Below are 72,089 nucleotides of genomic sequence, written 5' to 3' on the forward strand. Positions count from 1 at the left end.
ATGGCAGCTCCTTATTACCTACTTATCACGGAGATAAAATGCTGTAAATCTGTATTTATCGATTGAATATTGCCGACTTGGAAGCTAGAAGTAGCAGGTAAAGTCCCGAAGAAATGAGCACTGCCTTGTCCTTTAAACTGTTCCTTTTGAACCATTGTTGTGCTCATTCTACTAGAATGATGCATTATTATTTCGTCAACCGTTTGGGGCTCCTAATCATACCTCCGTGGATCTAAACAGCGACATCTGTGACCCTGCGGCTCCTTGTGCGACAAAAATTTGATCTCGTCTTTCTAATGTCTCATATGTCCTAGTTAGTATGAACAGAATTCAAAAATATAATGTAGCTGGAAACACCGCACAAGGCCTCAAGGCCACTCTGGGAGTTTATATTTGACAAAAAAAAAAGCACGGTGCCTCGTGCACAGTTCCTCTTCCGGGCTTTTCAAAACTTAGCATGCGCCTGTCCCCATTTCACAGAGTTGGTTTGAATGAATAATAATAATAATAATAATTGATTTTTGGGGAAAGGAAATGGCGCAGTATCTGTCTCATATATCGTGGACACCTGAACCGCACCGTAAGGGAAGAGATAAAGGAGGGAGTGAAAGAAGAAAGAGGTGCCGTAGTGTAGGGCTTCGGAATAATTTCGACCGCCTGGGGATCTCTAACGTGCACTGACATCGCACAAAGACGTGTCGTAGTGGACGGCTTCGGAATAATTTCGACCGCCTGGGGATCTCTAACGTGCACTGACATCGCACAGCATACGGGCGCCTTAACGTTTTTCCTCCATAAAAACGCAGCCGCCGCTGTCGGGCTTAGAATGCATATTTCCATTCTGCGTCATGAATAAGGCTCTGAATCGTTTTTCTTTCTTTCATTTAAAAATATGGCGCAATTATTTGTTGCGGTCTGTACAGCACACAATTAGTGCTGTGAAATCATACCAGCTCCAACTGGTGGTGGTATTGGTTAAAAGCATTTATTCTATATAGATATAGCTCCAATTGAAGTCGCCAGAAACATATGGTCAAATTTTTCTGTTCTGCACAGGAAGCTAAGAGTCTGCATTAATGCCAAAACGTCGGCACAGCAGCTCCGTGTTCGAGTTCCTCGAAGACCAGCTCGGAGGATACAATTCTTCGCAGGGAGAAAGTCAAGAGAACGAGGTGGAGATTTACCTCCACGAACCGATCTGCGAAGAAGAAGACGCTCTGAATTACTGGAGAGCAAACCAACAAAAATGTCCAATTCTAAGTCGTCTGGCAAAGAAGTTCTTGGCAATACCAGCATCTTCCGACGATACCAAAAGACTCTTTTCCACAGCAGGCGCTATTCAAAGGGCGCGGAGGTCGAGACTGAAAACTGACAGGTTGGCTCAGATGCTTTTGTACAGAGAGTACCGCCTCAAGAACAACCCCAAAGAGTGAACGATGCGGCTCAGTGCCACTCATTGTGCGTAAGACCAATAAAGATTTTCAGATATATCAGAAGAAGCCGTTGTATGTCTTTACACTACATAAATCTAAGAGGTGGTTGTTACATTCCACAAGTGTTCTGCCAAGACATTTTTAGTACTTGTTGTACAGTTCATTCAAGCCAATCTCACTCAGCTTACTGTTTAGCCAAACTCGTCTGTGGTACCGCTGTGATCCACTTACTATAAAAATACGCTTTCCATTACTGGTTATGAAGGGAATCTTTCCAATCTTGCATCAGAGCTGTAAATTACTTACAGCGCACTTCCTTAAACTGGCGGCTAAGTCCTTGGAGCTGCAAAATGCTGCCATGCACTGCCACCAAGGCGTCGCACTCGAAGCGCACACTTTCGTAGGTCAGAATGAAATCCTAAAAAAAAAGATAGCAACTTCCATGAGCTCTATGTGGCGTGTTCTTGCTCATCCGCAATGAATTGCGCGCAATCGTACGCAGTCAAGGCGGCCGAATCACATAAAATTTGAAACCTTTTGGAGGTGAATGTGGCGCGTTCGAGTGCGGCGAAAAGGTATAGTAGATTTATTCCTGCACGTACAAGCCGAGGTTCTCGGCGCATCCGCACTAGCAGGTGCTGGGCTGGGCGGGGCGTGCACCTGCTTCTGTGAGTGCACAGTCGGTAATCCACCATACGTCCGCGCTAGTCAGTCTGCAATAGGCTAAATCTTTCTATTTTCGCCGGAACTGCGTTATAACAAGCCGGTGCCGCAAAGTGTGGTGGGTAGCCGCTGCGGTGTCTCAGGGGTTATGGCGCCTGTCTGGTGACCCTAAAGAATCGGGTTCGATGCCGGCAACGGCAGTCGCATTTCAATGGAGGCGAAATTCTAGAGGTCCGCGTACTGTGCGATGTCAGTGCACGTTAAAGAGCACTAGGTGGTCGTAATTTCCGGAGTCCTTCACTGTTTTTAGTGGTCTTGATTAGCCGTTGTGCATGCCATTTTTAAGTGTCTGCTTCTTTCGAACCAAGCTCAAGTTGCAGGTATGCTTCTGAAAGCACTGCTATGTTAAAATTTGTAGCTGTATGCTGCCACCTGCATGCTCTTCCGAGACTGCAGTAAATACCAAATAAAATAAAAAATAGAATAAACTAAACGAATGTATGGTGGGCAAAGCCAACCATTGTATTCTTACCATGGAAATAAAGCAGCAGCCTAAATACCTTGGTCTGAATCATCGCTCGCTCCGCCTTGCATTGTACGAGGAGAAAACAGTAAACAGCTATAGTGATCTCCAAATAACAGGAACGTCCCTGGCTTTATTTATGTTCCTGGTGAGACGTATGACCACTTAATTGCGTGCGTGATTTTATGATCAAATTGCTTGCAGGCATGATCGGGAATTGATACTCAGCGTTTGGGTGATGCGTAGACTTGCAAGAAAAAAAAATCACGGGCGGTTTATCTTGGGGTTGACCCCGATGTATCGTGCGCTACCACCATTCGCCCTCTTTTTTTTGTTTATCCTGACTTTATATGCTTTTGTTTGACATGAACGGGTTTACCATAGTTGATATATTATGTGAAGTAAGTTTGCGTGATATTGATCATTTTAGATTTTTGCTGCGCTAGAATTAGGCATTCTCTACATTCACAAGTCCCTAGGAGTCCTGATTTCTCTCCTGGCGCAGTGGTGCAGCGGTTAAGATACACGCCACTGCCCTGCGATGGTAGCTGTTTTTATCGGTGGGGCTTCCGAGACGCAGCTTGTTGTTGTTCCTGAGGAATCTCTCGCGACTAATTATTAATTGAACTTCCACGATGAGCAGTTTAATAACAGTCCGATGGGCAGGTAGAATGACGTCGCAACGTCATGTGACCTATGTGGCCCACGTGCCAGAAGCAGGCTTGAGGAAGACAGACAACTGCTTTCAGCGAAGTGGAAGCCCTTGCGCTAGGGCACTAATATGGCAACCACAGGAATCTTTCACTCGACACTCGGGAAGTTAGTGATTACCGTAATTCATCCCAAATGATGCATTTTAGACGACCCGTTATATTTTCAAGAGATCTGAATAACGGTTTATTTTAAGCTACCGCATAAGAGCCCCACTGCAGCAAAAAGCAGGTATCGCACCTGGGGAAGACATCCTGCCTGTACGAATTGCCAAGCTCTCGAGCTGTGCATGCAATGTCGTCGTCTCGTCACGTACCCGCATTTAAACTGCCAGTCTCTCTGGCTGTGTTTTGAAAACGTGGTCTTGAGCATCTTCCATTCGTACGCGTGGAAGCGTCATCAGTCGTCATGGAACAAACCGCAAAAAATGGCGGGAGATTTGAAGCAATGAAATTCAGAAGACCGAATGCTATCGCAGCGTCATCGGGTAGTGCTAATTAGGCGACGTACAAACTTTCCCTACTCTGAGTCTGTTTTGTTATTAGCTCTTAGTGTAATTGTCGCAGTAAATGCTACTGCACTGTTTCCTCAATATTCCTGGTGCACTTTAATTTTTGCACATATACAAAGCCGCATGTTGATTTGATTTTTGCAGTGAATATAGATAATAATGAAATTCTATAAGTGCAGGACACATCTATGCATGCAGTTCGTGCCAGGAATAAAGTCGGAGTGATAATTTGGGGCTGAACTCGTTACGCTTTTGTATCACCTATCAGCTCGAACAACACACACACACGTACACACATAGCAACATACGCATCTAGCATGTCGTCTAATAGTACCTTGCGGGATTGTCTTATATGTTTATTACTCAGTAATATCGCCAGAAGTACCAGACTACAAAAAATAACCCGAGTGTTATAACAACTGTTATGAGGGTGAGGGTGAGGGAGGACCGACAATGTGAAGATGAGGGCGAGAGAGGGCCAGCAAGTTTTTAAAGTGAGGGTGAGGGTGAGGGAGGGCCAGATAATTTTTCAGAGTGAGGGTGAGGTTGCGTGAGGACCATGTATTCAAAAGTGAGGGTGAGGGAGGAAAAGCAAAAATGAGGGCATTTGCCCAACTCTGCCAAGGACACACTCCTCATCCGGGTAAAACGGGTATGCACATAAAGCTATACGCAGGTTTGCGATTCCAAATACAGAAAGCATCGGTGTCCTGGCAACTCAGAAGATTTTTAATTGATTTCTTTAAAGAGTCATTGCATGAACGTGTAGCAAGGTTCACGTTCGCCGATGATACTGCGCACTCGTAGGTTCACAGAGCGGAGGTTCGTCGCTCCATCGACCGTTGACGCCGCAGGTTCGTGTGGCATTGCCGACCAGCCTGAAACCCCGGTTGCACGAGAAGTCGGCCTTCGAGCCAAACGCGGTTCCCGAAAGGTTCACAAATCCGTTCGGGATGTCGTCCAGGGTACCGCACTCCACGACTGCGGCAGAGAACAGAGCTTCGCTGAGAATTAATGCGGCAGTAATGAAGCACCGATATTTCACTCGACAATAAAAAAAAAGACACGTCAAAACAGTTCTCATGCTCATACTGACGCACACAAGATGGAACGGCCCAGCAGGATGATGAGCATTAAATCTTCTAAGGATATGTGCTTTTCTATTTGGGAGACATTAGGTTTGCGGTCATTTACCTAACAAAAAAATAGCAGACGCTCAGACTGTCTGACACGCTGAACTGCGTCGGCGGAATGCGCCATCAGGACGATTCTTTTGCTTTTTATGCTTTTATATTTGATGTATTTTTTCTCGTTTTGCCACATCCCGTTGGCTGAAAGATTCATCGGTTAATTCCGCTTTACTTTGGATGGCTTTTGTACGGCCGGCTAAAGATTTTATGCTTTACATTTGCAGCAGTTGCACTTATTGGGCAGTAGTTCATATGGGCATATGGGCAGTTGTTCTCCCGACATGTTTCCGATTACTTTCATTGCAACAGTAGGGCCATTCCGCAGAGTCGCGGCGTCGGCTTGCGACAGCAAAACAATGATGCGAGGCGCGTGACAGCAAAGAAGTGAAGCATCCAGACGCGTGTGAGATCCTCCAGAAGTGCCACAGTTCCCTACCTATAAGCTCTAGCAAGCCTTGAGAGGAGCCCACCACACACCCACCTCCACTCACCTCCGCCCTCCAGACGTTCATGCAAGCAATCCGCCACCCATCTGCGTTCTCCATCTGCCCGCACCCTCGAGAAAGCCATCTACCCCCACCCTCGAGTACGTATGTGTGGGTGTGCGTGCGTCTGCGTGCTTGAGCGCGCGTGTGTGTTAAGCGGTGTGTCTGCTGCTTGTTAAGAAAATGACTCCCATATTTGATAAATGAGTGTTTCAAGCTAATAGTGTAACATTTATCATTTGCTGTGCGCGGGCCAGTTTCCTCCAGGAATGCGCCGGCGCGCTGAATAGGACGATGGTGCCCCAGCGCTACTTTTGTCTACATAGCTCAGTATACAAACAGGTATGTGTAATTCTAGTTTTTATTTATTTATTTACACCTAAAATGCTCAGCAAAAGGGGAATTACATGTAGGTAATAGACTGAGCGTTCAAACGAAATTATATTCGATGGTATAGCTTTGAACTGATGAAGGTCGGAGTGGCGCACAGCATCGACGGACAGGTCCCGAGCTGTTTTCATCAAGAATGTGCGGAGATGGGCGGTAGTCCGTGCAGGAGCAGGGCAGACGGCTTGAGGGTTGCTGGTGCGGTTTGATAGGCGACCAGCAAGTAGAATTTCATTTCAGTTATTCTTTCAATTTCAAGCACGTTCGTCTGGATGACAACACAAGCGTAGACTGTGCATCCCAGCTATAGTCAAAAATCATGGCTTAGGGAAGCTGCAGACTCAAATCAAAGGAAGTAGCCAAGCAACTGTACCACTACGTAAATATTCGTCGTCAAGCATCCATTCTCGGGCTCCAAATGGCTAAAGAGCAGCCATCAAATTGACACCGCTGTTCAACTCATAATTACATTAGGAACAATATCGTCTTACTCCGGCTCTTAGTAGACTCCTTAATTTATACGCCTTAATTTATCAGAATGTTTTGTTGCTCGCAGAGTGGCCCGTAACAAAACGCATTCTTTTCTACTATCAGAAGTCTCCGGCCCCGACCTATGTATATCTTTCCACCTGTCCTCGCTTTAACAGTCCGATACAGCAGTAATCGCACAAAACTGGTCAGCAGCTGATATATTCACTTTACGTTTACAGTGTCTTCTCACATCGGACTCATTGCTAATACTACAGCTGCTTCTCTTGCGAAAAAACACAACCCAGCCTTGCGGCACTGACCATTACGAAATCCGTGAACCCTACAAGGTAGCATGTGATGCACAGCTTATGCCACTTTCACATCTCTTGTGTTGCGCGAGGCCTCCCGCACGAAAAAGCTGCTCTGCTGTTTGAGTTGAGCGCGCAACTGCGCATCCAGGTCAAACTGCACCAGAAAATTTGTTTTGCGCCGTCAAGTCTGAGCCCGAGTTGTAGTGTGACAAGGATGTACAGCGTTCCGTGCTAATTTGTCACTATAGTCATGACAAGAGCAAAGATTTCATGGGAAAACTGAGAAATTGAGTTACACGATTATGTAGTGCCGTCCAGGTTGTGCTAGAAGAGTGGTAGCTCAACTACTTCACAAGCTTTCAAAACAAACTTGCTTTCTGAAACAGTGGTAGCTGATTTAATCTTCCTTATCGCTGCAAGTTATATTTAGACAGAATGCCAAACATAACAATTAATATGCTAACTCCTTTGAGATCCTAATTAACGCCTCCACAGGAGCCATGGCCGCCCGAAACCGGTGCTGAAACACTGTTTCTCTAGCAAGGATTACGACAGTCCCGAATGTAGAAGTTCTTAAAACATCAGCTACTTTTCTAACAACAAGAACAACCTCTTTAACCACCAGACCACTCAACCACTATTCATAGACGGAGTGGACCTTGAGAACACAACGCGTCTATTGCGACTGCAGTGGCCATCGCGGTATGCTGAAGCGAGATATCCCAAAGAGCGCCAGGTGGGCACTCACTGTGGCACTCAGGCTTCGGAGCACTCCACTGGGCGTCGAACTGGCAGTACAGATTGGCCTCTCCGTCCAGCCAGTAGCCCCTGTTGCACTCGTAGCGTACGCGCATTGGGTACACGAACAATGAGTCCAACAGGCGGCCATTGTCGACGTCGCCCGGATGGCCACACGAAACCGCTGCGGGTGTTAAAGGCGCCATAACTGAACATGGTCGTGTTCTATCCTAGCGCTTTTATCTATCCTAACACAGCCTTTATCTATCCTATCACATTTATTTCGAGCCTTGCTAAATAAACTCGCACCTACCCTCTTCCCCGGCTTGGAGCCGAACTCCAATTGTTTACAGCATTGTTCAAGATTTCTGGTTTTCACTGGGCCATTCGCTTTCCGAATAAGAGTTCTGACAACATAGAGAACAACGTAGCACACTGACGCAGAATTTCTCTTCTAGCACGCCCATTTCACTTTCAACTGCTGCGCAATAGCAAGTTGCATTAAAGGGACAGTGAGGACATTTCCGTGGAATTATTTTTCTTAATAAATATTGTTCCTCTGGCTCTTTCTGGGTAGTTAACGTCTGCCCGTCAGCAAAACACGCGTATATGACTGTGGGAATTGAATTTCAACACTTCCGCTATTCGATTTAGACTCGTGGCGCCGAGGGCTGTTTTTGTGGACATCGGCGTGACACAGCCTCCGGGATTCGCGCCCGCACTTTACTTGTGAAACAGGCCTTTCCCAGCTTATAAAAGCTCCGTTTTTATTTAAAGTGGCCTCTGTCGTTAGGACGCCGCAATCTGTCGATACAGGCAAATTTCCGTTTGTGTTTCCGTTTACGTACATAGGGCAGCTTAATATAGGGAAATAAATCCCTTTTTGGGTTCTCATTATGATCGCGTGTCGATGCCTTCCTGAAACTAGAACGGTCTGTGCAAGCGGACATGGCCAGCGCCGTCTGTCAGCAGCCAGTGGCAACTTGGGCTACGAACGAACTTAGTATACTACCATGAATATAACAAACCTAAGTGCACCAGTTCGGATATACAAACGTTTCGCTGCTAACGCATTCAGACGATCCACCGAAGATCGCCGAAGAGTTTTTTTGAGCAGTTTTTTAGCTTTTCAGAATGATACACGTTTGCGCAGTACGTCTATTTCTTGAACTGTTTTGTTGTGGAGCTGTACTCTGGAGCTTTCGATACACATGAGATAACTCTCCAACAGGCAGTTCAAAAAATTCATTGGCGATACTCGATGGATCGTTTGAATGCGTTAGCAGCGAAACGTTCGTTATATCCGAGTGCTGAGTTCGCATAGGTAGTTTACTAAATTCGTTCGTAGCCCAGTGGGCACCTGTCTACCGCGGCAGTTGGGACCAATCGCACTGGCTGCTGACATACGGCGCTTGGTATTTCCGCTTGCACTGACCGTTCTAATGATAACGCATTAAAAAAATGCACTCACGTGCGCAGTCGTGTTGGCCGATATCCCAGTACAGTGACCCGTCTTCTTCCTTGAGGCAGGTTGCATTCCAGGTATCGGTCTCCTTCGGAGTGAATCCCTGCCCACAACGGTACCTGAAAATCATAACAGGCCCTCGTGACAGATGGGGATGATGCAGCTGACTGCGTCCTTAAGAATGCATTCTCGCGGGATTGCGGGGTATAATAGTTAAAAGTCGGCTTCTCTGATTTATCCACGCCTTTGAGTGGGCTGGGAAGGTGGGTAGGTGAGTAGTTGGGTAGATGAGTAGGTGGTTAGACGGGAAAGCGGATGGGACTGCAGGAAGACGCCGGAGGTCTCCCGTAAACAGCTCGAAGAACTTGGCAGCAACAGAAAGAAAACGAATAGCCGAGACCCGACGACGGCATCCCGAAACGCCGAACTTAATGGAGGCAACCTAAGGGGGCCTTTCGGCAGCGCGGACCCTCAGTCCATCAGCTTCCACCTCCACGCTGGCAAGGACAGCAGGAGGCTTGCGTCGGTGAACCAAGGGAGGCCCACGGACGCACAGATCCAACGTCCGACGGCTCCCATCCCCACACTTGAATGACACGATCTCCGCTGCACTGTCTCCCTTCACACCTCAGTTTTCTGACACGTCAGCTCTCTGCTCCTCGTGCTCGTCACGCTCTTCGTCGCCGTCACCTCGGACACACCATTCGCACGCGCACACGCGCAACGCTGGGCTGGCACGCGCAGCGCTCCGCTTTGCGACGCACCACTGTTTACGCACCGCGGTCAAGAATCCCCTGAGGGTTTGTTGTACACCTCATACAGGTCTTAAACCTTGCCCACGATAGCCCGTTGGCGGGGAATCAAGGTATTAAGAGAACTACAGATCGAGCTATGGAAGAAATCTACTAGCCAGGAGTGCAGGAGGAGATTAAGAGGTATGTCAGGTCGTGCGACACATGCCAAAGGACGTGCCCGAAAGGCAAAGTAGGGAAAGCTCCGCTGGGACGCATGCTTCTTATCGACACTCCATTTGATCGGGTTGCTGTCAACATTATCTGTCCGCTGTCGCCCACATCGGTGAAAGGGAATAGACATATTCTTTCTCTCGTCGATTTTGATACGCGGTATCACGACGCCGTAGCTCTGCCAAAGATAGATCCAGCGACCGTGCCAGAAGGTTTTGTAGAGATGCTTTCACGAACAGGCTTTCCGAGAGAGATCCTTTGTGACCAGGGCTCCAGTTTCAATTCCGAAATGATGAGAGAGCCCAATGATCTCTTGGCAGTGAAACATCTCAGTACGACCCCTTACAATCCAATGTTCATTGGGACGGTGAAGAAATTTAACGACACAGTCAAGCAGATGCTCCGGAAGCTCTGCAAAGAGCAGCCCAAAACTTGGGATCATATATCGTTCCGCTCTTGTTCGCATACAGAGAGGTGCCGCAGGCGAGCCTGGAGTTTTTTTCTGTTTGAATTGATATTTGGACGACATGTGCGAGGACCGCTCGCAGTCCACAGAGAGCTCTGGACCAGGGAAGAGCTGGAAGAAGACACGAAGGCGACAAATGATTACGTTCTCGATCTAAGAGAACATGTCGAGCAACCTATGAGAGCGGCACATCAAAATTTGTTGCGTGCCAAACATTCTCAGGTGAGACACTATACAGGAACAGAAAGAAGCTGCACATAAGGATTGGAGATCGTGCCCTCGTTGCATTGCCGAGCAGCCATAATAAACTCCGGATGCAGTACTGTAAAGGTCCATTCGTGGTTCGTGGCCAAAAATACGACGTGGATTATTGGATCGGAATGGGCCACACTAAGAAGCTATTCCACATCAATATGCTCAAACGGTACGAAGAGGGTACGTCCCAAGAGACCGTGCAGGCATCATCTTCCGTTGGAATCGAAGAAGTGGACGTGATCGGAAAACGTAAGCGCTGATTGCATGAATGGTTTATAAATTTCCGGAGGTTGATACCCGATGTACAGTGCTACTGTCCGGTGTTTGCAATGGTGACCTGTGCAAATGCAGTGTGGTAATGTTTGTGGATTATTTTTCTTTCCTCTTCCTTCGCTCTCTGATTGAGGGTTGTTCAGTGTGTACATATTCACCTTCATGGGGCAAACATGTTTAAAGTTAGTGTCTGATATTTTGTGCTGTTTTTATTTTCCCTTTTTCCAGATGTATAATGTTGCACCACATGTTCTCTCTGTGCATGTTTCCACGTGCAACCATGTCTAACTGTGTAAAGTGCCTTCGGTGGCTTCGGCGGCGTCTGAATTGTTCATTTAACACATGAATATAAGTGTTGTGTGCACCGACGGCAGATTTTTCTGCGAAAAAATATGGCGGCTGTATAGCGCTGGTTAAACCTGGAGTGACACGATAGCTACAGCTGGCCGAATGGAACTTCGTCACGTGACCAACTACGTGATCAGCCACGGCGCGCCGCCACGGTGTGGCGCGCCACCACGGGGTGGCAGCGCTGCCACGCTGAAGGCTCCAAGTGCTACCGTAATGTATCTATCACTACAAAACTTTTCCTAAAGGGGGGGAGGAGCACGTATGTGAGGTGCACAACAAATCATCACGAGATTCTTTAACGCGGTGCGTCGACAGTGGTGCGTCGGACAGCGCAGCGCTGCGTGTGTCAGACCCACGTAGCGCGTGTGCGCGTGCGAATGGTGTGTGCGAGGCAACGGCGACGAAGAGCGCGGCGATCACGAGGAGCGGATATCTGACGTGTCAGAAAACTGAGGTGTGAAGAGAGACAGTGCAGTGGATATCGTGTCATTCAAGCGTGGATGTGGCAGCCGACGGACGTTGGGTTCATGCTGCCGTGGACGTCCCTTGGATCACCGACGCAAGCCTCCTGCGTTTCTTTCCAGCGTGGAGGTGGCAGCCGATGGACTGAGGGTCAGTGCTGCAGAAAGGCATCCTTGCATAGCCTGAATTAAGCCTCCGCCGTTTTTGGACGCCGTCGACGGGTCTCGGCTCCGTCTTTTCTTTCTGCTGCCGCCAAGTTCTTCGGGCTGTTGACGGGAGACCTCCGGCGTCTTTCTTCATACTCCTCCGCTCCTACTACCGCCTGGCTTCCCTCCGCCGCTTCCCTCGACGCAACGCCAGCGACGCGTCACACCACATCCACCCGCATTTGCCCTGTCTGCAAGGCATCCCCGTTTCACCTGGGACGCTCAGTACCTGGTGAACTCTCCTTTATTCTGTAGTGTTGTACGCGTGTTGAGTGTGTGATTTACTCGTTTTCGTTTCCGTATCTTAGTGTACCCTTCCCTTTAAATTATAAACACGGCTTTCTTTTGTTTTTTCTCATTTTTTGTTGTTTGTTCGAACTTTCGCGCGGTTGTTTTTCCCTTCGCCAGTCGGGGACGCGTTGCCGGTTCGCACACTATTGAGGGATGGCGGGGAGATTTTGCTAGAAAATCTATGCACCCTGCGTACGCATTGCAATTTAAAGGCGCCAAAACCACACACACACACACACACACACACGCACACGCACACGCACACGCACACGCACACGCACACGCACACACACACACACACACACACACGCACACGCACACGCACACGCACACGCACACGAGCGCCCGAGAGAGAGAAGAGAACGGGTCAGGGCGCTCTGTTCCGTTCTCTTCTCTCGAGTGTGTGTTTGTGCGCTTTTGGCGCCTTTACATTACAATGATCAATTACGAACTAGCCCCACAATAAGTTCCCTAAAGCTGTACACGCAACCGTTTATCATCTCGCGCCTACTGGAATCTTGGAAGAACGCTAACATCATCTTAACCCATAAGAAAGGAGATATAAATGACTTGAAAAACAACAGAAGGATCAACTTACTGTCCGTTGCCTGTGAGGAGTTTACTAAGGTAATTACTAATAGAGTCAGAACAACGTTAGATAGTAACCGACCAAATGATGAACGAAGCTTTCGTAAAGGATACACGAATGTAAACCATATTGAAACTATATATATATATATATATATATATATATATATATATATATATATATATATATATATATATATATATATATATATATATATATATATATATAGGCTAAATCAGGTGAGATAGATAAATAAGCAAACTATAACCAACCCGTATGCCTTCATAGATTACGAGCGTCCTTCAAAGCCTGAGTCGCTTTTGGACGTTAAACCTCAATAACCCATAGATTGCGAGAAAGGATTTGACTCAGGAGAAACCTCAGCGTCATGCAGGCATTGCGGAATCTGAGTGTAGAAAAGCCTTATGTAAAATTCTTGGAAGATATCCATAACGACTGAACACCGACAGCAGTACTACATAAAGTCATCAATATAATTCCAATTATTAAAGGTGTAACGGAGGCAGACGTGATCTCACGAATGCTCTTCACCTACTGTTTAAAATAGGTACTCCAAGGCCCAAATTGGGAACAGTTGAGGATAAGAGTAAATGAAGAAATCCTAAATAATCATCGATGCGGTGATGACATTGCCTTGCTGAGTCACTCAAGAGATGAACTGCAAATCATGATCAATGGTTTAGAAAGAGCAGAACGGGAGGCTCTAAAAATTAACATGCAGAAAACCAAAGTAAAGCTCAACAGTCCAGCAAGGGAACAGCAGTTAAAATTGGCAGCGAGGTGCTAAAAGTGGTAAAAGAATACTTAGAGCAGGTAGTGACAGCTGATCAGGATCTTGAGAGCAAAATAACTAGAAGGATAGCAATGGGGTGGAGCGTACTTAGCAGGTTCTCTCAGATCGTGAATGGCAGTTTCCCAATTTCCTTCAAGACAAAAGCATAACTGCTGTATCTTACCAGTACCCACCTACTGGGCAGAAACGTGGGGGCTAACGAAAAGGGTTCCATTTCAGTTAAGGACCACGCTGTGAGCTAGGGAAAGGAAAATGATTGTGTTACGTTAAGAGACAAAGAATAGAAAGGGAAGTAAAAAAAAAAGAACTAGAAGGGAAATTGTCCGGCCCAACTTTAAGAGACAGGAAGAGGGCCGAGTGTGCGAGGGAACAAAACACGAGTTAATGACCCTAGTCGAAATGAAGAGGAAGAAATCACTTTGAGCGCCGTATATAGTGTGAATGCAAGATAACCCGATGGTGTTTAAGGGTGACGGACTGGATTCAAAGAGAACACAAGCGTAGCAGAGGCGGGCGGTAGTAAGTTAGGTAGGCGGTAAGGTCAAGAAGTTTGCGGAGATATGGTGACCGCAGCTGGCACAGCACAGGGTTAATTGGAAAGGTACTAGGCAGGCCTTCGTCCTGCTGTAGGCGTAGTCAGTCTGATGATGATGATGGCTTGTTGCACGCCTCATAGCCCACTTGCCGCTTGGGGACGTTGAAATCCACATATCGTATGCTACACCCGATTTTTCGGGAGAGAGGGGGAAGGCGGGGGGGGGGGGGGGGCTTCTACCTTTTTGTGACAATATTTGGGAAGCTATATTAGGCGCGTTAACGCCACTTGGCGATAGTTCGCTCTAACTTGTGCTTCCCTTCTGCGACATCTATTTCAATATTGTGTGTAGTCCTTGTGGCCGTAAGAACCCAGGCTTTTTTTTTTTCAGTGGACGTTCAGTGTTGGAACGCCACTGTCGAATGCTTCAACGAAATGAAAATTTGCAGATGAAAAGCGGCGTTTTCAATATTGATGGCAACAGTCGTGATTCTTCACTGAGCCGCCGGACAAAGTTATGGGCTTAACTTGCCGTCAAACTATGTCTGTGCCAAAGTAGTGCAGCGTGCGACGCCACTTCATGTCCTGTCATCATGAAAAGTACGGTGCATTGAAAGATGCGTGACGACAAATTGGATTAACTGAAGGCGTCGCTCGCTATTTTGGCAGGCTTCTTACAAAATAGCGGAAGAAATGGTGAGAGCAAGCTTCATTACTTCTCATCTAACTGTAAAATATGAAAAACTTTTCATTATTTGTCATAAAGTGCTTGCTTGAAGCCGCAAGCGCTATCTGTCCCAGCATGAAAAAGGTGTCGTGTTACGCCTGCGGGGGTAGCTGAGCGCGCGCCTGAGCGCTGTCCTAAGAAGCATTCCAGACTCCGTGCTCGCAGGTGACGAAAGAAGTCCCACTTTATTGTCGTACTCTGGTTTTTACACACGCGTCACATGGCCGCAGGTCCACTACCGCAGTCGCAGCTGCTTATGGCAGCGGACGTCCCGCTTCAAGCAGGAACCGACGATTCGAGCACCAAAATGAATCCAGAAGATGAGTCTTTCACTCAATAGGGCCGCGGAGAGAATTACTGAGATAGGCCATGGCACTGAAACGCCCTAATGAGCCGATGTCAGGACTTGGAAGCTTTTTTCTCTCGCCATTGGCGAAAGCTCACATTACACATAACGCCCAGTCTGCGATTTTCATTAGGAGCGTAGACGAAAATCTCAACGGGAAAGTAGAACTACTGGACATTGACCGGATGATAGGCCCCACTACAAGAGTGGACATCATTTCATCATTTCGGTGCTTGCAGGAGTTGAACGCACCGGCTTGCAGTTGGTTAGAGTTTGGATTTAGGGGGGGGGGGGGGGGGTAACATCCGAAAGCGCCTCAGGTTATGAGGGAAGCCGTAGTGAAGGGCTCCGGAAATTTCAGCGTCTTTCGGCGTCTTCCGAGCGCCGTAACCACTGCGCCACCGCTGCGGCGTGGCTTTCAGTCGGAGCGGGTGGTGTGTGTGGCAAGCGACGGTGCTCCACCAATGGTGGAGAACAGGAGCGATGTTGTAGGACGGTTGCGAACGAAGCTTGAAGACCTCGGAGCAGCTGAACAGTTTGTGGCGGTGCATTGCATCTTACACCAAGATGCACTATGCAGCAAGACAATGAGTATGAAATCTGTCGTGGACATTGTGTTCGGCGCAGCGAAGTTCATGCTTTCAAGAGCGCTCAACCACCGTCAGTTCACCTCTGTGTTACAAGAAGCAAAGTGCAATCATAAGACGATCCACACAGACGTGCGCTGGTTAAAGCCGCGGAAGAATGCTGAGGAGATTTTTGGACCTCAGAGAAGAAATCAATTGCTTCATGAAGAGGAAAAAAACTGGCTGTGGTTTTAGCTTTGGTTAAACCTGGAGTGACGCGATAGCTCCAGTTGGCCGGGTGGAACTTTGTCACGTGACCAACCACGTGACGAACCACGTGATCTGCCACGGCGAGGCGCCGCCGGCAGCTGCTCCGCACCACGTGACCAACCACATGACAGTGTGGCGGCGCAGCCACAGGGTGGTGGCGCCGCCACCGCAACGGCGCCACCACGCTGAAGGCTCGAAAAGCTACCGTAATGTAGCTATCTCTACAAAAAGCCAATTGCTAAGCTGCCAAATGAGAAGTGCCTTCGTTAGCTTGCAAATCTCACAGACAATTGTGACCACCTGAGCATCTTGAACGTAAAGCTTCAAGAAAAACAAAAAAATCATGATGGAAACGAGTTACGACTTTTGTGCATTTAAAGCCCAATTACAACTCTGGCAGCGCCAGATAACAGCGAATAAGCTGTCAGTAGGACGACTGCTCAAATATCTTGCGATATTTTTACAGCTTTGCTCCGCATTCTCAAGGATGAGTTCAAAAATCGGTTTCAAGACAACCGGAGCCTCTACAAGCATTTTGAATTTTTCTCTGTATCCTGCGCTGTGCGAGTCGACGATTTTCAGCCCGAGTTGCAAATGGACGTGTCAAACTTCTTGCAAATAGCACATTAAGACAGAAGTTTGGAGGCCTAGGCGTCCTTGAGTTTTACACTTTTCTAGATAAAGCCGCCGCGGTGGCTGAGTGGTTACGGCGCTCGGCTGCTGGCCCGAAAGACGCGGGTTCAATCTTGGCCTCGTTGGTTGAATTTCGATGGAGGCGAAATTCTAGAGGCCCGTGTACTGTGTGATGTCAGTGTACGTTAAAGAACCCCAGCTGGTCGAAATTTCCGGAGCCCTTCACTACGGCGTCTCTCATAGCCTGAGTCGCTTTGGGACGTTAAACCCCTATTAACCACTAACCATTCATTTTTCTAGATAAGACAATTTTTCCAACTCTGCGGCACCAAGCGGCAATGATACTTGCCGTGTTTAGGAGCAGCTCTTCTTTTTATTGAAAGCGAACAAATCTGCTCAACGTTCAAGGATAACAGACGACCACTTCGGAGCCATCATTGGAATCATCTCTGCACAAGGCCTATCGCCGGATATTGCATCCCATGTCGCGGCTAAGCGATGCCAAACCTCAAGACAGCATGCTATTTTCCGGCTCCCGGCCCGCAGGGGACGAAATTTTCTCAATGCGGCCCTAACAGGAGTTTGAAGCGTGGCCCGCATGGAGAGTTTTTTGCCCGCGAAACCGCGTTGCGCGCCTGACGCCCGCGCCGGCGTCTGCGAATTCACTCCCGGATAGTCAGCAGCCGAGCGGCGTTTTTTTGCCGCCCAGTTTCGCGATGTGCGCGCCCCCATCCATACTGAAATCAGATGGATGCGCAGGAAGCGAAGTGAAGCCGCTGGCTCTCGCGCAAAATGTTCGCAAACGCGCATCCTCCATGCGAACGCATCTCTCGGCCGGCGTGCCCCGGCGTGGCTCCGTCTAGAATCACGTGACGCCCGCTTTGGCTCTGATTGGCCCTCGGTCGCTGCCCTCTCCCGGCGTCGGCACGGCGTCGGCGTTTTTTTCTGTTCCGCCAGAACCCGACGATTTGGCAAAAACGTCCTCTCCGTCGGCAAAAAAAAAAAAACGCTCTGCTGCCATCGACGCCGACGAATCGCCCGGAAAAACGCTCCATGCGGGCCACGCTTGAGACCCCTGAATAAAGAGGGTGGCTACCGCGGACGGGGGAGCTTCTAACGCGGGCGGAGTAATGTGGAAGCTGGGGTTTATTGCCACGGGAACAACTCAGCGTGGGCTACAGCGGAAGATGTGGGGGGGTGGGGGGTGCAGATCAGCCAATGGCAATCAGCTCCCACTGATTAATGCGCTAAGCCGGCAGCCTTAGCTCTTCAAGCAAGAAAACCTAATGCTAACGCATTGTAATCTCATGATGATAATTAAGCGATCCCATAGATAGATAAAGAGGAGGAGGGAAAGACAGGGGTGTTAAACAGAAAGCGGTTCCAGTTGGCTACCCTGCACTGGGGAAGAGGGATTAGGGAACTAAAAGGAGGAAGAGAGAAGAAGCGATCCCATAATCTTTTTCTACTGGTTATTTCACTCCATGGTGTGCATCTGGGTCACCACCGGCCCTTACCTATCCCTTGCCATTCCCGTATTCCCTTCGAACTTCCAGCGCTTCGCTGCTTATTGTTAACTGTTGTTCCCTTCGAGATTGGTGAACAGTACTTTAGTTTTCTGCATATTAATTTGTGGAGCCACTGTTCTGCTTTTCATTTCTTAGTCATTTATCATTCTTTGTAATTCTTTCCCTCAGTTACTTAGGAAGGTAATTTCAACAGCGAATTACATATTACTATTCTTCATTCTCTTCGTACACTGGGTCCACACTTCCCAAGAAGAAGGCCGCGCTTGAACCCGCCTCTGTCATATTATAACCTTGACTGCGCTTCGAACATCCCCACACACGACCAAAGGGGGCTAGACCTACGGCGGAAGCACATCTCTGGGTGCTTGAGCATTTAAAAATGTGGTTAAAATATATTTTCCTGAATGCCACGAGCGGCTTAGTGAACAGCATTGAAGGAGCAAGCGGAGCAGCCTATGGCAAACCTTCTTCGAACCATGCCTGTGCTTTCCCGAAATGTGTCTGTCTACAATGACTGAAAACGGCGCTATTGAGACGGCCTGGAGAAAATTTACATCTTGCAGAGCTCAACTAATGCTGGTGCTGACCGACCACCCCTTAAGATAAAGTAGCATGGCTTCGCCTCGGAAAGGCCGTTGTTAGCTTGTGTTAGTACGCAACGCGCACCACCTATCGGCAAGCAGAGGAAGCAACAGGAAGCTCCCTCCCCCTAGCATCGTCTCCGCGGGGAGGCGCGCGAGAGAGCGGGCCGAGCGTTCGTGCCGCTTGGACGCACTCATTGAGGCCGTCATGTAATCCAGTTAATCCTTCATTAAATGTAATGATTGCGAAGCGCACCTCAATAGGACCACTATTATCGCCCGTCATAAAGATGAGACCACAAGGCTCATTTCGGAGGCTTGCCATATCAGAAAGCTCGGTAACACCTGTATCAGCAGCGCATCGATAAATCTACTATCAAAGGAACTTGCGTATCTTAATCAGTGACGTCCCCTTTTTTTAGTCAAGTGTGGTTGTGCGGTATCTTTCTCTCATGCTTATTTTGTGTTGTTACTCGTGCCATTTCATTTATATGCTGCCTCACCTGTAGCAATAAACCATTTGGTTGTTAGTCAGCGCTGGTGTTTTGTGCTTCTCTTGTGTCTCGTCTTTGATTGCGCTGTTTTTCCAATTCGTAAAACATGTACCAACTAGCCCGTATTTGCCCTCTTCTCAAATGTTGAGCTTTGCAATGAAAATGATTAAAACTGAAGTTGAATTCTGACTGTGCGGTGATTGCCTCACTGAAATGTCATTATGTCATGCAAGAATGCAAATAAAACAAATTACGCGGGAACTAAAGTTGGGGATAATTAGCTGGGAATACAACCCGTGACCCGGTTGCGACTTAGACACACAACCCTTAGGCCATTGAGGTGCGATCGTTCGGCTTGGTTAAGAGGAGACCATGCGTGTCCTGTTTTGTATCAAGTGGTGATAGTATGCCTACCGATGTATGCCAATGAGTGTGTGTAACTAAAGTAGGTACCAATTAGGAAAACAAGTAGCAAATAGCATTATCGCTGTAGCGTCAGTCGCTTAGGGTGGAGTTTAAGTGTCCCCATAATTTTTGGGTCCGGTTCACGCGGCACTCAGTCACCACACAACTTCCCACGCAATCGCTTACCCCCAAGTACCATACAGCTGGGAGAGCTGTGCCACTTCTCTTGCTGCACTGCGCCCAACACTATGACGATATTTGGTGACCCACGCGAAGGATGTCCATCGCCTATCGCCGACCTGCAGCCTCAACCCACCCACATGTACCAGAGACCCGGTCTGGGACGCTTGTCAAAGATTTTTCCTCTCTCTTAAGCGATGCAACGCGGCCCGCAGTATACATACGCCACCATAAGGGCGCTGCAAGACTATTTAAAATCCTGACGTCAGCCTTCTTGCACACCAGATGATTTAATTTCTCAGGTTGAAGAAACGTTGCTTAAGCGGGCCACACGTCCAACTCCGACGAAGCCTAGGTCAAGCATAGTACTTCCTTTTAAATCATATGCCTGAATTTGCGCTGCCTCGGATACACTAAAGTCTGCCTTGATTAAATTGTAATACTAGACCGGAATTAAAGGCGAACAGCGCCTATTAACGAAAGAAAATGTTTTGCCTTTCTACAATCAGCTGTAATATACAAGTGCCGTTATCCGTATTCGCGGGGAACGGAGCCAGAGAAGTATGTACATTCGTGAATCGGTTGCAAAGTAATCTTTCGCTCCACAGTGGAAAAATAGCGCATCCGTGTCTTCGGTTTCACTTTACGTCTGATGATCCAGTCCGCACCCGATGGAAGCATAAAAGTGAATGGAAAATGTATAGTTACGTGAGCGTGGTGCCGACGGGAAACTCATCCTGGAGCTCCCCTCCTTGTTGCACTCGGTCGTGGAAGACCAGGCTTGCCGGCTGCGTACATTCTGCACGGGAGGAACAGAGGTTCACACACGCACAGCAGCAGTGCGGAAATCGGAAAACATTTCCAAACAGTTCTCTTTTAACTTGCACATCAAAGAGTTCCTTCACGCCGCGCATAAAGAAATGAGTGCACTCTTTGGAACTGGCACGTGCCCTCTGGAAACCGCTTGCATTTGCTTACATTGCTCGTTCTTGCTTTGAGTGTACTACAGGGCCGGAATGAAACGTCAACATGGGAACGAGTGCAGACGGCGCAGACCGTTACGTCTAGCAGGTCCAGCAGCGGCCGCGATAACCTACCGACGTTTAATGTTTCGTCGCTCGACTTATCAGCTCCGCGATCCCTCTGTTTAGCGGTGCTCGCCGCCTCGTTTTCATACATACGCTCGCTGTGACCGCGGGTCGAGCAAGTGGGATGCCACTGCCGTTTTCTCTCCTTTTCTCTTATCTCTCGATGCAATAATGAAGCCTGGACGGTCGAATTAACTCGCTCATGTAGGTGCTAGCAATATAGCCGCTTCGGTCTGATACCAGCAACTCTGATCATCATCATCATCATCATCATCAACCTTATTATACCCACTGCAGGGCAAAAGCCTCTCCCATACCTCTTCAATTAACTCTGTCATTTGCCAGCGTCATCCACCCTTTGCCTGCAAACTTATTAATCTCATCCGCTCACCTAACATTCTGCCGTCCCCTGCTACGCTTACTTTCTCTTGGAATCGACTCCGTTACCCTTAAGGACGAGCGGTTATCTTCCCTTCGCATTAAATGCCCTGCCCAGGCCCATTTCTTCCTATTGATTTCGCTTACTTTCTCTTGGAATCCACTTCGTTACCATTAAGGACCAGTGGTTGTCTTGCCTTCGCATTACATGCCCTGCCCAGGCCCATTTCTTCCTATTGATTTCGACTAGGATATCATTAACCCGCGTTTGTTCCCTCACCCACTCTGCCCGCTTCCGGTCTCTTAACGTTACACCTATCATTTTTCTTTCCATGGCTCGCTGCGTTGTCCTTAACTTAAGATGAACTCTTTTCATTAGCGTCCACGTTTCTGCCCCGTAGATGAGTACCGGTAAGATACAGCAGTTGTACATTTTTCTCTTGAGGGAAATTGGTAAACTGCCATTCATGATCTGAGAGTACCTGCCATATGCGCTCCACCCCAATCTTAACCTTCTAGTTATTTCCCTCTCATGATCCGGATCAGCTGTCACTACCTGCCCTAACTAGACGAATTCCTTTAACACTTCCAGGCGCTCACTGCCAATTGTGAACTGCTGTTCCCTTGCTAGACTTTTGAATATTACTTTGGTTTTCTGCATGTTAATTTTTAGACCCAGCATTCTGCTCTGCCTGTCTAACTCATTGATCAGGATTTGCATTTCACCTCCTGAGTGACTCAGCAAGGCAATGTCATCAGCGAATCGTAGAATACTTAGGTATTCTCCATATACTCTTATTTCCAACTGTTCTCAATTCAGGCCTCGGAATACCTCCTGTAAACAGGCGGTGAATAGCATTGGCGAGATCGTGTCTCCTTGCCTGACGCCCTTTCTTATTGGAAATTTATTGCTGACTTTATGGAGGACTATGGTAGTTGTGCAGTTGCTATATGTATTTTCCAGTATTTTGACATAAGGCTCTTCAACACCCTGATTACGCAATGCCTCTATGACTGCTGAGGATTCCACTGAGTCGAATTCTTTCTCGTAATCAATGAATGCTATATATAGAGGTTGGTTATATTCTGCGCATTTTTCTATCACCTGATTGATAGTGTGAATATGATCTATTGTCGAATATTCGTTACGGAAGCCTGCCTTATCATTTGGTTGATTAAAGTCTAAGGTCGCCCTGACTCTATTAGCGATTACCTTAGTAAATACCTTGTAAGCAACCGATAGTAATCTGATCGGTCTATAATTTCTCAAGTCCTTGGCGTCTCCCTTCTTAGGAATTAAGATAATGTTGGCATTCTTCCAAGCTTCTGGTACGGTTGATGTCATAAGGCATTGCGTATACAGGGCGGCTAGTTTTTCTAGAACGATCTCCCCTCCATCCTTTAACAGATCTGCTGTTACCTGATCCTCCCCAGCTGCTTTTCCCCTTTCTATTGCTCCTAGGGCTTTCTTTAATTCCTCTTTCGTTACTGGCGGGATGACACATTGCTCTACGCTACTGTTTCTCTCATTAACGCTATGATTGTATTTTCAACTGTACAGATTTGTGTAGAACTCTTCGGCTACATTAACTACCTTAACCATATTGCTAGTGACGTTGCCCTCCTTGTCTCTTAGCGCATACATCTTGTCTTTACCTATGCCTAGTTTCCTCTTCACCGCTTTTAGGCTACCTCCGTTCTTTAGGGCATGTTCGATTCTCTGCATATTAAACCTCCTACCTTACGCCTATTTATCAACTTCGAAAGCTCTGTGAGTTCTATTCTGTCGGTAGTGTTAGACGCCCTCATGCTATCTTTCGTCACCTGAGATAGCTTTCCTGTATCTTGTCGAACTGTCCTACCGCCTACTTCTACTACGCACTCCGTAATGATAGCCGTCAGATTATCGTTCATTGTATGAACATCAAGATCGCCTTCCTCAGTTAAAGCCAAATATCTGTGTTGCAGTGATATCCTGGATTCCTGTACTTTCCCTCTTACCGCTAACTTGTTAATGGACTTCCTCTTCACTAGCTCCTTCCGTTCCCTCTTAAAGTCTAAGCTAATTCGAGACTTTATCATTCTGTGGTCGCTACAGCGCACCTTTTCGAGGACGCCACATCCTGAACGATGCCAGGTTGAGCGCATAGTATGAAGTCGATTTCATTTTTAGTCTCACCATTGGGGCTCTTCCAGGACCACTTCCTGTTCTCTCGTTTGCTGAAGAAAGTATTCATGATCCGTAAATTATTTCTATCTGCGAATTCTACAAATAACTATCCCCTGTTAATTCTAGAACCTATCCCGTAGTCGCCTACCGCAGGGTCGCCAGCCTCCTTCTTGCCCACCTTCGCATTGAAGTCGCCCATCAGTACAGAGTAGTGTGATTTTGCTTTATTCATTGCCGATTCCACGTCTTCACAGAAACTTTCAACGGTCTCGTCATCATGGCTGGATGTAGGCGCGTAGGCCTGTACCACTTTCAGCTTGTTCCTCCTATTGGGCCTAATCACAATAGCTGCTACCCTCTAGTTAATACTATAGAACTCCTCTACGTTACCAGCTATATCCTTATTAACGAGGAATCCCACACCTAGTTCTCGTCTATCCGCTAATCCGCGATAGCACAGTATGTGTTCGTCCTTTAGTACTGTATACGCCTCACCTGCCCTCCTAACTTCCCTAAACCTATGACATCCCATTTAATTCACGCTAGTTCCTCGAACAGCACTGCTAGGCTAGGCTCACTAGATAAAGTTCTAGCGTTAAACGTTGCCAGGCGCAGACTCCAATGGCGGCCTGTCCGGAACCAGAAATGCTTAGCACCCTCCGTGCGTCACAGGTCTGACCGCCGCCATGGTCAGTTGCTCCGCAGCCGCTGGCGACTGAGGGCCAAGGGTTGCAGCGATGGCGTAGAGGTGGAGCATCCACCTCGCGTACAAGAGGACCGGGGTTCGAATCCTAGTGCCGCGCAATTCTCCACCAGGTTTGAAAAAAAATAAAAGAAAAAAATCCGCGTGTCGATGGAATTGCATAACCAGGCCTGGGATGCGGCCTAATCTCGGTGACGAGAACCGACAACGCACTCCCTCACCAGAACACGGTTTGGCCACTCTGGTGTAGTACTTGGCCACAACCTTCTATGAACAAACCAAGTGACCCTTGGACCTCAGTCCCCAACTCCGATCATAGAGTTTCTAAATATTGCCTAGAGGGTACGCTAGTGCCAGTGTACTACATGCGTTTCTTAAAGAGCGCTTCAACCACAGCGAGAATGCCCGGAATCCAAGGTTTCTCACTCGTCTAGTGTTTGGTTTCGTTGACCAGCTTTACCGTCCCAAAGCGACTCAGGCTATTAGGAACGTCGTATGGTGGAGGGCTGCTCGATGCAATAATGAAGCCTGGACGGTCGAATGAACTCGCTCATATAGGTGCTAGCGATATAGCCGCTTCGGTGTGATACCAGCAACTCTGATCATAGAGTTTCTAAATATATCCCAGAGGGTACGCTGGTGCCAGTGTACTACGTGCGTTTCTTAAAGAGCGCTTCATCCACAGCGAGAATGCCCGGAATACAAGGTTTCTCACTTGACTAGTGTTTGGTTTCGTTGACCAGCTTTACCGTCCCAAAGCGACTCAGGCTATTAGGAACGCCGTATGGTGGAGGGCTGCTCGATGCAATAATGAAGCCTGGACGGTCCAATGAACTCGCTCATGTAGGTGCTAGCGATATAGCCGCTTCGGTGTGATACCAGCAACTCTGATCATAGAGTTTCTAAATATTTCCTAGAGGGTACGCTGGTGCACGTGTACTACGTGCGTTTCTTAAAGAGCGCTTCATCCACAGCGAGAATGCCCGGAATACAAGGTTTCTCACTTGTCTAGTGTTTGGTTTCGTTGACCAGCTTTACCGTCTCAAAGAGACTCAGGCTATTAGGAACGCCGTATGGTGGAGGGCTGCTCGATGCAATAATGAAGCCTGGACGGTCGAATGAACTCGCTCATGTAGGTGCTAGCAATATAGCCGCTTCGGTGTGATACCAGCAACTCTGATCATAGAGTTTCTAAATATTGCCTAGAGGGTACGCTGGTGTCAGTGTACTACGTGCGTTTCTTAAAGAGCGCTCCATCCACAGCGAGAATGCCCGGAATACAAGGTTTCTCTCTTGTCTAGTGTTTGGTTTCGTTGACCAGCTTTACCGTCCCAAAGAGACTCAGGCTATTAGGAACGCCGTATGGTGGTGGGCTGCTCGATGCAATAATGAAGCCTGGACGGTCGAATGAACTCGCTCATGTAGCTGCTAGCGATATAGCCGCTTCGGTGTGATACCAGCCACTCTGATCATAGAGTTTCTAAATATTGCCTAGAGGGTACGTTGGTGCCAGTGTACTACGTGCGTTTCTTAAAGAGCGCTTCATCTACAGCGAGAATGCCCGGAATACAAGGTTTCTCACTTGTCTAGTGTTTGGTTTCGTTGACCAGCTTTACCATCATCATCATCATCATTTATTGTCCCTTAAAGGCCCCTGTCGGGGTATTACATAAGGGGGGAGCGTATACAAGGTTGATGTGGAAAAACAAAGGTCACAAAAATATAACAATGCAATATAGGAACATAAAGAGAAGCAAGGAACGCGAATAGTTAGAACGGTGCATGTAAAAATGCCTTTAGGCCACAAGCACCACACACGTCGGCGAGAGGTTAGGGCAAAAAAAAAAAAACATGTCAACCCAGGTGATCTAACAACATCGCCTCAAACCTTGTCGCATCGTGCACATTTGTTAGTGAGTCGGGCAGAAGGTTCCATTCTTCAATTGCGGTCGGAAAGAAGGACTTGTTGAAAGCATTGGTGCAGCCATGAAGTCGTTGGACGCTATTTGAATTAAAAAGGCGGCGCGATGTACGAAAAGGAGGAGATATGAGGGAACCACGGAGATAGGGGAAATTGAAGTATAACTTATGGAACAAGCAAAGGCGCGCAACGTTTCGTCTGAGAGCTAAGGAAGTGAGGTCAAGTGATGATTTAATGGAACTTACGCTGGAATGAAAGTCGTATGTTGACGGTATGAAGCGTGCTGCACGGTTCTGGACGGCTTCGAGCATGTTAATTAGGTAGGACTGATGAGGACTCCAGATCGCGGATGCATACTCCAGCCTACTGCGGACAAAAGTTTCATATGCCAGTTTACGTATGTTAGCGGGGGAAGAGGGAAGTGATCTTCTAATAAAACCAAGTGTACGTGAAGCGTCGGCCGTGATTTTTGTAATATGATCAACCCAAGTTAATTTGCTATTGATTGTGATGCCAAGGTAACGATAAGATTCAACTTGCAATAGGTCCTCAGAAAATAAAGAGTAAGGATAAGTTAAATTGGAGCGTTTCCGAGAAATTTGCATAAAACTGCACTTCCTAATGTTCAGTTCCATCATCCACAAAGAGCACCAATTTTCGATGAGCTTCAGATCGTTTTGGAGGGCAGCTTGATCGTCTTTAGTATTTATACGGCGGTAGATAAGGCAGTCATCTGCGAAAAGACGGATGGTGGATGAGATGTTGTGTGGGAGGTCGTTAATAAATATTAAGAAGAGAAGCGGACCCAACACAGACCCCTGTGGTACTCCGGAGGAGACGGAAGTAGAATTTGAAGGAAGTCCGCCTATTACGGTGAACTGAGAGCGAGCTGTGAGAAAATTGTGAATCCAGTCTAAAACAAGTGGGTGAAAGTGAAGACCTGAAAGTTTGAACATAAGACGTTGATGTGGGACACGGTCGAATGCTTTGGAAAAATCAAGATAGATGACATCGGTTTGGAACAAAGAATCAAGGTTTAAGTGAAGGTCCATGGTAAACTCAAATAACTGTGATTCACATGAATAGCCGTGACGAAAGTCATGCTGATTTTTGAAGAAAAAGGAGTTGGAATTGAGGTGGGATGCAATATGCGAGTATATAATATGCTCAAGAAATTTACATGGTATGCAAGTTAATGAAATAGGACGATAATTCGACGGGTCGCTCCGGCTGCCAGCCTTGAACACAGGAATGATTTTGTTAATTTTCCAGTCACTAGGTATGGAACTGTTCGCAAGAGATTGATCAAAGATTATTTTTAGAAAATGAGAAGATACATTTTTTGTAGCTTTTAATATTTTGGCAGGGAGGTTGTCAGGCCCGGCAGCACTGGATAACTTTAGTTTGTCTATCAGAGCACAAATGCCAGCAGTAGTGATGTTGATAGGTGCCATCGCAGAAAAGTTTAAAAAATCTTTGTGTGATGTATTCCAGGCAGGTTCATGTGTGAAGACTGATGTAAAATAAGAGTTATGACGTCAGATCGAAGTTCTGGAGGCACCTGTGAACCATCAGGATACAAAAGGGTAATGCAATGAGTGTTGCCTGATTTGGGTGATAACATCCGCCAGAATTTCTTTGGGTTTGTTAGTAGAATGCCATACAGATCATTGTGGAAAAACTTTCTTTTTGTACACCTTAGGAGACGCGTGTAATCCTGCAGGCACGAGAAATATTTTGTCCATTTATAAGCCAGTGCAGTTCTGTTAGCTTCACGAAAAAGACGCTTTTTCTTTTGAGAAAGCCTCCTTAAGGAGTTAGAGTACCAGGGCTTGTTGGAGTCACCGCGAATGCATATCAGCGGAACATAGGTTTCGACCAGATTTGAAAGTTTGTTTTTGAAAGTTAGCCAGTTTTCTTCGACAGACCTATTAGATGCAGACTGCTTGAAATGAAGAAAAAAGTTCTCAAGCTCCGAGTTGATACAGGCGAAGTCTCCTCTTTTATAATCGCGAATGAACATAACAGAGCGCTGCCGTTGGGGAAACGGGAGTGATAGGTTGAAAATAACTGTGTTGTGGTCACTGAAACCGTCAGTGCTCGATATGCATTGGATGAGTTCGGGGCTAGATGCAAAGACTAAGTCAAGGGTGTTACTGCCACGTGTAGGGAAGTTTACTGCTTGGGTGAGGTTAAATGTCATGACAACGTCAAGGAAATCTTTCGCTTGACGAGAAGATGTGCTCAAGTTTCCCCAATCGATGTCAGGGAAATTAAAGTCACCGCAGAGGATGTAATTGGCTTTAGGAAAACGGGTATTAAGAACGAGCAGAACCGAGTAAAAATCGGCAATAAAGGAACTGTCACTGTCAGGAGGGCGATAACATGCAATAACTATGCATGTGCTTGTGGAAAGGGTAATTCTGATACAAAGAATTTCCTGGCAGGGATGAGTCATGAGAAGAGAAGAATTAAGACTGGTTTTAATAAAGACTAAAACACCCCCACCCCTGCGCGAGGCCCTACCACGTCTGTAGATGAAAAACGGTTTATTGTTGTCAAGCAGTTTTTCGTCTGAGATATTATCGGAGAGCCACGATTCTGTAAATATGGCAATATCGGTGCCGTGATCGTCAAGAAAGGCTTACACTGACTCTCTCTTCGGAAGATAGCTACGAATGTTTGCTAAAACAAAAGCCATAGTTTCACAAACATGTGAAGGTGACGGAGGCAAAAGTGGCTGATGGTGGGAGGGGAGCCTTGAAACAGACAGTGACCGCTATGACCGATGCTCTATCACGGAATCTGTATCCGCATCGTAGACGAACTGCTTATTGCCCATGGTTAACCTGTCATATCTTACTTTGTATTTTAAACCACTTTCCTTGCCGAACGCACGAAGTTTCTTTTGAGCTGTACGCACGCGCACTGAAAAATATTCACGGATTGAAAAGTCAGTTTCTTTGAGCTTAGGGCCAGCAGAAAGGATTTTGCATTTATCTTTAAAATGCGAGAATTTGACCATTATTGGCCGTTGTTTCCCTTGCTCGAAGCGGCCTAAGCGATGCGCTCTTTCAATGTTGGCGGAATCGATTGATGTGCTTAACTTATCTATGCAGAAAGAAATCACGACCGTTTCAGATTGCTCCCATGTTTCATCCGCCGTATCAGGTAGTCCGAAGAACAGCAGATTATTTCGGCGAAGTCGGTTTTCCGAGTCGTCAAATTTTTCTTTGAGGATTCGAATTTCAGATGAAAGGCTGTGAATAGCCGGGTTTGAATTAGGCGTTGGACTGACATCGTTGCACTGACTTGTTGCGACAATTTTTTCGAGTGCATCGACGCGCGATGAGAGGCTACTGACCAAGCTTTGGAAATTTGACTGGGAAGCACGAATCACTGCAAGTTCAGACAGAACGGAATTTTGTGCAAGTTCTAAGCGTGACAAACTTTCAGCAATAGAATCAAGAGACGGAGGAGGACCAGGATTTAACTCGATGTCGCCTGACAGGATAAGAAGCAAGGAGACAAAGTGAGCATGTACGGCGAGGGAAAGTAAGCATCGACACAAAAACGCTTGGCAGCGCTTGACTGTGTCTGAGGGGCACGACACCGCAAATAAGCATGGATCGCTAGAGCGAGTACAAGATGCGCATGGCAAATAACCAACCTGCAGCAAGAAGAAGGGCATTCTCGTGACCATGCTCGTAGCGGTGCGGTGCCCCAAGTGGTCCGTGAAGGGTGGGTGGCTTTGTAGTAGTGCACCCGCGCAGATAGTGGCCTGGGGTTGCCAGGCGAAGATCCGGTCAAGAGCTGGAAAAGGCGATGACGGTCGAACGATGCTTTCATGCTGATTCCAGCCGGGCTCTTCGCAAATTCCCGCATCAGTGGTGACGTTGCAGCCAAGGCAGGATAACATCGGCAAGAGTTGCGACAGCAGGAAGGCCTGCAGCAAGAAGAAGGGCATTCTCGTGACCATGCTCGTAGCGGTGCGGTGCCCCAAGTGGTCCGTGAAGGGTGGGTGGCTTTGTAGTAGTGCACCCGCGCAGATAGTGGCCTGGGGTTGCCAGGCGAAGATCCGGTCAAGAGCTGGAAAAGGCGATGACGGTCGAACGATGCTTTCATGCTGATTCCAGCCGGGCTCTTCGCAAATTCCCGCATCAGTGGTGACGTTGCAGCCAAGGCAGGATAACATCGGCAAGAGTTGCGACAGCAGGAAGGCCTGCAGCAAGAAGAAGGGCATTCTCGTGACCATGCTCGTAGCGGTGCGGTGCCCCCATAATAGCCCAAAGAGACTCAGGCTATTAGGAACGCCGTATGGTGGAGGGCTGCTCGATGCAATAATGAAGCCTGGACGGTCGAATGAACTCGCTCATGTAGGTGCTAGCGATATAGCCGCTTCGGTGATACCAGCAACTCTGATCACGGCCGGTCTCAAGAGGAGCGAAAGCGCGCGTCAAGACCGGCCGTGGCTGAAGCGATTTAGTTTGCTCAAACCACGCTTGAGAGCAGCACGATCGTGGCGCGCAAGTGCATTAGTCACGTGGCTTATTTTGTATTTCGCGGGCTTTATTTGGAGCTGGGTAAAAAAGACGCACGTAAGGATTTCCTTATGGTTAATGATGAAATGGGGGTTTCTGAAGGTGCTGAACTACTCTTCAAATGCAACTTGTTGTCTAAAGACAATATTTAATTATTTATGTAATTAACCTATTAATTACATTCGAAACGAAGAATTACCTGTGGTGCGCAATGTGGCTGTCACCGATATGCAACTGGTTTCACTTGCCTGCCTCTAATAATTTCTTTTTAACCCTTGGCTCAAGTTAGCTGGGACACCCGGTATATATAGCGGATCGCAAGCGTGTGGGGCAAACCGGCGCGGCAACGACTGCGCGAGCGCGGTCACGTGATGGGCGGTTCACATTTTGCACGATCCTGCAGCAATTTGATAGCATGACCGGCCGCCATCGTGAAATCTCGGACGGACAAGAAACGTTCGATTGCGAGTAGTAAGAGCTAACGCTCTTTAAAAAAATAAACGAATTGGGCCATTCCATCCAGTGTCTTTTTTTTTAGTGTTTAAAGCTCTGGCGTACTGAGACAGGCAAGCGATCTGCGTTGACATCGAGGCGCACCGTCATTAGTTGCCTCTTTAGCGCTCTCAATGGCCGGTTACATAAGGTGGATTGTTATGGTAGCTGGCGTATGATCACTCAAAAACCACCAGCGGAGAAGAACCATACACAAGGAAGAAACACACAGACGAGGAAATCCTCAAGGTGAGAGCCGGGGGCCGGAAAATCGTTTCGTAACTTTTCCGCCGCCACGAGATTTGACGCCGAGCATACGTGGATTGTGTGATTCCTCCCTTTGGTAAAGGCGCAGCCTCGTCCACGTCTGTGTGTTTCTTCTTTGTATTTCGTTCTTTTTTGATGCTGGTTTTTAAGTGACCGGGTGTATAGTGCGGGCAGGAGACATCCGCAGCATCCGCTGCGGTGCAGGCATTTGATGCGATTAGGCGTCGCTTTGCTGATATCCGAGAGCGCTGTTTGTTCTTTGTTAAGCACCATTGAATCTCTTTGAATACCATCGGAACAGCGTGTGGCTTCAGCCTGGGCGGCTCACGTCGTAGCGGAACAGCGCAATCGTTCACAACTATGTCAGTGGTATCTCAATGAATCTCACAAATGCGCACGTACGGCGATTAAAGGAGACGACGCCGATTTCTTTTCGCAGGATGGCGCATCTCCACTTCTCTCGCAGTTTGGCGTCAGACGGGAATAGAAAAAGTCGACACGTTTTCGCCGCTGCCCATGCAGCCGGTGCGGCCGCGCTTGCTCGCCACAAGGTGAAGGCATCGTTCGCAGCACGCGCGTTTCACAACACGGGCATTCGCATACTTCTACACTGCTCCTGATAAAGAGCTAGAACAAGGAAACGACACACCGCGAAACGTCGCTGCCTATACGCATAGGCGGCCGCCCGCCCTCTTCGCCGCTCGCCAAAACATGAGCTGGATGGATGGATGGATGGATACGGCTGAACCCTTTACATCGGGCGGTGGCTCAAGCCACCTAGCCATGTCTTGTGAAATTTTACTCCTGTCTTGCTTTTAGCCACCAATCAGATAACCTTCGCTTGGTTACTTCTAACCTCTTAAAATCCACTTTCCCTTCACTATCCCTAAACCCCAATGCCTTGGGTAAGTCAGCCCCGTTGCCTTCCACTGTAGGGTGAAGCCCTTTACAGAAAAGTATCAAGTGTTCAGCCGTTTCCTCCTCCTCTCCGCACGCAATGCACAAAGTGTCTATCTCCTGGTACCTGACTCTATACTTCTTAGTCCGCAAAACTCCAGTCCTGGCCTCAAACAACAAAGAACTTCCCCTACAATTATCATAGATATTTTCTTTGACAATTTCCTGTTTAAAGGTCCGGTATGTTTCTAGTGCCGATTTCGTCAGCATCCCTGTTTTCCACAAAGCTCTCTCCGTTCCTTTAACCTTTTTCTTAACCGATAATTGCTGATTTGCCCCCTTACTGCTGTCCAGATATTTGCTTGTCAATTTTCTAGTTCGCTTTCTCCATTTCGTGTCAACATTCATTATATACAGGTATCTGAAAACTTTCCTAGCCCACCGCTTTTCCTCCATCCTTCTCAATCGTTCCTCAAATGCTATCTTACTGCTAGCCTCTCTGCTCTCGAAAGACGCCCATCCCATATCACCCTGTACCCCCTGATTTGGTGTATTGCCATGTGCTCCCAAAGCTAACCTCCCTACTCCCCGTTGCCTAATTTCCAGCCTTGCTTGAACATCTGGCCTCATACACAGGACCGCATTCCCGAAGGTCAGGCTAGGGACCATCACCCCTTTCCAGATCCCTCTTACCACCTCATACCTATTGTAATTCCTCGCCTCAATTGACGGCAGCGCCGCCGCGCTACGTCTTTGGGCAGCGTACCAAGCTCCCCATTGAGTTACGGAGAAGTTGCACGACCATACAGCTATTGAAGGACAATGTCCACCAAACGGTCGCGCTGAAGTAACTAAACGCGTGCCAAAGCCTGTCGCCCGTGACATCAGATTGAACGGTGTGACCGGAAGGACAACAACTTGGTACAGCTGTAGTGAAAACTATTTAACAGTTTAAAAGCAAAACAAAAGTAATATATTAGTATTCATAAATAAAAATGATTCGTGTTTTCTTTTTACGCGAAAGCGTTAGTACCCTCATGTCGGAAAAAAACTCCGACGTCGTCGGCCATTTGAGCCTCGCAGCCGGAGCGGTCGGTGCAAGCGGTCCTCCTGATTGTGAGCAAACTGAGCACCGGTTCTTTTGGCCGTTAGATTAATGGTTGCTCGAGAGAGATTGCTCGGGAAGAGCAACCTGGGTCTGACAAGCCCCACTGGTGGCAGCACCTGCCATCGCAGAGCAGTGGCACATCGCTTAATCACTGCACCAGGGAGCCTCTTCTCGATAATTCGCCACTTTGTGCAAATTTTGACGTAGGCGTGACGTGACCATCAAGACGGCGCCAGGTTAAGTACCCACAGAATCTGGTTACGTGAAATGGAAAAAAGTAAACAACTGATCTAGAAATAAATACCATCTTCTGCTATATACTGTTGGCGCCAAGTAGGAAACAGAACGCAGCTACGGTAGCTCGCGCTGAGCGTTGCAATCTTCGGTGGATACGCGTCGAGCGGCAGTGCGAAGGAGTGAAATATGTTGCGGCCTTTGCGTATCATGTCGGACGTCCGGCAGCAGGTATGGAAAGACCGAGTGGGGCTACTCAGTGCGAAAGACCCGCATGCCGGTTGTCAGAGGATTCATCGAGTTCGATGCGGCGGCGCAAAGGAGGGCGCAGCCTAGACGACTTTTCAGTCGAGGTGAAGTGATGGCGTACCCGCCAGGCACGAGCGGCATCACACGCGTGCGTACTGTAGCGCAGAGAAACTGGCGAGCATCAGGAACGGGGCCAGGATATCCGTAATGGCGTGCGTGCCGAATGGGAGCGGAAAGGGAATGCTCTGGCCGGCATGATGACTTTATGGCATTGCTGCTCATAAGGATCGATGACAGCTTCGCACATTCGCCTACCAGCCACAATCGAACGCATTAACTGAAACGTTTTAAGACACATTTCTTTTTTCGCGAAAGGTCATCTCGTCCGGTACAGGAAAGGAAACAGCCGCAGCTAGATTTTTGGAGTGATTCCGCCACTGCCGAAAAGGCGCCCGAAGCGGCGCCTAAATCCGCGCAGGCCAGCAGTCCCTGCCCGAGGACAACGCTCGCAGTCTTCTTCGCACTGGCAACTGGCTGCGGAAACCCACTGCTTCCTAAGCGCCGCGTCAGCTATCGTCAGGTCAGAAAGAGTGCTAAAGCTACGTGTCGGCCTTAGCGGGGTGCAGCGGAGTAGTGTTTTCGTGCACTTGGAAGGCCTCCACGATGTGTTTAGTGCTTAGATGCATGCTTGGCAAGGCAAGCCGGTGTGTACATTTTAGGCAACGCGTTGCACCAGACTCTGTTGTTGGTCAAGTTTGCATGCAGCTGCTCAAGAAAGGAAACTGCAAGACGCGGAATATCGCAGTAAATCTCGTCAAGGAGATACGCAAAGCAGAAAAAAAAGTTCACTTGCCCCATAGCGCTAAACAGACACGGACGCAGCGAGACAAGCAGGACGGGCGCTAACTTGCAACAGAGCATTCATTGAGTCGCGCGGTGGCTGAGTGCTTATGGCGCTCGGCTGCTGGCCCGAAAGACGCGGGTTCAATCCCGGTCGCGGCGGTCCAATTTCAATGGAGGCGAAATTCTAGAGGCCCGTGTGCTGTGCGATGTCAGTGCACGTTAAAGAACCCCCAGGTGGTCGAAATTTCCGGAGCCCTTCACTACGGCGTCTCTCATAGCCTGAGTCGCTTTGGGACGTTAAACCCCCATAAACCAAACCAAACCAACATTTATTGCATGAGACCAGGCGATATAAGCACTTTCATAACAGTAAAGAAGATGTATAGAGCCATTGAAATAAAGAAAGCACTCAAACAGCGTTATCGCCGAATACCATTTAGGTATTAGCAGACATGAAACGCATTTCTTAGTTAGATAAAAACACTGACGCAGCACTGAGGCACGCCTCTTCTTTTTGCGATAGTATATTGAACACCTCTACAATTTTCCTTGTAAGCTGATCTTTGTGGCAATCAATGACAAGAAAGCTTTTAAAATCCGGATAAAAACCAGGACACTTCTTTGGTTTCCATCTTTTTTTTGCGTTGATGTGGCCAGCAAGATGCTCGTTGATACCGTTCCTGACATCGCTGTTATGTTCTCGCAACCAGTCATTGAGGCATCTGCCTGTCTGCCCTATGTATTTCCGGCCGCATTTCAATGGAATAGAATAGATTACATTCTTTTCACATTCGCCTTAATAATGGCATTTATGCACAGCACGCAACTATATGGCTTATTCTTTGCCCGTGCAACTTGCCTGGTGGATTAGTTAAGCTTGCTGTGTCACTAATCAGACTCTCTGTTTGTTAAGCGCTTTTCAACGAATAAACACACTTTTATATAAAAAATTGAACCGTTGTCTCTTTACGGGAGCAGAATTCCATAAACTCATTTCTGTAAGAACGCATTGCTCGCAAACATGGTGGCGGAAAAACAGCTCCTATACAAGAAGCGATAAATACACCTAAAAATGCACCTCTCGGTTATTTAGCCAAACAGCTCGCCCTGTTTCTACGTTAACACCTTGCAATTCAGCGTGACACTCGAGGCCAGGGCGAAGGAAAAGGACACGACGAGAACGGAATATACCGAACAATGGTGTTTAGTCGGCACTCGTCGCGCCTTCTTTCTTGGCCCTTGTCTCGTGAGTGGCAAGGAACAACAAGGCGTTCGAAGATTTATTTTTACCGCCAAAGAACGCGTGGTTATGACGCCACGGGATTTCTTTCATTTTTAGTTATGACGTTATTGTTTAATTTGCCTCACCCTCTGAAGACGGCCAGGGATCCGCACCATAAGCCGCCATGTTTTCAACGTATGGGCTTGTATGCGAGCAGCGCTAGCACTCTACATCTACCTTCTGTAGTTCACGCCTCATTTTTATCACTTAACTAGAAGCTCGAGGAAAAAGCAGGAGTGCCGGGATTCAATGCGCTTTACATATGCTCTAAGAACCTACGGCGCGTATGCACAGGCCACAGCCCAATCGTCACACTTGGCTTTTACTCAGTTATCAGTAGGAATTTAAAAAGCCGGCTTGCCTGCGCAGCCGTGGAAGCGGCAACTACCGCGACCTAAGCAAGTGCAAGCATAAAGAGCAGGGAACAAGAATAAACGACGCGCCACTTACTGGCTTCTTGGCAAAGCGCTGATGTGGCGCACAACACGACTGCCATGGCGAGAAACAACGGGTGCCTCATGCTCTCTGCGTGGCCCAACCGCCGCGAAGAGCTCCGCACGAGTCACTGGCGAGTGCGAGCCGTGTTCGAGAGAGCGAGTTCCGCGGCCCTTGATTCCCGCGACGGTCTGCGATATGGAGCTGCGAAACTTGACTCGGACTCCATCCAGATAGCCAATGTCCAAGGGGGTGGCAACGCTACTCACATTTTAGACGCTTGGTTCCGCTTCTGCATCGAGCATGCGGCAGGATGGGGCTAAGCCCCGCTGTTAAGGCGCGGAACTTTTTATAACCGCATGCTGATGGCCTTGAGACGCTCAACATGGCTTGAAATCTCACTAATGCCCCTGAGTCCGTTCAGACCCGCATAACAAGATTCATTGTAATTATTCATATACAATTCAAGCATCTCAGCGCCAGAAGCTCAAGTAAACTTACCCAGCTTCAAGCCGTATATAGGATAGCACGTCTTAACCTTTTCCCAATATTTTTTTTTCCATTCGTTGCCTTCGGATAGCCCCTACATAAAGAGAGCCTCCCGCACCATCAGCTCCAGCCACCGTAACACAGTGTAACCCCCATACCGCGACTTTTCAGCACCCATTTTTCCTGCACACATCACGGGACTGGACTCCACTAAGTTGCCACCTTCATTGACAAAGCTAATCTAAAACCTTTGAATGTAATTTTTATTATCTCTGTCACTCATGAAACACCAACTGCTTCATACAATGTGTCAACTCGAGACATTTCAATAAATAAATAAATCTAACCCGCTCTGATCTGTTCAGGAAGTACTGTCTCCTGGACTTACCCCAGTCATTTTCCTTTACATTAGTTGGTTTGTTGTCCGCAAATTAATGTTAAATCTTTTCGTTCGCCACTAACTTTCTGCCCTATAAGTTAAGTTAGAAAAGGTTCAGGTCTGAATCAGTCACACATAACTGCCGCAGTTTCTTACGCGCATCGAACCACACCTCTTTCGCTGATACTGTCGAGAAACGGATAAGCACGGTTTGGTTTTCTTTTTTGCTAGGCAGCCGATGGGCTGCTGCAATGTCTGAGATCGAAAAGTTCAGCTCAAGCTTATTCGCAAGATGCTGACGTGCTGGCTGCCTTCAAGTGCGTGCCCATCCTCGGATTACCAGCCTTCAACTACCGCCTTCACCCTGAGTGGAGCTAAAAAGTGGAACCCGCCTTGGCTAGAACCCCCTCCAGTCGCCGCGAACTCAAATCCAGCCCGAATACAGCACTTCGCCTGGCAACGTACCGCATCGCCAACGTCACCAATCACAAGACCGGATCGGGCACAACTTAAGCAAAGTGGCTGCGCCAGCCACTTGGGGCCCGACACCGTTCGCTGCACCATGTTTACGGCCATCCTCCTGTTCCAGATGCTGACGTGCTGGCTGCCTTCCAGTGCGTGCCCATCCTCGGATTACCAGCCTTCAACTACCGCCTTCACCCTGAGTGGAGCTAAAAAGTGGAACCCGCCTTGGCTAGAACCCCCTCCAGTGGCCGCGAACTCAAATCCAGCCCGAATACAGCACTTCGCCTGGCTACGTACCGCATCGCCAACGTCACCAGTCACAAGACCGGATCGGGCACTACTTAAGCAAAGTGGCTGCGCCAGCCACTTGGGGCCCGACACCGTTCGCTGCACCATGTTTACGGCCATCCTCCTGTTCCAGGTTGGTTACTTACCTTGTAAAGAATACCGAAGTAGCAACCGCTGCCTTGTCGCGGTGTCGTGCCCCAATTTTGTCGACTGGCGTGGTGTTATGCGTCTTAGTTGTGATATGCTGGCGCTTGGAATGTTGTCGCGATTATTGCTCTTGCTGTCAGGTGATGTGGAACTTAACCCAGGCCCTCCCAAGAAGGATGATAAAGCTATCCTGGACGCTCTGCAGCGCCTTGAGGAACAACACGCAGCCTTCAGTACTGAGCTGAAACAGCTACGTACTACCCAAATAACCCATGAAAAGTTAATATCCTCACTAACAAACCGCGTGCTTGCGCTGGAAACATCCCAACAGAACCTGAGCATACACACCGACCTGAACGAAACAGGCGAACTTAAACATGAAATAGCAGTCTTAAAGGCCGCAATTATTGATACCAGTAATCGAATGCGACGAAACAATTTGCTCTTCCTAGGCCTTGAAGACACTGAAAATGAATCCTGGGCAGAATCTGAAACACAAGTCTTGTCATTCTGTTCGAATGAACTTGACATCGAGATAGACCCCACCAGCATCGAGCGTGCCCACCGTTTAGGTAAATTTAATGCTGAAAAAAAACGTCCTATCATTGTTAAATTAGCACACTTTAAAACCAAAGACACCATCCTAGCCTGCGGTCCCAAACTGAAAGATACAAGTTACGCCATCAGAGAAGATTTTGCTTTTGCCACACGTCTCGCTCGCTCTAAATTGATACAGTTTATTCGGCCTAAAAAATGCGCATTCAAGCTTAACGTTGACAAGCTTCATGTAGGGCATAAATGCTATGTGTACGACCCTGTGTCTGATAGCGTAATTGAGTCTGCAAAACAGCCAGCTGGTCGTGCTCAATCCGAGCACCTCTCCTACAAACCATCACAAAGCACCGATTGACACCCCGCAAAACATGCTACGCCACCAAATCGCCCCCACCCTTCACGTTCCAAGCATCTCAATATCGTCCTCACTAACATACGGAGCATTTTACCAAAGCGAGATAAACTGCACAGCCTTATCGACGACACTGGTGCTGACATTATCCTACTAACAGAAACGTGGCTACACGAAGGCGTGAAAGATACTGAAATCCTCCCTTCAAACGGGAACTACGTTCTTTATCGTCGTGATCGGCGCGGACGGAGGGGCGGAGGAGTGCTTATCGCCATCCGAAACACCCTATCATCATCACTCATCTGTCACGACACCAAACTAGAACTAACCTGGGTATGCGTGCACAACTTCGGATTGAAAGAAATATTGGGCATTTGCTACAGGCCACCAGACAGCGATTCATCCTTCTGTGACTCCCTTCATGACGCATTAACGACGATTAAAAACACATATTTGAATTCGAACATCTTTCTGTTCGGTGATTTTAACTATCCACATATAAACTGGGCTTCCCTCTCTGTATCTAGTCATTCACCTTCCAAAGAATCGAAACAATTTCTTGACTTAACACTAGACTTCAACCTGCATCAAACCATCACACACCCCACAAGAGGTACTCACACTCTTGACCTGTTACTGACATCTTGCCCAGACAACATTCACAGTGTAACTCTGCTTCCGGGCCTCAGCGATCACATGTTTCTGCACATTTGCACGTCATTACATTCCAACAGGCGATCACCTACGAAAAAATTAATCACTGACTATAAGCGAGGTAATTTCGATTCCATAAATAAGGAACTTTCATTCTTTTTCACCGACTTCCTAGGTTCTTATCTAACCAACACAGTTCACGAAAACTGGGAAAGTTACAAGTCAACAATGTTGCGACTAAAAAATAAGTACATCCCAACCATTGTCGTCAAATCGGATTCCAACAATATTTGGTTTAACAAAAACTTGAAGCACCTTCTTAGTAGGAAAAAACGGCTTTATCGTTCCGCTAAACTAAGCCAAAAACAAGAAGCATGGGAAAGATACCACGCCTGCGCGAGTAAATATTTAAATGAATTGAGTGCTGCGAAAGATAAATTTTTCTCTGTTGACTTGCTATCCATTCTCAAAACAAATCCCACCAAATTCTGGCGTATCCTCTCCCCTAAACATAAATCTAATCGGTTCGATCTTGTAGGACCTGATGGCGAACCAGCTGATACTAATCAATGCGCAAAACTTTTAAATGACTACTTCTCATCTGTGTTTTCGCCTGTCAGCAATTCTACACCCAACGTTTTGCAAACCAATAGTCAAAAAGAAATGCCGGAAATTCAAATTAGCCCCGAAGGAATCTCCAAATTAATCAGTTCACTCAAGCTGTCATCATCTGCAGGATGTGACCAAATAAACAGTAAACTACTTAAAAACACTCTATCATTATCAAGCCAGATACTACACCTAATATTTACCCAATCTTTAGACACCGGAAACATTCCTGACGATTGGAAGATAGCCCAAATTGTTCCCATTTTCAAAACAGGTGATCGCGCATGCCCAGCTAACTATCGTCCAATATCCCTTACTAGCATATCTTCTAAACTTCTAGAGCACATTATATCATCAAGCTTAATGTCTCACCTTGATTCAGTAAATTTCTTTTATCCTCATCAACATGGCTTCAGGAAATCATTTTCATGCGAAACCCAGCTGGCAGAGTTCACCCAAGACATCCTTAAGGCCATAGACGATAACCTCCAAATAGATGCAATCTTCTTAGACTTCTCGAAGGCATTTGATCGCGTACCTCACAACCATCTGCTTGCGAAACTTTCGTTCCTGGGAATTCCTGCTAATCTGATATGCTGGCTCGAACATTTTCTAAAAGGACGCTCGCAGTTCACATCCGCCAATAACATCCAGTCACCCTTAACAGATGTAACATCTGGTGTCCCTCAAGGGGCCGGGTTATCACCATTACTCTTCTTAATATACATCAACGACCTGCCCTCTAATATTCAATGCAAATTGCGACTCTTTGCGGACGATTGTGTCATCTATAATGCAATAAGTAACCCAACCGATAACCTCACTTTGCAACTGGGCCTTGACGTTATTGCATCATGGTGTGAAAAGTGGCAGATGCCTTTAAATCTTACTAAGTGCAAATCGTTGTCCTTCACTCACAAACACACCTTGACGAATCACACTTACAGCATTTCATCAGTCCCTATAACCGTTGCAAAATCTTACAAATATCTAGGTGTACATCTCACATCAACACTTTCTTGGGTCACCCACATTAGAACCATTTGCTCCGACACTTCACGCACACTTGGCTACCTGAGAAGGAATCTGAAATCTGCATCCCCTAACATAAAACAACTCGCGTATGAAACATTTGTGCGGCCAAAATTAGAGTATGCATCATCCATCTGGCACCCATGGCAATCGTATCTCACCATCGAATTGTAATCAATTCAAAATCGTGCAGCTCGGTTTATCACTTCATGTTACTCAAGAGAAGCCAGTGTCACCGCCCTCAAGCAGTCCCTCCGTCTCTCAACACTGGAATCACGCCGCGTCGTTTCCCGCCTATGCTTACTTCATACATTTTATCATAACACAAGATCACGGCACGCTCTATTAACCGCCCCACTACGAACGTCCTCCTGGCTTAGTCACGGTAACCCGATAGCACGCATCAGTGGCCACACGTCAGCTTACAACTCATTTTTCCCCAACGCAATAGCACTATGGAATTCACTGCCTAACGACATCGCTGCATGCACTGATCACAAAACATTCCGCGAGAAAATAAAAATTCACCTCACATAAATCTTGATCACTTCTGCGCTCTTTTGTAGCGAGTATTGCTTAACATATCTTTGTTAAATGATGTATCATTTGCTGGAAAACCCTGATATGACTACAACCCCTTTTATGTTTGTTTGTATGTTTGTTCTTTTTATTGTTATGCATGTTCCCATCATCGCCGTTGGAAACCAATATGCCCCCCCCCCCTTATGTAATGCCTTCGGGCCTTTAAGGAATCAATAAATAAATAAATGAAAAATATAACTATTATTCAGTATGTTTTCGACTAATGCGAATGAGATGCTATTCGTGACGTTAGAGTCTGCAAAATGGACTCCATACTTCCAGATATTGCGGCGAAAGCTGCACTGGCCACGAACTTTCGATTCCGCTGTGGCGGTGCTCCGAGGAGGCAGAGAGACAGACCTTGAGCCGTTGCCTAGGAACCGCCGCAGCTGGGCGGACGTCGCGCGCTCGCCGCGCAACATTAAAGTAGAGGGGAAACCAGTTCCCGAGGTAGATAAAATCAGAATCTTAGGACTATTCATTCAGAACAATGGATATAATGATGGGGCAATCAAAAGGCTAGAGGGATTTGCCACCCAAGCCCTTGGCATTTTTTAGAAGGGTCGCGCTGAAAGGACGAGGTCTGAAGGAAAGAAGCTTGCTTAAACTAACCCAAGCATACGTAATAAGCCGCGTGAGCTATGCCACGCCTTACTTAAACATCATGTCGGAGGAGAGGAGGAAATTACTCAGTCATTCGGCGATGCATAAAGAGGCCCCTGGGCTTACCAATTAGCACCTACACAGAGAAGCTCCTCTCTATGGTAGTGCACAATACCTGGGACAAAATAGCGGAGGCTGTCAGAATTTCGCAGCTCGAAAGATTAAGCCGAACGACCACGGGCATAGCTATCCTCAAAATGGTAGGCCTGCAAGCAGATAGGGGACTACAAGGCAAATCGAGCATCCCGCAGGACTGCCGAGCAAATCTAATCATTTCCCCACTCCCTCGTAGCATGCATCCCATATTCAACACGGAGAGGAGGGAGAAGAGAGCAGAAGCACCAATCAGACTCTTCGATTCGATGAACAGCAAGTCGGTTGCGTACGTGGACGCGGCAAGTGGCCAGTCGGGTGCGGCGGTCGCCTCGGTGGTCGACGGCCGAGGTGCCCCGTATCGGCTGCCACCATTAAAAGCCGACACACGGAAACGGCGGAAGAAGTTGCGATAGCGCTCGCTTGCGTTGGAACGGAAGCCAATTTCATAATCAGCGATAGCAAAACAGCCATCTGGAATTTTGGAAAGGGTAGCATCACGCCGGAAGCGGCAAGGATTCTGGCCGGTAGACGCTTCAACAGAAAAATCAGTCTAATTTGGACCCCCGCACATGCCTCCGTTCCTGGCAACGAGGCGGCCCACCAGTTAGCCCGAGCTCTCTACTTCCGGGTGGCTGTGGAGCCGCCCGACTGCCGGAATATGGACGAGCGTCTGCCAAATTAAACGGAGATTTTTGTAAATTATAGGTTATGCAGGAGACTGGTGCCACCACCGGACAAAAATCTAAACAATAGGGAAGCAGTCGCATGGCGGCGTCTTGAAGCTGGGAACTTCGTAAACCCGGTCTGGGCTTATCATATTCAGACTGGTGATAGAAAAACGATAAGTGCAAGCACTCTGGGGAGAGAGGGACCCTGGACCACATAATCTGGGAATGCGCTAGCTCCCCAGGGGCTAAAGCAAACAAATTGTAGAGGAGCCTGGGAAGCCCTGCTGCGGAGCGAGGTCTCTGCTCAACAGCAACAAGCCATCCGCCTGGCGACAGAAGCCGCGAAGAGTCAAGACCTCTTTGCCTGCTTGTGATCGCGGAGGTCCCCGCCCCCGTCCTCTAGGCCTGCGTGCCGGGGTCGGGGAGTAGGGGGCCTCCTTATCTGGTGGAATATTAAAGTTGTTATCGTCAGCATCATCTCGCCGCGGAACCGCCCTTACTGCCCTTTCCCTTACCCACCCTCACGCGCTTAACCGCTAACCAACGCATTCGGTGACGGCATCTATGGGAGCCACTGACTCCCCCCCCCCCCCCCCCTTCCTCCCCCCGCGCACTCACCGAATAAAGAAAAAACTTGTGTCGAGGTCGGGATTCGAATCACGGCCTTTGCCGTTTAAGGCGGAGACGCTATCACTCCGCCACGATGACTTTTTTTTTCTTAATTGCGTGGAAATAGTGCCGAAAATAAAAGTGTAAGCACGCTTACGCCACAAAATGCCAGGCCACCTTACGCCTGTATGAACCCTCCTTCCAAAACATCAAAGGTCTGGGAGGCACACACATGCATCCAGATAGGGGAGCCAGCTAGGCGCCTCTTGCAGGGCAGCATATACTCCCCGCACCCAAGCGCATTGTTCACGAAACAAAGATTTTGACGACCGTGGTGATTCGGCGTGGCGGCCCATCATGCGGCTCTTCCAAAGACTAAACAGTCCTGGGAACATAAATAGATCATATGGCACAGCACTGTTTTTCTCCGCGGGCAAAAAACGAGTACTGTAGGGTGCGATGTCAGTGTCCTTAATTGTTCGTTGTAAAATGTCCCAGAAGAAGATAGCATCAATGCACAGAACAAAAGAATGGTCAATTGTCTCTGGTGTTTTGCACAGGCGACAATTCACCGTGCATGGCGCCAGCATCTCCTTAGCATGAAGCCATGCCTTCACAGGCAGCGTTGACGTGTGCAGCTTAAAAAAGAATCTTTTCGCGGCATAAGGAATGCACATTCGCCTCACACGTTTTAAAACAGTGTTGTCAAGGAACTCCATAAAAGGTTGCCGATACAACGGTACAGGGAACAAATACCCTGCAAGTGTCTGAGTCATCTGCCATCTGGAGATGCTATACAGGCAGTCTAAAGAAAAGCGCACAGTGAGGAAATTGAAGGTGTCAGCAACTTCCTTAAAGGGAAGCTGAAACGGTTTTCAAATCGCATGAATCGCTGTGGTTGGGAAGATAGGACCTTGAAAATCATGTGTGTAATTTTTTCCCCGATTCTATCTGCAGACAGAGCTGCAATCGCTTCTTATAAACCCGCCGTCGGCACGCCCTCGTCGCTTCCGGAAGCGCCGGGGGGGGGGGGGGGGGGGGGGGGGGCAGAGAGGAAGAACTGGCGGAAGTGACGATATTCACGGAGAGTCGGCCGGCCGTCCCGCTGCGCTTGCTTCGCTGCGGCCCGCGCTTTGGCGAACCACAGATCAACGTGATATTCTGCCAGTGCCGTTTACTTTCTCTCGTTCGGGCGTTCCGTGTAATGCTTGAAGCCTGTATATAAACCACTTTTGGCATGGTACTTCTTTCGGACAGCACACAGAATCCGTCGGTGGTTCTCCCACAGCCTCTTCTACGTTAACCAGACAATCTGGTGGTACGCAGCATGCCGAAACTGCCTGCTCAAAATATGTGCAGCAATATTTCTCTTTTCGTTATATTACTTTCTTACCTGTCTGTAAACTCTTCGCCTTTTCCAGCTGGTTCACATCCATGCTGAGCCAAGGCCACTTCCAGCACTGTGTTTGAGGCACAGTCTTGAACTCTTTTGAGCTCGTTAAGCACTGTGTGCCTTTTGCCTTTTTCCTGATTGTTTGCACCTCATGGCAGCACAAGCAATTCTCTTAATCTTTCATCAGCGCGCAGCACATTCCGCTGCACCTAACTGAACAAAAAACCGATTATATCAACCTAGTACACTTGAGCAAAGCAAACATTTGCATTCATGAGCGCTTGGTCACGGCTGACGATCGACAATGGCGCCAGAACTCATGCAAATCTGTTCTTGAGTCAGAACGGCAAAGTTGTCGGACCGCAGTACGCATATATATGCCATAAGTAGTTCTGCTGGTTACCTCGATACGCAACAACAGCAACTATATATATCTCGCAGCACACTAGTTTTGATGAGCAGCACTGAGAGCTCCGAAACGCAGCCATAATTATTGTTCAGAAGCGTGTTCAGCATGCAAAAAAAAAAACAACGCATGGGGTAAGTGCAGAGGTTTTATGGTTGAACAGTAGCCCGAACATGCGACAGAAGGAAAGCGCAGACGGGACCTTCCTCCCGGTCACCTCGACTCTTCATGACATCCACCAGTGTGGTTTTAAAATAGCATGCTCTACACCTGATCATCACGTCCGCCTAGAAGACACTGTAACGGAGACATTCGTACACAGCCAACACTGCTTTGCACTCATTTTTTATCCGGAAGAAGGCCGCGACACCACATGGAGGTTTGAGATATATGTGAGATTGGAGACCTCGGCATCCGTGGCAGGATGTTGAAATGTTTGAGTGATTTTCTATGAAACCGTTCATTTAAAGTACATACATCTTGGTGCTACCCTGTCGAAGAACTTCATTCGAAGAGAACGGTGTGCCTATTACTCACCACGCTAAAAATGACCTTTATATAGCGAAAACAATCCCACAATCCATCATGTATTCAGTCTACGCCGACCACGTCCCAAATGCGTCCACCTCCTTCAGCGTATCAACATGCGAGTACAGCTGACAAGAAAATAAACTAGGAACATAGGCAGATGGAAAAGCCTACACGTTTTCTACACAAAGAATGTGGCTGTCCTTTTCTTTCTTAGACGAGGAATGCACGCTGATCTCACGCTTTATCTGGATGAATTCGCACTGCCACTAAAACACGGACGCAAATTTCCGACTATAACTTTTTATAAAGAAACTCACATTCCTGTCTCACATAAACACTCTAAAAAAGAAATCCTCCCGATCTTTTAACGTACTCAAAGTACTCTCACAAAAACGCTGGGGGTGTGATAGGACATGCCTGTTGCACATTTATCGCTCCTCTGTACGCCCTTGCTAGCATTATGGGTACATAGTGTATAGGTCAGCGAGGCCGTCACACTTAACACGACTGGACCGAGTGCATAACAACACACTAAACACGAATTACACGAGATGGATGTTTTTCGGGCGTTTAAAACCGTTAACGCTCCTCTTGACGAAATGCGAACACCGTCGAAACGGTGTGCGAGAACCGGAAAACCTCGGAACACCACCCGTCGACAGACGACGGAGCGCAGTCGCCGAATCAGAACTATTGCAGTTCATTACACAGGGTGCTTGCAACCAGATCTCCTGAGCGGTGTATAAAAAACACCGGCAGATATATACTGCAATCAAAATGTGGCCGGCTTCCAAAAATGCGATATGGAGGAATTTTCGTGAACGAATTCTACAAATTGTAGAAATCCAACTGCATCCAATATTGGATGCAGTTGGATTTTGAATGGACTCATGCTGTCAACAGAGACAACCACGGCCGAATCAACTATAGTGTACTAGATTATAGAGTCAACAACTGCCGCTGGCTTCCTCCATGGCCGCTGGCTTCGCCCGCAGCACGCGCGTACACAGTGTTTGCGATCTGTGATTGGGCTGATTGTGCCACCGCAGTATTTGCGCATACTCTTTTGATGCATTGCTTGCCAACCCGTGAGTGTTTTCTGTAAACACCGCTGCTCAATGCATTTGTGTTATATTGCCATCTCTTTGTAATTTACGCCAAGGTCTGCACACACTTTCGCGGCGCGGTGAGTGCTGTGCGCCTAAAGTTATTGCGCGAAGGAGATGCAACTAAGACAGGGGCGCCGGAAGAGGGGGCGGGGATGTCAACACTATATTAAGAACTTGCTCAGCCCCTCCCCCACCTGAATTCCTGCCTTGATTACATTATTTTGCTGTAACCTAACTTACGACCTCCGCGTTCCCAAGACTTCCCAGTAGGAAACTAAATGTTGAAGACACCCCCGAGTCTTTGGAACAGGCATGAATTAGGGTGCTAGCCCGCACTTTGGTTTTCATAGAACGGCAATTTTAACAATAAAAACACTCTGGCGCAGGTACCAATTCGGAGTAGCTGCAGAAGCAGGGAGCTGGCTTCGCTTTTCCTTTGTTAAAAAATGGCGAAGTCCATTAACGTATGCGAAGGGAAGTTTTCCGGGAGTCCCCATCACCGTCGTCTTTGTGAGTCGGATGTGTCATCGCTCAGCGTGGCACACGAAAAGAGGGAGACCGATCTTTGTCGTCGCGAAGTGGCTGTTCGGCTGTTCATTATTCGGGCTAGGGGTACCGAGGGGTGAAGGGAAGAAGTTGGCGCGACGGTGCGGGGTCAGTCTAATTTGTTGAGCACAAAATTCTAAGAAGGGTTAGTATGAGTCCACTCCTGCCGTCACGGAAGAAAAGCCCGTTTCCTTGCATTTCCTGCCTAACCTCTACTGCGGTGCTACAGGAGGTTGACAGCGGTCCCCCCTCTCTCGAGGCCATCTTGAAGTCAAATCGCGATATTCCAGAAGTTACTCAGAAGGGGGAACCCGACTGCACAAAGAATGCGAGAGTGTCGTCTCGGAACGAGAACTTTTGCTTGGAAAGCATGCCTTGCGGAAAGCTGACTTACAGATTTTTCCAGATGGTCCATTATTGTGCAGTAGTTTGTCGCATCGAGGTGACGTCGTGGAAAAGCACGTTCAGCGAGCTCCTCTCCTGTTCAAAATTCAGTCGTCAAAATTGGCGGACGAGGAGGCTTTGCGCATGCGCAGGACGTTACTGGGAAAAGTGGTCTATTCCAGTGGCTATATATAAAGAAGCGCTTTGGAAGGGCCTGTGGAGTCGACCTTTTGGGAGCTTTGCGGAAGATTTTACCGCGATCAAGGAAGGCCGGCGCCGTTTGCCAACCTCCGTGGACAGCTCCAGCCTTTTGGGGGGCTTATTCGGTTATGTACCGCTCTATCTGCGCTTACTTTGTTATTTTAGTTGAGTATGCCTCCTTAATTTTGCTCCTTTTGAAATGGAAAATTTTTTAGAGATACAGATTAACTGCAAGCACTGACAGCGCAGCAGGTCATCATTAACAACAGCGGTGGACTATTATGGAACAGAGAACCCATGGTGCTTGTTTTCTTTATTGCTATGGCTCCGTCATATTTTCAGCCAAATATATTCTTTGTCAAAATACAATTCATATTTCAGCGACAATGTTTTGAAGTGCGTGCAAATAACATAAGGTGTGCTTATCCGCAACTCGAAATATTGAGCTCAGATGTCCCGTTTAAAAACCCTTGACGGTCCACATGAAATGGTTCGTGTTTGAGCCGTGTGGTGGGGGAATTGAAGAAATCTGAGCGATGTGAGGAATACCCTCCCCTCACCATTTATTTTGGTCTTTGCAGATGTTAAAGTTTCAATTCAAGGCTTAGAAGTAAACCACATAGCCAGATGACTATTAACCACAGCTGAGCGTTACGACGAAAAGCGCTGACGGGCGGGACGGAAGAGGAAACAGACACCAGCGCATGTGTGTCTCCTCTTCTGTCCCGTCCGTCAGCGCTGTTTCGTCGTACCGTTCAAAATGAACCAACCAGCCCGACTCAGCCCTCTCCTTGGACCACAGCTGTACACAGGCGCTACGTTGACGTATGTATATGAAACCTTATTTGCCATACAATAAATTTCCAGAATGAAACAAATGCACAGTTCACATTTAAAATGTGACTAGTCGATTTCCAGGGGAAACATATTAACTGCTCAAACTGGCTTCCATTTGCTTACAGCTGGAATCAACTGGGAATTGTTCCATAAATCAGTTGGGAACTTTCGCACTCATCCGTGTGTATAAATTATTTAATTCTGAAAGGCAGGTATTGTGACTCAAAGCTGCGCATGGGCTATAAGAGACGCCATAGCGAAGGACTCCGTATTAATCTTGGCCAAATGGGTACAATGTGCGCATACAACGCACAGTCCATGAGCGTTTTTGCATTTGCTCTCCATCGAGATGCGGCAACCACGGCCGGGACGCGATCCAACATCCTTGGGCTCAGCAGCCTAACGCCATAGCTAGCGAAACCACCGAGTACGGACATGAAAATGTGAGGTTATCTCATACATCATAATCAGGTATCCTCAATGCACATGCTACCATATGCCAGAGCGATAATTTTTTTTTCAGTTAACAAGCAGCACTGCATCGATGCCCACGTTGTGCAGGCTCATCTGCGTATCAAATCCGGCAACTGCAATCAGCAGCTGTGACGCTGTGAGCAAGTGATGGTTCACAAAGCCAGCTCGCCGAAAACCGCGCCGTCCGCTGCCAAGCAAGAGACAGAGTGGGCCGGTACCGCTTCTTCCCTGCATTCTTTCGTGTCTGTAAAGACATTTCTTTTTTTACCATCGTGATCGAACGCACAACAGTTAGCACTACCGTCACTGCTAATAAAAACTTGATTCAGATATAGAAGCGTAAAGAATTTTTTTTAATGTCGTAAACACGGCAAGTATACCCCGTTTCAAACGTCAAGTGCAACGCTGTGAAGGCTACGGAAGCTGTCCGCAAAAAAAAAAAAAAATAGAGAGAGGTATATCACTCCACGCTGTTCGGTGGCCGCGAGCGCTCCGGAGAAGCGACATACAACTGGGGGTGTGTGGTTTCAAATCCCACATGGTGAAACTTTTTTTTCGCAAATTTTTTTTTTCATCGCAAGTTGCATTTCGCGTGAATTGAATGAGAAATCTCGTTTTGTTCATAATCGCTTGAATATTATACCGCGTTTTGAAATGAACTGCATGCACCTCTTCTTTTGATGCATACCGCATTAAAGGGACACTGAGGAGAAATTGAAGTTGGCTTGTATCGATAGAATACCAGCTACTGATCACAAAAACGTCGTTCTTACTGAAAGCAATGTTCTTGTAAGGTAGAAAATAGCAAGAACCAAAATACAGGTATCGCCACCACAGGCAAATCTCGCAAGCACAAGAGTGGCAACGGATAGAGGGATGGATACGGCTGAACCCTTTAAATCGGGCGGTGGCTCAAGCCACCTAGCCATGTCTTGTGAAATTTTACTCCTGTCTTGCTTTTAGCCACCAATCAGATAACCTTCGCTTGGTTACTTCTAACCTCTTAAAATCCACTTTCCCTGCACTATCCCTAAACCCCAATGCCTTGGGTAAGTCAGCCCCGCTGCTTTCCACTGTAGGGTGAAGCCCTTTAGTGAAAAGTATCTAGTGTTCAGCCGTTTCCTCCTGCTCTCCGCACGCAATGCACAAAGTGTCTATCTCCTGGTACCTGACTCTATATGTCTTAGTCCGCAAAACTCCAGTCCTGGCCTCAAACAACAAAGAACTTCCCCTACAATTATCATAGATATTTTCTTTGACAATTTCCTGTTTAAAGGTCCGGTATGTTCCCAGTGCCGATTTCGTCAGCATCCCTGTTTTCCACAAAGCTTTCTCTGTTTTTTTTAACCTTTTTCTTAACCGATAATTGCTGATTTAATTTCCCCCTTACTGCTGTCCAGATATTTGCTTGTCAATTTTCTAGTTCGCTTTCTCCATTTCGTGTCAACATTCTTTATATACAGGTATATACGTGATAGGACAAGAAACGCCACCTTGGAGAAAATTTCCTTCCTACATGGGGTTGCGAATATCTGAGGCTGTCAAAGGAAGGTTGCGCGGTTCAATATTGAAGTAAGTTTTGTTTTAAAACCGATAGTGCACATTTATCACATTATCACACAAGGAAGGCAGACAAAAGACAACCTGAATGTTGGAAGCAAAGAAAACCGATGCTTGGCGGCGCCACTGGCGGCCAGGAGAGAGTCGATTTATTATGGCGTTTGGCGTCTATGAGCTTTGCGTGCTCCGTGGTTTTGTTTTGGACGCGCCTCGATATACAAGCGCCCAACAGCAGAGGAAGTCCAAGTGCCGCTTCAAGTGCTAGTTAAACTTTGAAGGAGCCTGTTAAGGCTGGTCAGATGATCGCCACGATTGATGAAAAACTATGATGACACGATGGTCGGTGATCGTGCACAAGGCAGTTCGTACTTGTGTCTACGCACGCTCGCCCGGCGAAACATTCCCGGTTGTGCCAGTCAACTTGAAACTACTTAACGGAAATCGTTTATTAGGGACAGGAGACAAGTTACAAGGCAGTTAAGGGAATTGCTTATGGCCTTGCTCTGTTAGGCCAGCAGTTATGTAGCGAAAGGGCGGAAATTTCTGCATCGGAAGAGTGCATTCACTATAGATGCGCCTTTATTGGCTGCTACACCTTGAGCCGTCGTGGCGGAGTGGCAGCGTCTCCGCCTGAAACGCCAAAGATCCTGGTACGATTCCGAGCCTCGACACAGGATTTTTTTTTATTCAGTGAGCGGGCGGGGGGTTTCAGTGGCTCCCATAGATGCCGCCACCGAACACGTTGGTTAGCGGTTAAACGCGTTAAACGGTTAGCGCGTCTGTTAAGGCGCGTTTATGCTCCGGAACTGCCGTGTATCGGCTTCTCAGTAGGTTGTGGTTTGGGGCCACTAATGAAGGACTTGCGACGGTGTAAGGCGCTTACACGGAATGTGCAGCCACTGAAACTCGCTGGATGGTCACCTCCACAATTAGCGCAAGCAAAATCTGCCTTGCACTCTTTGTAATCATGGCCACCACCACACCGCTTGCAACGTTGATCTTTGTTGCAAACTCTCGCTACATGTCCAAAGCGTTGGCACCTGAAGCACCGGGGAGGAGTTTCAACGAACTCGTGGACTGCATGTTTGGTGAAACCAAGGTCAATTATTCCAGGGCGCTCGGTGTTGGGAGCAAACGTTAGCACAATAGAGTTTGTAGGCTTCGCTGCCCATTGTTGTTCTCCAGGCTCCAACCGGCGCATTAACCGTCGCACGTGCAGAACTCCTTGCGGTTTCAAGTAGTCAAGAAGGGCACTTTCCGAATACCACACTGGTACTCCCCTTATAACACATGTGTTAGTCATATAGGAGTGTGGCAACCGGGCTTGAACTCGTATGCCACCGATCTGAGAGCACCGCAGAAGAATGTCTACTTGCCCTTCCGTTGAGATATCTAGATGAAGAGCCCTTTGCGTTGTGAAGCGACTGCGAATCGGAGCAGATCCCAGTAGTACTTTAATATCATCGAACAGCCTGATAGGGTTACACTCTCTGAAGTCAACACCTTTCTCTTTTGGCTGAACTATCACTGGGATGCCGACTGTCCGGTGCTTCCGATGACTCACCTCTTTGAAGCCATCGTTGTCCATTTCCGCCATGTCAGCCACTTCCTCGTCAGAGGCGACGATAGTTGAGTCGTCTCCACTGAGCGATGATGACGCACTGCACTGCTGGACGTCCCTGATGACTGGCAGATCCCCGCCATGTGATGCCATGGCCGCCTCCGCCCCACCGGGCTCATTCGGATGGCGCTGTCCCTTTAAGGATACCGGCGCCGGAGCTGCCGTACCCTTCCCGTAGGGACAGTACCGCCTTAAAGACGCGGCCGTCTTCCAAGGATGGAAATAACCTAGTTAATAACTAGAAAACAAGGCAAAATTACTGAGCTGAGGTGACAACAGATCGAGCAGCGTCGTCTTCCTCTTCTTCCCTACAAGCTGCGTATGCTGCCACAGATATTGACGCGTACTGAGTATTGCAATTTCAGAGAGTATGTATCTCCAGTGATTGACTTCAGCTACCATAAAGAGCGACATTTTTTTTCTTTTTCCAAGTGTATTCAAACTACGGTGTGTCCTGAAGCTGCCTAAAAAAATTTGGTTTAAATATATTTGCGAAAGACCTCAGATTATGCAGCTGAATGCGCAGTGCCTTTTATTCTCTTTAATTCGGGGTCATTATTATGATTTAAGCATCGCAAATGTTAATTTTTATTTCCTTACATTGTATGCTAAACCAGCTGGTATAACGCGCATTGCTGTGAGTTTTAGTGGAGCTCCGTTAGGTTCCGGAAAACATCTTTTTGGGGTGCTACTTTGTTTCCTCAATGACGTGAGGAAAGTTCTGTCCTCGGGAGTTTTATCGAAAGCGATGACGAGGCTACAGAAATGCAGGAGAATAATGCAAAGCTTTTACAGTCATCACCTCTTATATAAGTCTGTTCGCTCGTAAAGGCCGATTTTATTGACAGAAAACAGTTCCGAACTAATCTTGCTTTGCTGGCAGTTCGTTCATGCTTGCAGTTACTGTCAACAACTGATATAAGTTTTCGCCAAACTTCAAAATTCGGTTACAAGAGGAGACCTTATCTTGGACGTCAAGTGCGTGCAACGTGCTCTGCTCCTGCGGCCAGGGTTGGGTTCCGTCTATACCCGTTCCTTTCGCGAATGACATGATGCGTTTTCCTGGGGAACACCATGAATTCTTGCTAACGCCGCTGTTGTGCGAAATTAAAGAAGCTGCGCGGGTAAAGTATTACATTAGTATTCATAAATAAATATGATTCAGTTTATTTTTGTTTCTTACGCGAAAGCGTTAGTACCCTCATGTCGGAAAAAACTCCGACGTCGTCAGCGTCGGTCATTTGACCCTCCCAGCCGGAGCGCCCGGAGCAAGCGTTCCTCCGGATTGTGAGCGAACTTAACACCGTGGCTTTTGGCAGTTAAATTAATGATTGCTCGAGAGAGGTTGCTCGGGAAGAGCAACCTGGGTCTCACAAGCACCATCGATGGCAGCACCTCCCATCGCAGGGCAGTGGCACATCGCTTAATCACTGCACCACTGCACCAGGGGACCTATTCTCGACAATTCGCCATTTTGTGCAAGTTGTGACATAGGCGTGGCGTGACCATCAAGGCGGTACCAGGTTACGTACCCACAAAATCTGATTACGTGAAATGGAAAAAAAGTAAAAAACTGATCTAGAAATAAATACCGCCGTCAGCTACTATTGGCGCGAAGTACGAAACAGAACACCGCTACGGGAGCTCGCGCTGAGCCTCTGCGTTGCAATCTTCGGTGCATACGCGTAGAGGGGCAGTGCGAGAGAGTGAAATATGTTACGGGCTCTTGCATATCATGTCGGACGTCCGGCAGGAGCTATGGACAGGCCGACTTAGGCTACTCCGCTCGAAAGACTCGCACGTCGGTTGTCAAAGGATTCATCGAGTTCGATGCGGCGGTGCAAGCGAGGGCGCAGCCCAGACGACTTTTCAGTCGAGGTGAAGTGATGGCGTACCCGCCAGGCACGAGCGGCGTCACACGCGTGCGTACTGTAGCGCAGAGAAACTGGCGAGCATCAGGAACGGGGCCAGGATATCCGTAATGGCGTGCGTGCCGAATGGCAGCGGAAAGCGAATGCTCTGGCCGGCATGATGACTTTATGGCATTGCTGCTCATAAGGATCGACGACAGCTTCGCACATTCGCTTACCAGCCACAATCGAACCCATTAACTGAAACGTTTTAAGACACTTTTCTTTTTTCGCGAAAGGTCATCTCGTCCGGTACAGGAAAGGAAGCAGCCGCAGCTAGATTTTTGGAGTGATTCCGCCACTGCCGAAAAGGCGCCCGAAGCGGCGCCTAAATCCGCGCAGGCCAGCAGTCCATGCCCTTGAACAACGCTCGCAGTCTTCTTGGCACTGGCTGCGGAAACCACTGTTTCCTAAGCGCGCCGCGTCAGCTACGATCAGGTCAGCAAGAGTGCTGAAGCTACGTATCGGCCTTAGCGGAGAGCGGGGTGCAGCGGAGTAGTATTTGCGTACGCTTGGAAGGCCTCCACGATGTGTTTCGTGCTGAAATGCATGATTAGCAAGGGAAGCCGGTGCGTACATTTTATGGCAACGCGTTGCACCAGAGCCTATTGTTGGTCAAGTTTGCATGGAGCCGCTGAAGAAAGGAAACTGCAAAGCACAGAGTATCGGAGTACATCTCGTCAAGGAAAACGCAGAGGGCCATGCCTTTTTGTCAACTGAAATACGCAAAACACAAAAAAATATTTCACTTGCCACATAGCGCTAAACAGACACGGACGCAGGGAGACAAGCAGGAATGCGCTAACTTACAACTGAACATTTATTGCATGAGACCAGGTGATATAAGCACTTTCATAACACTAAAAAAGATGTATAAACCATGAAATAAAGAAATCACCCAAATAGCGTTATCGTCGAAAACCATTTACGGATTAGCAGACATGAAACGCATATCTTAGATAAAACAACCAGGGCACTTCTTTGGTTTTCCATCTTTTTCTTCTGCGTTGATGTGGCCAGCAAGATGCCCGTTGATACCATTCCTGACATCACTGTTGTGTTCTCGCAACCTGTCATTGAGGCATCTGCCTGTGTGCTCTATGTATTTCCGGCCGCACTTCAACGGAATAGAATAGATTACATTCTTTTCACATCCGTATTTATTATAGCATTTATGCACAGCACGAAACTAGCTTATTTTTTGCCCGTGCAACTTGTCTTGTGGATTAGTTAAGCTTGTGTCACTATTCAGAATATCGGTTTGCTAAGTGCTTTTCAACGAATAAACAGACTTTCACATAAAAATTGAACCGTTGTCTCCTTATGGGAGCAGAATTCAGAAAAGTCAATTCTGTCAGAACGCATTACTCGCAAACATGGGTGCGGAAAAACAGCTCCTGTACAAGAAGCGAAAAATACACCTAAAAATGCACCTCTCGATTATTTAGTCAAACAGCTCGCCCTGTTTCTACGTTAACACCTTGCAATTCAGCGTGACACTCGAGGCCAGGGCGAAGGAAAAAGACACGACGAGAACGGAATATACCGAACAATGGTGTTTAGTCGGCACTCGTCGCGCCTTCTTTCTTGGCCCTTGTCTCGTGAGTGGCAAGGAACAACAAGGCGTTCGAAGATTTATTTTTACCGCCAAAGAACGCGTGGTTATGACGCCACGGGATTTCTTTCATTTTTAGTTATGACGTTATTGTTTAATTTGCCTCACCCTCTGAAGACGGCCAGGGATCCGCACCATAAGCCGCCATGTTTTCAACGTATGGGCTTGTATGCGAGCAGCGCTAGCACTCTACATCTACATTCTGCAGTTCACACCTGATTTTTATCATTTAACTAGAAGCTCGAGGCAAAAGCAGCAATGCCGGTGTTCGACTCGCTTTACATATGCTCTAAGAACCTGTGGAGCGTATGCGCAGGCCACAGCCCAATCGTCACACTTGCCTTTCCCTTAGTTATTGTTGTATCGTTGTAATGATAATTAGCAATGAAACTGTACACGTAGCATACGGTCGAGCCGATCTGTATTCCCCTACTTCGTCGTCTTCTCTCCCCCATGCGCGCGAGTGCGTGCAGCGCACTTGTCACACTTCATCTTTATCACATTTCCGCCGCACTTAAAAAAAGAAAATGTCTAGCGGATGTCATAGTCTTTGAACCATGCGGGCCGCTTCTTTTTGCGAGTACTTCGGCGAGGTGGCGCAGGAGGTGAAGCCGCAGTTGCCGCTGTGGATTTACTACACGAGGGTTGAGGAGCGGCTGCCGATTCCGGAGCGGGCGGAACGGCTGGCATCATATGGATTGAAGGCGCGTCCGAAGAAGGACCCTGGACCACGGTTCCGGACTGTGGACTGGGCGGCGGCATTCGGTTGCCGTCGATAGGCGGCGAAATATCAGCGAAAAGGGCCGCTGGAGCTGAGGAGGACAGTTGCTGCTGAACAACTTCTGGGCGAACCGCAGAAAACTTGGACGAGTGCCACACTCGCCCATCATCCAGCAGATAAGATGCAGGTCCACGCTGCTCCACAACCTTCCGAGGCTCCGAAAACCGAGCTGACAGTTTGCCTCGCACATTTGGTTTGCGGACACGCACGTACTGGCCAATCTGAAAGTCACGACACTGGGCGCCACTCCGCTGGTCCGCATAAAGCTTGTATTGCGCTTGCTTCTCGTCAAGCCTCTGCCGCAAAAGCTTAAGCGCTTTTGTCGGATCCATTGAGAAGGACTGATCCGGCAGTCCTACGACGTTAAGTCTTGTGCGGGGCAACCGGCCATGAAGTAGGACAGCTGGTGCAATTCCTGTCGTGGCATGGGGCGTACAGCGGTAGACACCGAGGTAGTCCACAATCGCTGTACGTAGGTCGCGTCGCTCGCACAGAGCTAGCTGAATGTAGGACTTAAGCACTCGATTGAATCGTTCAACGAGTCCATTAGCTTGGGGATGGTACACTGAAGAGTAGCAATGGCGTATCCCCCGTTCGCGGAGGAAAGTTTGCATGGCCATCGATGAAAATTGAGGTCCGAGGTCAGAGACAATCTCTTGAGGGTAACCCTCACGAGCGAAGAGGCCAAGCAGGAATTCTTGAACGGTTTGAGTTGTGATGGCATCAGCGAAGACAACTTCTGGCCACTTACTGTAATAATCCATGAGAGTAATCGCGAATCGGCAGCCACTGGGAGCTTGGTCGAAAGGCCCCACGATATCAATGGCAACCTTATCCCAAGGTTTCTCTGGGAAGGCGACAGGTTGCAGAGGAGATGCCACCGGACGAGCCGATTTGTCACAGGACTGGCACACGACGCATGTCCGTACCATTTCTTCGACGTGCTCGTCCATTCGCGGCCACCAGTAGAGCTCTCGCAGTCGACTTTTCGTGCGGCTGATCCCGGGGTGTGACTCGTGCGTGATGTCCATGAGGCGTCGTCGCAAACTTTCGGGAACTACGAGCCTGTCACCTCGGTACAAGACGCCTTGCATGACGGACAGCTCCGAGCGCAGGAGATAGTATGGCCTAAGGTTCTCCGGTAGGGATTTCTTGTCCGGCCATGTCGCCGATGTAAACTGAATGGCTTGAGCAACTGCCGTGTCGCTGATGGTTGCCTCTTGAAGCTCTTGTAGAGTCACGGCTGGCGATAGCAGGCAGACGAAGTCGTCGTCACTGGCGTCGAACTCACTGGGCTCACTGCACGATGTGGTCGGTAAGGAAGGCGAGACAGAGCATCCGCAACAGAGTTGTCATTGCCTTTGCGGTACTCTACAGTGTAGTTGAAGCACAACAGGCGAGCCGACCAACGTGAAATTCGCAACGGCCGATGGCTCGTTCCTTTCGTCGACAGCAGAATCACAAGTGCACTGTGGTCGGTGCATACAACAAAAGGCCGGCCCCACAAATACACGTGCCACCGTTCGCACGCCCAAACGCAAGCTAGGGCCTCACGTTCACCAACAGAGTACTTTCTTCCTTGGGGTGTCAAGGTACGGGAGGCAAACGCAACTGTTTGCAGGGAATGGCCGTTGTCTTGCTGAAGCACTGCCCCAAGGCCATATCCGGAAGCGTCAGTCGTTACGACCACGGGAAGGGCAGGATCAAAAAAATGCAACACGTCACATGACGTCAACATAGACTTCAGTAGTTTGAAGCTTGAATCCGCAGCAGCAGTCCAAGTGAAGGCGGAGTCGCTGCCTCGAAGTAAAGCGCGCATAGGCTCAACGACGTCGGAGTAATGCGGGATAAACTTGGAGTAGAAACCCGCAAGTCCAAGGAGGGAGCGAAGCTCGCTGATGTTAGATGGAGTCGGAGCCTTCGTAATCGCCTCGATGGCAGAAGAAAGCGGAAACAGTCCTTCACCGCTGACAACATGCCCCAAGAAAGTGAGCTTCGGAACATCAAAGACACATTTGTGGTTGAGCTTGAGTCCGGCTTGGGACAGGCGCTCGAGAACAGCACGAAGGTTGGTCAGGTGCTCCTGTCGGGAGGTGCCATGGACTATGATGTCGTCGATGTAGAAGAGGACACCTTTGCACCCTTTTAAAATTAAGTGCATCATCTGAAAAGCCGAAGGCGCCGAAGCAAGGCCGAAACACACTCGTTTGAAGCGGAAGAGGCCATCATGGGTAATGAATGTGGTCAATTCCCGACTCTCAGGGCTAAGTGGTACTTGATGGTAAGCCGAGGCAAGGTCCAACTTCGAAAAACGCTGTGACCCGGCCAAGCTATGTAGAAGTTCTTCCGTTTGAGGCGAAGGAAAACTGTCGACCACAATAGCCTTGTTCGGCTCACGCAATTCGACGCACATTCGGATGGAGCCATCTTTTTTCCGAGCCACGACTATGGGTGAAATCCACTTGGAAGCGTGGACCCGTTCAATGATGTCTTGAGCTTCAAGCTTCTGGAGTTCCTCGGACACCTGCTGACGAATGGCAAACGGCAGCCGTCAGAGCTTGCAAGCAACAGGAGAAACGGAATCCTGCACTCTGACTTTGTGCACGTAGCCACGAGCAACTCCGAGTTCCTTGGAGAAGAGATGTTCGAAGTGTGGACGTAGCTCAGGAGGTAACAGAGGCGTATCAGGTGTCATGGAAAGACATTCCAACGATGCACTTTTGATCTTCATTTGTAGAGCGGCAATGGAATCCAGGCCCAGCAGCGTTGTGCCTCCCGAGACAACGTACAACAGGATGCAGCCGGTACGGTCGTGGAGCTTTGCTGCGGCAACAAAACACCCTTGGACTATAATCCGAGACTTAGAATAGTCCAATAGTTGAACTGCAGTTGATTTAAGCGGGAAACATTTAGCGAAGAATCGGTGGTATAGATCTTCAGAAATAATTGACACAGATGAGCCGGTGTCAATCAGGAAGCGGATGAACTTGCCTTCAATCAAGACTGAGGCGAAAATTCCGTTTTTTTTTTACTTTAAACATTGAGAATAGACGCCCTGCTGGAGCCATCCGGCATCGACGATGTGTCAGCAGTATCTGCAACTTGCTGAACTTGAACAAGACGGTCGGACGACTTGCAGAGAGAGTCGAAATGGCCCACCTTGCCGCACCGACAACACTTGCGGTTGCGGGCTCGGCATGCAGGGTTGTTCGCTAGGTGAGTTGTAGAACCGCAGCGGTAGCACATGCGCTCTGGTATTGCAGCAGCAGGTTGTGATGGTTGACTTTGGCACTTGAAGCAATGGGCCTGAGGTGGTGTTTGTCTCGATCCGCGCTCGCATCTCACACGATGTACAGGAGCGTCCTCCTCAGCCAATTCCCTGGCTTCCCGGGAAGCTTGCTCACACTGTCGAGCAAGGAGCATGGCGCGCGATAGAGTCAAGGAGGAGCCTTTCATGAGTAGGCGCTCACGCAGATGGCAACTCGAGGTCTTCTCCACCAGCTGGTCCCTGATCATATCGTCCGCCATGGTCCCAAACCCGCAGTCGCCGACAAGGCTGCGAAGGACAGCGACGTACTCATCGTTTGTCTCTCCTGGAGCCTGAACTCGACGGGAAAGCGATGACGTGCGGCGATTACATTCACGGACGATTTGTAATGCTCCGACAGGATGGATATCGCCGCATCAAATTCGTCAAGGCGGGGCGCCTCGTCACCGGAGTGCGAAGCCGCAGCTGTAGGCGCTGGAGTGGACGACGGCGGCGCCAATGTATAAAAATGCGCTGACCTTCCAGTCCGAGGCAATTCAGCAGGATGGCCTTCCGCCTGTCCGCGCCCAGAGTAGAGGCACCAGAGGCCAGCATGTAATTCCGGAACGCCAGCTCCTATTGCTCCCATGGAAGGGCAGGACGACCAGGAGTCGGCAGGAAGGGTGGTGGTGGCTGAAGCCCAGAAAAGCTCATGACGGATGGTGAGCAGGCCACGTGAAGGTCCCGAATCAAAACAGCATCCTCGTCGCCAAAATATGTTGTATCGTAGTAATGATTATTACAATGAAACAGTACACGTAGCATACGGTCGAGCCGATCTGTATTCCCCTACTTCGTCGTCTTCTCTCCCCCGATGCGCGCGAGTGCGTGCAGCGCACTTGCCACACTTCATCTTTATCACAGTTATCAGTTGGAATTTAAAAAGCCGGCTTGCCTGCGCAGCCGTAGAAGCGGCAACTACCGCGACGTAAGCAAGTGCAAGCATAACGAGCAGGAAACAAGGATAAATGACACGCCATTTACTGGCTTCTTGGCAAAGCGCTGATGTGGCGCAGAATACGACTGCCATGGCGAGAAACAACGGGTGCCTCATGCTCTCTGCGTGGCCCAACCGCCGCGAAGAGCTCCGCACGAGTCACTCGAGAGTGCTAGCCGTGTTCGAGAGAGCGAGTTCCTCGGCCCTTGATTCCCGCGGCGGTCTGCGATATGGAGCTGCAAAACTTGACTCGGACTCCATCCAGATAGCCAATGTCCAAGGGGGTCGCAACGCCGCTCACATTTTAGACGGTTGGTTCCGCTTCTGTATCGAGCAGGTTGGGTCTAAGAACTTTTTATAACCGCAAGCTGATGGCCTTGAGACGCTCAAGATGACTTGAAATCGCACTAATTCCCTTGTGTTCGTTCAGGCGCGCATAACAAGATTCATTGTAATTATTCGCATACAATTCAAGCATCTCAGCGCCAGAAGCTCAACTAAACTTACCCAGCTTCAAGCCGTATGTAGGATAGCACGTCATAACTTTTTCCAATTTTTTTCCATTCGTTGCCTTCAGATAGCCCGTACATAAAAAGAGCCTTCTGCATCACAAGTTCCAGCCACCACAACACATTGTAACCCGCACAAGCCCATACCACGACTTTTCAGCACCCATTTTTCCAGTACACATCACGAGACTGGACGCCACTAAGTTGCCACCTTCATTGACAAAGCTAATCTAATCTAAAACCTTTCAATGTAATCTTTATGATCTCTTTTAGTCATGAAACACCAACTGCTTCATATAATGTCTCAACTTGAGACATTTTAATAAATAAAAAATAAATCAAACCCGCTCTGATCTATTCAGGAAGTACTGTCTCCTGGAGCTACCCCAGCCATTTTCCTTTACATTAGTCGGTTTGTTGTCCCCAAATTAGTGTTACCCATTTTTTGTTCACCACTAACTTTATGCCCTATAAGTGAACACTGAAAAGATATAGATATTATGCAGTATGCTTTCGAGTTATGTGAATGAGATGTTATTCGTCACGTTAGAGTCTGCTAAATGGACTCCATTCTTCTAGATATTGTGGCGAAAGTTACACTGGCCACAAACTTACGATTTCGCTGTGGCGGTGCTCCAGGGAGGCACAGAGACAGACCTTTAGCCGTTGCCTAGCAATTGCCGCAGATGGGTGGACGCCGCGCGCTCGCCGGGCCATCTGGCATGACGTCACACCGCGCGCCTCGTCGCGGAGCTGCCTTTAGTGCCCTTACCCTTACCCACCCTCACGCGCTTAACCACTAACCAACGCATTCGGTGGCAGCATCTATGGGAGCCACTGAACCCCCCCCTGCACACTCACTCAATAAAAAAACAAACTTGTGTCGAGGTTGGGAATCGAAGCACGGCTTTTGGCGTTTGAGGTGGAGACGCTTCCATTCCGTCACGATGCCTTTTTTTCTTTTTTGCATAGAAATAGTGTCGAAATTAGGAGTGTAAGCAAGCTTACGCCACAAAACACCAGGCCACCTTACGCCTGTATGAACCCTCCTGGCCAACCGAATGTCGTCTGCTACGCCGCCCCACTGCTGCTCGCCTTCCGGAGTTAGAAAATCTGGAATGCAAGTGCTCTATGAACATTGAAAATCCCAATTTTACTTGTGGCTGCATATTAAGCTTGCAATGCTGGAATCGTTTTCCTTGTCAACTGTTCTCAAATAATTACTATAGCCTCCGATTGCTGCTGCGGGGCGACCACCTCTTTACGCGCCCTCCTTGTTTTGTTTTTTTTCCTCCATGTTGATAACGTTTAGCGCGCCATCTCACAAGTTCTCTTTTCAGCAGCCAACATATCGAAATATGTGTCCGGAATGGCCTTACACGTGTATTTTCATTTAAAGATAGACTCAAGACAAAAGTTTCAAATAATCACACTCGTGACCAATTGTCAGGCCTAACACAATGTAGGGGGCGCGATGTAAAACGTACAAAGGTTCTGTGAAACTTGCATTGAACATTTTACTTTGCATTAATACTGTTAACGAATCAGCCCAGGAATAAAGCATTCCAAGTAGTGCTTTCTAAACGCTTTTTTTCGACCAGAAATTCTTGTGAGATGAAGCAACAGTGTGATGAGCAATACCGCTCGCCATTCAGCTTCGCAAAACCGCTCGTCTGGCTCTACTGAGGCGCACAAAAGCATGTGAGCCATTTTGTATTCTTTGGGAAGGTTTCGGCATTCAAAGTACATTGAAAACAAAAAATCCTCCCTTTTTCGACTTTATCCTACTATGTACAATCAAAAGCAGCGCTCATTTAAATGAGGAGGCGTTCATATTCCGCGCTACCTTTTATACACGCCTATGCGCTCAGGAGCACGACTCATCAGACATTATAGAGTTCGGAAACTTCTTCGCTAGGAATCCTGTTTCAATGAACATTGTTTTGGCAGCGCAAGATAAAAACATCAGAGTAATCAAAAATAGCAAGCATGTCTGTGTTCCAACGTCTGTGGTAGGCACAGAAAGGGAAGCCTCACGGGACGTTTTATCTCGTTCCTTTTGTGCCGTCCGTCACTTCGTTAGTGCAAATGTCATCAGCTTCTGTTTTGATTAAAATTGAGGAAAACTCTTCAGGTACTCAGCGATATACGCTGCATTATGTAGCCTGCACTCGGCCGACGCGTATTGACCAGATGTGTCGGCGCATTTTCATGGACGCTTAGTTTTATGGACCCTCCAAGCTCAAGTTTCCACGGTGCTATCGCGAGCCACTCATGCGGTAGAATTATCGATCTTATGGCTCTCATCAACGCCGCTCGCCAGTTCTGGGCCAAAAAATTCGGCGATATGAGGGCACGCAACATTGTTTGGATCTTTTGCATCTATTCTGCCGTCCACTCAAGCTTCAACAAAGTACGAGCGAAGTGTCACATCATACTACGATCATAAACGGTAATCGGACGTTGTCATGGCAACATTCAGGAGTAACACCACATCCATACGCTCATATCAAGCAAACATTTTTTACTTTTCTCTTTACTCCGCTTTTGTCTAAATATTTATGTCTTCTTGTGTTGCCGATGGCTCATGCGTCGATAAGGTATGAGTCACCGAGGCGCTTAGGTATTCGCTCGTGAGAAGGCATTCGTAATTTTTCTTCCTTACTTGCCCTGAGCTCCCGAATAAGAAGCTGTGAGCGCACTCTAGGCAACCTGTTTTCGCCTACACATTTTGGTGCTGTGGTTTGCTGGTACATCCTTTTCAGCGAATGCAAGTTATTTCGACGGCGGAAGTCCTCCCTTGTGCTACACCGATGTCTACGAGCACCATAGCAAATTTCACGTGAACATGACTTCTTTTGCGCTAAAGCTGGCGTGGAGACAGAAAAAAAATCGAGTGACAGAACTGATATTTTTGGGGGCACGTTGCCTCAAGACGAATTTCTATCTTAAGTGCTGTGTCTACATCGCCCTGAAAATATTTGCTGCTGAATGAACTTTTTAATCAACTTGTTGATTAGCTTATGTGAACCCCGAAACGCCGTCCGAAGTTTTTTAAGGCGCACCACCGCGTAGATACCTGTACTTGTGGCGCTTTTGCGAAATTTCAGCACTTTTTAAGCTCCCCAGTTACTCTTCAGCGATACTGTCACGAGGATGAACTCACACTTCTTTTGTCACTACGGTCTTCTGCAGGCCCAGTTCTTTTCTTCTGCCACCGCGGTGGCTCAGTGGTTATGGCGCTCGGCTGCTGACCCGAACGACGCCGGTTCTATCCCGGCCACGCCATTCAAATTTTCATGGAGGCTAAATTCTAGAGGTTGAGGTGGAGGTGTTGAATGCTACAGGTGGGGTTAGTCTTGCTTTATCTGCCGGAAACTGCTCCACCGCAGCGTACCTTCGATATTAACAATGCCGCATCTACCCCGCTAAGCGCACAGTCTCTTATAATAGCACACGTTCTCTCCCGCAGTCACCATCTATGCACACAATCAATCCACACAGTTCACATCACAGTCCACTCCAGAAGTCACCATCTATGCACATATTCAGTCACAGTTCACATCACAGTCCACTCCAGAAGTCACCATCTATGCACATATTCAGTCACAGTTCACTACTTTTTACTGTGAGTGAATGAGCGTATGGAGTGTGGCACTACAATGGCCTGTGTTCTAAATTCTAGAGGCCCGTGTACTTTGCATTGTAGTGCACGTTAAAGAATCCAGGTCGTCGAAATTTCTGGAGCTCTTCACTACTGTGTCCATTATAGCTTGGTCAATTTAGGGCGTTAAACCCCGATAAACCAGTTCTTTTTTGTTTATGCTGCTTAAAATGTAAAAATGAAAGAAAAGGTCCACGTATTTTTTGGTACGAAGTAGTCCTTGTGTTTTACTATCACCATTCCGCAGCATTTTAAAAGAAAATTGACGTCAGCAGGACGGCCGCTGGTACTACTGAATGAATATCTCTTTTCAAAAAGGTTGGATTGAATTTCTCACTCAGTATGCGTGTTTTCGTTTGTATAACGTTCGCTCTGCTACCTGCGGTGTCATCAGACCCGTCTGGAAAAGCTTACGGACTTTTGCAACAAGCTACACTACGAACTTCGACCTCAGTAGAATACTCAGTGTCATCTCGTGACCACGTGGTGTTTTTATCGTGCAGTAATCACCAAAAATATTTCCAACACCAGTTCGGGTTCTTCCCAAGGCGACAACGGTGTGGACTTTTGCAAGCCGCCAGTATGAATCGGCGCTGAAAAGAAACACATTTAACAACGCGAGAACGCTAGTTCTGCTGATAAGCAGCCGTGGAGAGGAAACGTTGTGTGGCAAGCGCATCAAGCAGCATCCCTTTTGGCGGTACGCTATCGGCTGGATAGTCTTTCCAGCTGATAGCACGAACTCCGAGCCTAGGAACGCCGTTGGATCTGGGAAAGTGTTTTCGCTAATCAGGGAGTACGCCTCCGATTCTTCAACGAGAGACGACAAAGTACGCTTGTCATTACCTCGAGCAATGGTATTATCTCGGAAGTACGGCTTTCAGGACAATGAAGTGGACATGGCGTACGCGACGGCTTTCGCAGGGAGGCGCATTATGTTCGGTTGCACTCCTGCACACGTGTCTAAACTTCGGGTGGAGCCCAGCTGCTCAAATTACCTGGTCGACGGAATAAAAGGGGCTTTGCTATCGCTTAACGCAACATTTAAGTTTAAGGCACACCGAGATAGGCATGAAGGTATTGGAGCCCTTCTAATCGGCTACACGGATGTCTTCCTGGGCCTCATCAAGGCGGATGCAGGAAGTGCTGACTTCATTCTACTTCCTTATCCGATACAGTACACATATGAGACCTTCTACGTTGCGAAAGACGCCGGCACAGCGGAAATATCCTTCTTCGAAGTCCTCAAGCATTCCGAGGTGGTGTTTCTACTTTTTGTGTTCGTCATGCTCGCAGTGTGGCTAGCTCTAAGTCTTGGTGACTATTTCCAGCTGCATAACCTGCGAACAGACTCGCTTCTCGACACGTCAATGTTCCTGGTCGCTACATTTCTCGCAACTTCGGCGCCATTAAAGACGGAACGCGCAGACCGTCCAGGCCGACTTCGCCCCGTGATAGCTTTGAGTACCTGGAGTCTGGGCATTATGCCGCTGTCATTTTACTTGCGGAGGGAATTGACATCCCGACTCACTGTAACCGTCCCGCCCGACCCTATCGACACGCTAGAAGAATTGGAATTGGCGCTGGATAAGAAAGATCTTCAGCCCTGCTTGGTCGCAGAAAGTTGCATGCATTCTGCAGTAGATGGCAGTACGCCTTACAGGAACCGCACACTGCATGCCAACTTGAGAGTCGCTTTCGAATGGAAACAAGGTGGGACCCGTCACCTGTTCGATAACCAAAACGACTGGCTGCGATGCGCAAACAAACCGGGCTTTGCGTGTTTTTTGTGCAGCCTCGATTCGTGCGCTGCCCGCAGAGCGGAAGCAACACACCTCAAATCGCGTGAGCCATTAAATCTTGCTTTCGCTACGACTCCCGTGAGAAAGCACTACCACCTCGCTCAGGCCTACGACCAACTGTTACTGAGATTATCTGAGACCGCGTTGCGTCCATACTATAATGGGTTGGTGCGCTGCACGACTGCTTCCGCCCTGAAACAGCATAGCAAGGAGGAAGAGGCCAAAGAAGGAATGCCGCAAATATATGAATTATCAGCATTTTTTTCAACTTACTCGTGCTTGAACTGCTTTTCGAGCGCTGTGTTCAGTTTGCAGTTGATCCTCGCTTACTGCTACAAATTCCTTGTGCACTGCTAGAAATTTAGACACAATAGAGAGCCGCAACACAAGAATTTCGCAAGTAATGGCCTCGTTGTGTGTGCTTATATGCCACAGCGTTCATGTATTTCTATATCTTCATTGACCTTCCCTTCCTTCACTTTGTTCCCGAGCACGTTCGCTCCATGTCCTTCAGAGTATACTAAATCTAATGAGCTGCACACAGAGCAGCTGCATAGAAGTAGTAATTCCTGTAGACGAAGTTGTGCCAGCCAATTCGACTGGTCGCCTAGAGCTCGCCATGAGGGATTCTGAGACTTGCAGCCACACCTCTAACATCTCTATGGATCGAAAAGGCGAAGGACGAATGATGAATGTCCCTTCACTAAGGCGGAAGACGCACTGTCGCGCGCACGATCCGCTAAAGCCCGGAACCAAAATAAAGTGCGCGTTGCACAAAGACGGAAGACTGCCCCCTTTCGTCATGACTGCAAACAAATGCCAAGCCTCAAATAGCTCCCGTGTCACCTCGGCGGAAGGTCATTATGCACAAATGTTTCTCACTGTTAACATAGTCTTGTACTTATTCTTATCTGTGTCCAGTTACCTTTCGCTCCGTTTTGCCATAAAAGAAAGTTATAGTGCTTGTCTGTCCTGTAACACGCTTCTCGCTGAATAAACACGACAAAAATATCGGCTCTTTCTTTACAGTGGTTAGCCGTATCCTGTTTGCCAAGCTAGTGGGCATACGGCCAACCGCGTGACTAGCGTTGTATCCCGCAATCAATCAGAGGGCACAATGGCATGCCAGCAAGAGCTCCAACGTTATGTGAACAGTTGGTGACACCTCCAGCACCCCAACATTTCAGTGGTTGCTGCCGACCCACTATCCCCGAATCGGTCGTGCGGGGCACTTTTGCAGCGATAACAGTATTGCCCTGTAACCACAGATCGCGGCACAGGGTAACTTTTTCATACACAAACAAGAGGGCGCGGATTAAGACCTGCGTGGGAGAGCGAGCAAGACGTGATGAGGCACTGCCCATTGGTCGGCGTCAGGCGAATGGAAGGCAAGATACTGCTCACTGGTGCGACTCCTGCCAGCGCACCACCACTGAGTGCTAGCGCGAAGCTCTCGAGTTCGTGCTTCTTGGCCTCTGTCTTCGAGGCTGCGCTGCTGGCGGGAATCAATGGTCTCCGATTTCCCCTGCACAGAGCAAAAGCGCAGAGAACTATGGAAGGGCCAACCGCACGGTCACAACCTTTATTCTGGCTTCCGTGGGTCCGTGGCCATAGAGCAAACGTTGTTCGGGTTGGGCTTTGTTAAAATAGGCGCTGCCCATGCTTGCATCTCGGAAAACATTTTAAGTCAGCCGACCCTAAAATTACGTCTAGCTTCGACCTGCACATTGGAGATCATTGTATTGTGGCTTTCGTTAGTTTTATAGCACTCTTTTGGCTGTAAAAATGCTATATATCATTTACAAAGATAATATAAAATTTGAAAGAATCGATGAAGGCAAAACGCCCTTTTTTCTCATAACATGTATAAATGAACTAGCACACGCAGTGAAAGTGGAAGAAAGCAATCACAAGTTTAGCTTTTCTTTTAAAGCACTAATAAACCTTACAGACCTATGCAACAAGGTGAGCTTAAAATAAGAGCGTAAAAAGACAAGTGATGTGAAATTGCTGTTCATAAGGTTCAAAAGGTTCACTGAACGCAAGAAAGCAATCCTATATCAAATTTTAATATCGTGCGGCCGCCAAAACATTGCGCGGTCTAGCTGGCAGGCGTGTTAACACGAGGCTGCAAGGATGTCAGAATAACTACGGTAAAAACACACAAACCGTAACCCAACGTTGAGTCGAGACCACTGGAAAGGAAAATGCGAGCCACTGTTTGAATAAACAAGGAGAGTAGTGTGTGCAGTGTGTGTTATTTTTGGGCTCAATAATTCTGGAGCGCTGCGCAGCTCTTCAGCGCTGCAGCGCTTTCCTCGCGTCTCTTCGCTGTATATTCAAAACCGTGCGGTGCGCGGTAGTGGATTCTCCTGGACTTCGATTCTGCGCGTGTTCCGGCCGCCGGCTTGCGTCGGTGGCGGGTGCTCGACCTCCGGTCGTGCTCATTTGTTCGGGTGTCCTTCGGCTGGCGGGCGCCTCAATATGGTGAGCCAGCCACCTACAAAGGCTCGTGCCTTTGACGTCGTTGTGTATGAGGGGGCTAGTCCGGAGGATGTCGTCGATGCGACAGCCGTCGTAGTTGGATTGGAAGAAGTTTACTGTGTACAGCACTTCGCTGGACGCAACTACCAAGTAACCGTGAAGATTGAGGCCGCTATGGCTGCAATCGTTGATGCGTACTGCCTCATCATCGGCAAGGAACGCGTCGCTATCGTCCCCGTGAGTCCGGAGGTAACTCAGGTGACTGTTCTTTTTCTGCCCGCCCGCTTACAAAGTGCTGCCCTTGCCAAGGCTCTTTCCCTTTATGGCAAGGCGCTGTACACAAGTCGCGGCATCATGGGGTCACGTCCCACTGTCACCACCAGTAAGCGGTACGTCCGAATTGAAATGGAGCCGGGGTCGTCCGTGCCTAACTACATCAAGGTCACTGGTCACCGCGTGACATGCGATTACAAAGGCATGCAGCGTTTTGTCGGAATTGTGGGTCGACTGCACACTTCAGAGCACAGTGCACGGCTTCCTTTCTGCGCCCGCTGTGGGGTCTTTGGGCACCAAGGCCAAGGTTGTGTGCTGCCGTGTCGACGTTGTGGTTATCCACACGCTGCCGTGACATGCGTTGTCAAGCCCTCGTACTCTGAGGCTGCAGCCCAACCTGCACCTCCGCCGGCCGCACAGGCAGCCGTTGAAGCCATCAAGGAGCCCGACGTTTCCGACACCGACGCAATTGCGGGTGGTTCCTTTGCGTCTCAGAGTGTCTGTGTGGAAGAACCGGTGCCTGCGGCTGAGGCGTCCAGTGATGCACCTAGCAAGCCGACAGTAAATGTGCCTGCTGTGTCAGCATCAGTCTCTCCAAGTGTACCTGCCGCTACGGAGGCCGAGCCCATTGTGCCCCTGCAAGTCTCTGATGCTGGGGACAAGCCGCTTTCGGAGCCCGCGCAGCAGCCCGCAGCTAACGTTGCGGTTGGTTGTGAAACTTTATTTCCAGCGGATATAGAGGAGCGACACGAAGTCGCCCCCCCCCGCTTAAACGGCGGCCGCTATCCCTTGGGCAGCGGCGGCGTCTTCAGCCAGCTGGAGGAGCTTGATCTGTATCCCCGGGTCGGGGCTGAGCAATAGAGCCTCCCAATGAGCAGAGTCGGTAATGAAGTGACTCGCGGGTAGGGACTGCGGGCAGTTCCAGATCATATGATTTAGATCGGCTTTCGCATCACAATTTTTGCATTTGTTTGAGTAGAGTCCTTCCGAATAGAAGCTACACAATTGGGGATTTGGATAGGTGTTAGTTTGAAGTTTACGCCAGGCTTTGACCTGTTGCTTGGAGAGCGTTTTATCTGCTGGGGGGAATCTGAGTCTTGCAAGCCTGTAGTGCTGCAGGATTTCTCTGTAAGAAAACAACCTGTCCTTGCCAGAGTATAGGGCGGGTGGGCTGCACGACCCAGCTCGGCGGGACAGTTCTCGAGCTAGGTTATGAGCCGCCTCATTACCAGCAAGGGAAGCATGAGCAGGCGTCCAGATTAGGCGAATGCGCCACGTGGGCTGATACTTTAGCAGAATCCGTGCTGCTTGTGGGGAGATTCTTCCAAACGTGTAGTTACGTATAGCCAATTTTGAGTCGCTGACAATGGTTTCTGCTGAGGATCCCACGATGGCTAGAGCGATGGCTGTTTCTTCGCCAACGTGTGTGTGCTGAGTGCGTATAGTGCCCCCAGTTATGAGTGTACCACGTTCCGTGGTGACCACAGCTACCATCTTGTCAGCCGAAGAATCTGCCGCGTCTACATATACCACAGAGGTATCATTAATAAAGCGTTTGCCTAATGATTTGCCTCTCTCTGTACGACGTTCAGCGTGGAAATCTGGGTGCATGTTCCGAGGTAGTGGAGGAATGACCAGAAGCTGGCGTATATGTTTGGGAAGGTCAGTTGTGGGTCCGCCTTGTCGTTCGTATGTTATGGCTAGTGTGGACAGAATGTGTCTG

At 48.2% G+C, this 72,089-nt stretch overlaps 1 protein-coding gene across 1 annotated transcript; it reads right to left on the minus strand.

Moving 5' to 3' along the window:
• Nucleotides 1-4,567: 4,567 nt before the first annotated feature.
• LOC144097362 (complement decay-accelerating factor-like) lies at nt 4,568-36,531 on the minus strand. Its single transcript, XM_077630101.1, has 5 exons — nt 36,450-36,531; nt 20,535-20,625; nt 8,895-9,007; nt 7,434-7,607; nt 4,568-4,822 (listed from the first exon to the last, which is right to left on the minus strand). The coding sequence occupies exons 1-5, from the start codon at nt 36,517-36,519 to the stop codon at nt 4,617-4,619; spliced, it is 654 nt and encodes a 217-aa protein (XP_077486227.1). The 5' UTR covers nt 36,520-36,531; the 3' UTR covers nt 4,568-4,616.
• Nucleotides 36,532-72,089: the final 35,558 nt, after the last annotated feature.

Source organism: Amblyomma americanum, chromosome 7 (genome assembly GCF_052857255.1).
Source record: "Amblyomma americanum isolate KBUSLIRL-KWMA chromosome 7, ASM5285725v1, whole genome shotgun sequence".
In the NCBI taxonomy this organism is placed as follows: domain Eukaryota; kingdom Metazoa; phylum Arthropoda; class Arachnida; order Ixodida; family Ixodidae; genus Amblyomma; species Amblyomma americanum.

Excerpts from the sequence above, each read along its gene's own strand:
- LOC144097362 (XM_077630101.1), bottom strand. The coding sequence starts at position 36,519 with ATGAGGCACCCGTTGTTTCTCGCCATGGCAGTCGTGTTGTGCGCCACA. Across the intron at positions 7,608-8,894 it reads CGGCCAACACGACTGCGCAC|CGGTTTCGTGTGGCCATCCG; the intron begins GTGAGTGCATTT and ends TAACACCCGCAG. Across the intron at positions 4,823-7,433 it reads TCCGAAGCCTGAGTGCCACA|TCGTGGAGTGCGGTACCCTG; the intron begins GTGAGTGCCCAC and ends TCTCTGCCGCAG.